The sequence below is a fragment of the Akebia trifoliata genome, chromosome 7, assembly GCF_017979445.1.
Source record: "Akebia trifoliata isolate Shusen 1 chromosome 7, ASM1797944v1, whole genome shotgun sequence".
Lineage (NCBI taxonomy): Eukaryota > Viridiplantae > Streptophyta > Magnoliopsida > Ranunculales > Lardizabalaceae > Akebia > Akebia trifoliata.
This window is the reverse complement of record NC_141381.1, coordinates 4,936,341-5,008,429: the sequence shown is the minus strand read 5'-3', so window position 1 is coordinate 5,008,429 and position 72,089 is coordinate 4,936,341. Positions and strand designations below refer to the sequence as shown.

At 34.5% G+C, this 72,089-nt stretch overlaps 1 protein-coding gene across 3 annotated transcripts; it reads right to left on the bottom strand.

Annotated features, from left to right (window-relative positions):
- Positions 1-32,628: 32,628 nt before the first annotated feature.
- KAN (Homeodomain-like superfamily protein) lies at positions 32,629-46,024 on the bottom strand. Of its 3 annotated transcripts, XR_015179742.1 has the most exons (7): positions 44,711-46,024; positions 44,488-44,564; positions 43,922-43,967; positions 43,405-43,564; positions 35,863-35,928; positions 34,150-34,243; positions 33,230-33,277 (listed from the first exon to the last, which is right to left on the bottom strand). XR_015179742.1 is itself a non-coding variant. In XM_086447228.1 (6 exons), exons 1-6 carry the CDS (start codon positions 45,480-45,482, stop codon positions 33,173-33,175), a joined length of 1,251 nt encoding a protein of 416 aa, XP_086303354.1. In that variant the 5' UTR covers positions 45,483-46,023; the 3' UTR covers positions 32,629-33,172. The 3 variants fall into 3 exon arrangements, 2 of the variants coding, with proteins under 2 accessions (XP_086303354.1, XP_086303353.1); XM_086447228.1 differs by lacking the exon at positions 35,863-35,928 and having other exon boundaries at positions 32,629-33,277; positions 34,150-34,240; positions 44,711-46,023; XM_086447227.1 differs by lacking the exon at positions 35,863-35,928 and having other exon boundaries at positions 32,629-33,277; positions 44,711-46,021.
- Positions 46,025-72,089: the final 26,065 nt, after the last annotated feature.

Below are 72,089 nucleotides of genomic sequence, written 5' to 3'. Positions count from 1 at the left end.
GAAGTCATTTTTAACCCATTCTCATATCATGCATCATAATGTACATTATGCACACACATCACACATGTTTGGCTATGATGAAGAAATGTGTAACTCTTTTGATGTGGTTAAAACACTAAGTTTCTAACTAAGCATGCATGCATTAAGGTTATAGATCTAAGAGAACTCCATTCATGAAACTTATCTGAAATCATAAACCAACATCTCAACTCATGCAAAAGTGTGTTGACTCCAAAGAATATCTTCTCCTATAAGATATTTTTTATGTCAACACCAACATCAAATCCTCTTCTAAAGAGGTACATACACACCATGTGCACCCACCCACTTTATGCATCCCATGCATTTTACTTGTTATGCTAATCTTTTTCAAAAATGGTCAAATTTAAAAGGTAACCATCTTAGGTAGAGAGAATGGGGTGTTTAACACCTTCCCTATTCTCTAATCGAATTTCCTTACCTAGATCTTAGGTAAACCATACATTTTCCATGATTGAGAGTCATTACAATGCCATAGAAAAAAAGATTTTCAAAAGAATCAATTCGGGTGCTTATTCACACCCATTTCTAAAAAAGAATGGTGGCGACTCCAAACCACGTAGCATTGAGGTTCAAGGATGAACATTCTCATGTCTACAACTTGGCGACTCCACTGGGGAGTTTGCGGGTTCAAACCATGACCATTTGGCCATTTTTACAAAAAAGAACAAATTTCGATATGTGTTTACTAACATTGTTGTTGTTTGTGTTGTTTGATATTTTATCTTCTTGTTCCTGGGGAATGGTTGTAATATGTTCTTTAACATTTTATGGGTTGAATGCTTGTAAATGGGGGTTGATACTTATTGTTTTAAAAATGCACTTGTGCACCTACGTTTGTATAGCCCATTACACAAACCTCCTTTACATATAAAAGTTTAAATCCCGGATGCCTAGTAGTTTCACGACTCGAGATCGCTTATTTCGGGTACGGGGACGAACATATCCAACCCAATTACCAACCTAAGATGTGTGTACTTCGGTATGCATCGAGGTTTGAAGAATGGGTAACCGTGAAGCCACCTATAGCCGCATGCATTCAACACGATTAGAGGCTTAGGACACAATTTTGGAAAAATGATTTATCAACCCCCTCATTATTATAATTTTCCCCATCCAAGGAGACAACTTTGTAAATTTCATTTTGAAGCCCATGAAGACAACATTGTATAGAATTTAGGATTTTTTTTTTCTTTTTCTTACTCTCCCCTAGGTAAAAGGGGAGCATTTTCATTTTCAAATTTACTCATCTTGCTTTGCATAAAAAAAAATTCGGCCTAAGAACAAGAACAGTGAACAATGTACTCACAACCAGTAAGCATAGTGTCCATGACATGTTTTGGCCGAAATAAATGTTTCTGGTCCGTTTTTGCGAAACGGATAAGTATAAACTATACTTATCTGTTTTATAAGTAAGGATAGGTATAATTTACACATATCTGTTTTTTAAAAATGGATAGGTATAAATTATACATGTCCGTTTTTGAAAAACGGATTAAAAAAAAAAAAAATTGTTTTTTGCTCATTTCGTCCCTTACATCAGTCCTGACAACTTTTCTCTTGGACTTTATTTTTCTTTTGAGTTTTAAGACTTCAAAATGATTGAATGGATAATTTTTATCGTTAAGCTTAGGGCCCACCCCTCATCACTTGGTGTTTGATCCGAACGGAGTTCACCTACACTCTACCTATCGATATTGATCTCGACCCAACATGGCACATTATCAACCTTACCATCAGCCATCATCAATGATCAATTTAAATCGGGCCCACAACCCGTAATCACTCCGAATCGAGTCCACGACCCGTATCCACACCAAAATGGGTCCACGACCCATACCTACTTCCAACTGGGTCCACGAGCCATATCCATTTCTAAATGGGTTTACGACCCAAAATCTGTTTCAAAATGGATCGTTTACTCACATCCATTTCAAATGGGTCCACAACCCATATCCGCTTCAAGATCCACTTCAATTGGGTCTACGACCCATATCTGATCCAAATGGGTCCACGACCCATATCCCCTTCTGACTGGGTCCACGACCCATATTCGATCCAAATGGGATCCACAACTCATATCCGTTTCGAATGGGTCCACGATCCATATCCAGATTCGAATGGATCCACGACCCATATCATTTTCAAGATCCACTTCAATTGGGTCTATAACCCATATCTAATCCAAACGGGTCTACGACCCATATCCAATCCAAATCGGGTTTGCGACCCGTATCCATTTTGAATTGGGTTTACGACCCATATCCAATCCAAATCTGGTCCATGACCCGCATCCATTTCGAATCGGGTCTATGACCCATATCCAATCCGAACCGGGTCTACGACCCGTATCCAATCTGAATTGGGTTTACGACCTATATCTTTTTTCGAATCGGTCCACGATCCCAATTCAGCCCAAAGTGGGCTCATCCTCCAATTTCAACCCAAATCGTGATTCGTATATGATCCATCTGAATCAACAATCTCTTAATTAATTCAAATAAATCCAATCATTTTCTAACAGATTAGATTTGAAAAAAATAAAAAATTTTAAGCACCAATTACAATTCTTAATCAAAGTCGGTGCCCAAAAACGATCTTACCCTATTGATACGAGGGGGATAGACTACGTCTATTTAAGGAAATAAGGTGATTTAAGAGTGCCATTGTGCGCTACCTTTCCTTGGGGATTTGACTGGCCGATCTTGATTTCAGAGAATTGAATTGGGGGGCTAAGAAAATGATTTTTCCAACTCAATCTTTCAACAGTAATTCGTTTTTACAAAATGTTTTTCTAGCTCCGTGCTGACAAACCTCCAGCTCCGTTCTGATAAACTTCCGGCTCCGTGCTGATGAACCTTTGGCTTCGTACTGATAAACTTCCGGCTCCGTGCTGATGAACCTTCGGCTCCGTGCCAATGAACCTCCGGCTCCGTACCGATGAACCTTCGGCTCCGTGCTGATGAACATTCGGCTCCGTGTCGATAAACCTCCAGCTCCGTGCTGACAAACCTCCAGCTCCGTGCTGATGAACCTTCGGCTTCGCGTCGATCAACCCCCAGTTTCGTGCTGACAAACCTTCAGCTCTGTGCCGACGAATCTTTAACTCCATGTTGACAAACCCTCAGCTCCGTGCCGATAAAACCTCCAGCTCCGTGCTAACAAGTCTTTAGCTCCGTGCTGACAAACCTTCAGCTCCGTGCTGACAAACCCCAGCTCCGTGCTGATCAATATCGGGCTCTTTGCCGACGAACCCCAGCTCCGTGCTGACAAAAAAAAAATCCAACCTCAACCAAATTCAGGACTTTCTTAATGCAACTTTATCAATTAATCTAATCTGACCTAATAAATTATCATGCATCTTCATTGTGTAAATGATATATTAATGCCTAACCTTTTGTCCACAGGTGGCCAAACGACCCAGAAAGAAGTACTTGCAACCTGACAATCCTCCATATTTTCTACGCTAGCAACCAATCATGAGTACTTCAAAACAACCTCAACAATCAGTAATAGAAGTAATAACATATCTCACCTCGAAGCTAGATATAGTGGTGAAGGCATTAGAAAAACACGACAAGATTCTGGATCTATTAATGACAAATCCGAGTATAATTCAGGCTATCCAACATCAAACCTCAGCTCGAATCAGGCTATGCCAGAACAACCCCAACAACAGCCAGTAATGTAGAATGTCCTTCCAACCACAGCTCCGACCAATCAAAGACCACCAATTCACATTCATTGCAACCCACAGCGACAAGATATCGTCCAAGAGGAAGAAGGTGAATTTAGAGCAACCAAGGTAAGAAGCACCACAGATGCTTAACAAACTTGAGGCAGTCGAGGAAGAGATCAGAAGGATGAAGGGAAAGGACTCCGTAAATGGAATGAGGTTCAAAGATCTCTGCCTATACCCGAATGCACCATTACCGCCAAAGTCCAAGTGCCCGGACTTCGAAAAATATAATGGCATTGGATGCCCTCTATCCCACTTGAAACTCTACTGTTGATCTATGTGCCAGTTTGGTGATGATGATAGGCTATTGGTCTAACTCTTCCAAAGAAGTTTAACGGGGGCGACCCTCTCATGGTTCTCTCAATTAGACCACTCTAGAATTAAAAGCTGGCAAGATCTAGCCACAATTTTTTCGGAGGAGTACAAATTCAATATAGACATGGGACTGGACATGAATGATATGGCAAAAATGACCTAAAAACCAAAAGAAAGCATGAAGGAATATGCCCAAAGGTGGCGGGAATCGACCTCCAAGGTGAAGCCACCAATGACTGAACAAGAGATGAACACCATATTCATCTCAACTCTGGGCCATTCATTCTATACGCATCTAGTGGGTCATACAACTGCAAGTTTCTCTTCATTGGTCCAAATGGCAGATCGAGTTGAGGATAGAATTCGGTCAAGCCTGATCTATGACCTGTCCAGTCTAGGGGCACCAACAGGGGGGTCTACTCAACGGAAATCGATAGTCTTGAACAAGAAGAAAGAAGAAACACAAGTTAACAATGTACAACCTGTTCGACCTTTCTTCATTTCAACACCAAACCAGAGGCCGTCGGCACCTCAGGTCCCCTTTAAGGTTAACCAACCCCAAGCTGCACCTATTCCACAAGCATTTCAGTTTGGACAAAATTCAGTGTTTGGTCAAAACCAACAATTTACCCAGAATCATCAAGTCGAGCAACGCAGACCCAACAGGGTCCCTCGAGTCTTTACCCGCTTGCCTATGACTCTGTCAGAACTACTCCCAGCATTACTCAGGAGAGAATATCTCACTAAGAGGCAGTCAAACCTAGAGGCAGTAAAGGGGCCAGGGTATAATCCCAATCAATTCTGTGAGTTTCATATGGGTGCACCGGGGCATGCCACCGACCAATGTTGGCAACTCAAGCACCAAGTTCATAATCTAATCGACAGGAAAACGATCATCTTAGATGGTCCGGCAACCCAAACACCTCAGCAAAATATCAATCAGAACTCGTTACCCAAGCATAATGGGGGAGGCAGTGGGCCGACAGTCAATGCCATAGAGAGGGATGAACCGAGCTTCAACCCTTCAGTTTTGATAGCACCAATTGGCTCCAAGGTTAGAGTCAATCTGAGGAAAGAACCAACATCATCAAGCATCAATGTATTACCACCAGATACAACCAACCAATCATCATCCCAACTTCCAATCAATTTGGCCAATCTCACCATTCACTCCGACTCCCAAACCTCAAATCCTTCACGACCACCTCTCATCATACCTTACGCATTACCAACTTCAAGCTCTTCCTCTTGGCCACCTCTCATTATACCTTGCACCATACCAACTTCAGGCCCTCCTTCCCGACCACCTCTTATCATATCCTGCACTGCACCGACCCCTCAAACTTCAAGCTTCGCCTCCCGACCACCTTTCATCCTATCTTATACCAACCCACAAGCCCCGAACGTCACTACATCAACCGTCAAACCCAATCCACCACCTCTCATCCTCCATCTAAAATCAGACCCATGACCATTATGTCCCCCAAACCATTTTTGTACCGCTCGAATTAAACCCTCTCATGGAGTTATGAGACGATGATTGTGACATCCGTAGGGGCTGAGAAGCCGAAAGAGGCCATGGTAACGGATATTGGTCATATGACCAGATCGAAAAGATGTTATAAAGTGCCAGAAAAAGAACAGAAAAGGCAAACAGACGAAGAAGAAAAAAAGAGAGAAAAGGGAAAATAAAAGCTTGTAGAAGAGGAACAAGTACCACAAAAGGAACCAGAGAAGAAGAAGGGTAGAGTAACTGACAAGGAGACAACTAACCTCCTCAAACTCATTCAAAAGAGTGAGTATAACATAATAGAGCAGTTGAATAGAATGCCAGCTCAAATCAGTATCTTTGACCTGTTATTAAACTCAGAGCATCATTGGGAAGCATTGCTCAAAATCCTTATTAGTGCACATGTACTTGAGACCACCTCGTCAGAAGAGTTGGAAAAGATAGTGGGTCAGATCATGACCTCCAATCCGATCACCTTCACAGAGGATGAATTTATCAGTGGGGGACGTGGACACATTGAGCCATTGCACATTATGGTAATGTGCAAATGTATGATGGTAGCAAGGGTATTGATCGACAACGGTTTGTCTCTTAATGTCTGTCCTCTACAAACTCTACACAAGTTAAACACAGACTTGTCTCACCTTAGGCCCACTAGAAAGATCGTAAGGGCTTTTGACAGTAGAAAAACTGAGTCGCTAGGGGAACTGGATCTTCCTGTCACCATCGGATCATGCACATTCGAAGTGACATTCGAGATCTTGGACATACCCTCGGCATTCAATCTCCTCCTAGGAAGACCTTGGATTCACATCGTTGGAGCAGTTCCTTCTTCCTTACATTAACGGGTCAAATTCATTATGGGACAAAGGGTGATCTCCGTCCTCACCGAAAATCTTATACCCGTCGATCGATCGCCAGATGTACCTTATATAGATGTGGAAATGACTTGGGACAAAGAGGGATATCACGCTTTCCAGTTCACATCTGTCAACCATATCCCAAGGAGAAATGAGAGGACAAAGGCAGAATTATCAAAATCAAATATGATGATCAGTCGAATAATGAAGAAGGCGGGGTATCGTCCGAAACAGGGGCTAGGGCGTAAGGGAAAAGGTAGGGCCACTTTGATCAACACGCAAAAACACACTCCCTAGTTTGGTCTTAGATTTAAGCCTACAAGGAAGGACATCTCTGACATGAATGATAATAAGATGGAGCTTCGACTTGCACGAAGACAGAACCGATAGCCTAATGTATAGAACTTGGGCAAAGTACCACACATCAGCATCAGCTTCCCACAATCCTTGAAGAGGCCAGATGACTTATCAGAACTACCACCGACAAACCACACAGGAGAATCAAGTATTGTAAGTATTGAGCTCGTTCAATTGCAATAAGACCCATTCGTTGAGTCCCCACATTCCTTTACAGATGGCATGGACATCTTGTTTGGAGGGGATTCCGAACGGAGTCAAGATGAAGAAGAAAGAGAGCCGCTAAGGCGGAAGTCGCAATATGCGAAGAAGAAAGATCATTGTTCCCCTTTCAAATCGATTGGGGATCTGTCGTAATTCCACCCACCTTACAAGTACCTGGACTTGACGACAGTCATCCGGAAGTGATGGTCATATTTGAACCATCAAGGGAGCCACTCTCCCGACATATCTACCTTGCAAAAGAAGAGCAAGTCCTCAAAAATTGGGAGGAGTACCCAATAACTTACGAAGCCGCCATGGGGTCCAGAATCCCTACGGCCTAAAAAAATGCCATTATCAAAATCTCATCTGTCAGAGGACCATAATGAGCCCTCATCCTCGGGGTAAGACTGTTTTGGGGGCTCACCTTCGTCGTTAATGAATTTACATGATTTTTCTTCATCTTGTTTTAGGCATACGGATAGTCCGCAAAATCCAAAAAAATTAAAAATCTTTCAAAATTCAAAAAGATAAAAAATCTTTCAAAATTCAAAAAAATCAAAAACTTTGCAAAATTCAAAAAAATCAAATATTTTCAAAAATTCAAAAAAATCAAAAATCTTCAAAATACCAAGGGTTTTCAAAGAATTTCCCCAGTTGAACGAATCTTGTGATAGAACAGAGTATGAAAGAGATGAATACGACTTTGACCTCGAACTCGACTTTGATCTCATGAAGATTGAGGAAGAATCAGAGGAAGAGATTGAATATCCTCCAAAAGATATCAAAGAACTCATGGAACGTCATGAGAAAGGTGTTCAGTCAAATATAAAGGATATAAACTCAGTGACCCTAGGCATCGAAGATGACCCACTGATCGTTAAGATCAGGGCCCTATTGACGATTGAACAGAAAGAAGAAATGACAAGGTTCTTACAACAGTACCAAGATGTCTTGACATGATCCTACCAAGACATGGCCGATTTAGACATAGATCTAGTCGTTCACAAGTTACCTATCCAATCAAGAAGTAAGCCTAAAAGTCATCCTTTGAAATAAAGAGAGGCTATCTTTCTACTACCTGAACAATTATCTACCCTTAGTTAACCCTTTTTGAGCCATCACATTCATTTCTTAACCTAGGACCGGGGCAAGGTTACTGAAAAAAAAATCAATCAAGAGTCGAAACAAAAATACCAAAGTGTACTCCTGGCCCGCATGAGGATAAACGGTGAACGGCTAAAAGTACAAAAAAAATTAAAAAAATCAAAAACCTCGAATGTTTGGTCTCAAGCTCGACCTGAATCTCCTACCTAAACAAGTTCGTGTTTTCAAAACAAAAACAGACAAATCCCGTATCCAATCTACCCCTCAATAAATCCAGACTTAGCCTTCCTTACATGCTTTCACAACCCTAGCCTAAGCCTACGTTTCGTCCTATTTAAAGTCCTCTCAGATCAGGGAATGGTTCAAGGCAACTCAATCACGGTGGAAGCACGTCATGAAAAATATTGTCAGGGTATAGTTGATTTTGCTACTTAATTGGGATTTCAAGCCACCAAAGTTGTTGGAAGACCCGAGAGGAGAGGTCAGGTCAAATATTTGAAAAAAATAGTAACTTGAAGTGTAGAGTCATTGATCTTGAAGCTCAACTTGACTCACCGCACCATGAAAATCGTCGGAGGAACTCAAGAGGGAAGTCCAGATCTGTTACTCAAGAAAGAGCGTCACTAGAAGAGTAGAGTGTTTGATCTCGCAGCTCAACTTCACCAAGTCACGAGGGGCACATAGAAATCAAAGAGGTTTTCAAAGTGAAAATCTATAAAGTAAGCATAGATTGAAAGGGCAAGGTGAAAACCCGCCAGGGCACTGTGAGTAAAAAAATCAGTCGATGGCAAGATCAAAACCATCGGCACGATGAAAACCCAAAAAAGGGCGTCGATGCGCAAAAATGTGGAAATCGGGTCTGGTGAAAATCGTAATTGGCACCAGGAGCAAAAATGAAAAAAAAAAAAAAAAAACAACTCCTGGCCCCCAAGAGTATAAACTGTGAACGGCAAAAATCTCGAAGTCCTCAATGTTCCAACAGATGCAACTAAGATAACTCAGTCAAAATTCTCAGTCTCGGGGATGACTCTAAAGAGGCTAAGGATTAGCTGACACTTGTATCCTCGACATTTGGCAAAGGCACCATGATCGTTAACTTTCAGAGTTTTCAAATATAGTATGTCACAGATTATTCGACAAAGGCAATTTTTTAAAACCTAGGAAAAAAAATGCATCATCAAAATTATTATTTTTGGCCTATGACGAAGAATCTAGGACTTTTCTTAAAATCAAGAGTTTTCGAAAGTAGTAGATATATCTGAGGTCACAACGTAAAAAACCTATTTCATTCATTTCAAATAGTTCTACATCATTCTCATTAAAAGCAGGGTACAAGAAGGAATAACGGGCAAGGAACCATTCATACACTCCCGAAAGACGCATAATAAGCATCAAGTCTATCTTCTAGGGTTTTGATCTGAGCAGCTTGGTCAATGATGATTCTCTCCGCATCCGAGGCATGATGACACACCAAATACTCAAATATCATACCATTATGCAAGTCTCTCTTGAGGACGGTCACGCTACGCTAAGCTCTCTCAAGATGATCCTACAACTTCTATAAAGGATAAACTAAGTTCGAAATTCAAAATCAATGAGGAAAAAGGAAAAAATATCTCAAAATTGCATTGCATAGTTTAAAACATCGATCACTTTCAAAAAACATAAAAAAATCAATCCAAGATTTCAAACGAGCTCCGTGCTGCGAAATTAAGGGTTTCAAAAAGGTTAACCCTATCAGACCCCGTGCTTGGGTAGCCACATTCAAAAAAAAAAAATTTCTTCAATCCATCTGCTATTTTTAATTATCATGCAATAAATTATTTCGGATTCGTACAAATAAAGGGTCTAATTTATATTTTGTAGTTCTTTGCAACCAACTCCTACAAAGAGGAGCAGCTGTAGACACCCTAATTTGCACGAACCCGTTAGGAAAACTCAAATTTTCTCAAATTGATTCCGATTTAGAACTCAAAATTTTCGACGAACCCGTATTGCCACTTGGCATCATTTTCATGCATACATGCATACATACATAATGTCATATAGTTTGCATGCTCAACCTTGTCCCTAACCCGTAACTATTCTCCATTCACCGCTCCATCACCCATACTATAATCAAGGTCCATTTCCTAATCCAACCTAAGCCTAAGACAAAACCTACCTCTAACCCGAATTCAAGTCCATTCTTATAGCCCACTCCTAAAGTCCATAGTCCATAACCCAAGTCCATCACTTAAGCCCAATACCAAGTCCATTTCAAGCCCATTCTCTCACACCCATCCCTAAAAGATGACACATGTTGATCTCTCATAAGCGCTCAATACCCAATGCCTTATCTAATTGGAGAGTCAACCCTTTCTTGTGAAAAATCCTAGAATGTCCTTCCCAAAAAGGTTGTACAAATCAAAAAGGTTCTTGGGTCTTTGGTAATAATCCATAAAGCTGAGAGAACTTCCAATCATACCCTCAAAATGTGAGAATCTTCAAGTACATACATAGAGTTCTCCCATTAGTCCATTTCAAAAATATACTTCCACCCTTGCTTTATGTGTTATTTACAAATGAACCAAGGTTTACTTTTCACCTATCACTTCACCTTTACACATGTCACTCCCCTACTCACCCTCCCAAAAGTACTTTTGTTCTCCCATTGGTCTATTTCAAAATTATACTTTCACCATTGCTTTATGAATTATTTACAAATGAACCAAGGTCTACTTTTCACCTACCACTCCACCTTTACACATGTCATTCTCCTACTCACCCACCCAAAAATACTTTTGTTCTCCCATTGGTCCATTTCAAAAATATACTTTCACCCTTGCTTTATGTGTTATTTACAAATGAACCAAGGTCTACTTTTTACCTACCACTCCACCTTTAAACATGTCACTCCCTTATTCATCCTCCCAAAAGTGTTTTTGTTCTCTCACCTCTATTTATCAAAAAATCAAAGACCAAAGAATGTTTTTAGGGTTTCTTCACAAATGTCATCTTTACCCCCATACAAATGAAAAATCAAAAAAGAAGTAACATAAATCTCATGTCAATTTTCTTTATTTTTAGGATTGGACCACTTTATCCTCAAAAGTTCTCCAAAAACTCTATAAATACCCTTATTTTCTAAGAACAATTCATGCTCTTAAGCCTCCATTTCTCAACCTAAAACTTTATCAAAATCTTTACTCATCTATCATCTCCTAACTTTCAACTCTCTCACCCTTCAACTCTCAAGTTCATCTCTCAAGTTCAAGTTCATTCAAGACTTCCAAAAGGGACAAGGTGGAACAATAGTTATTTATTTATCTTTAGACTTGCATCTTCTTCTTCTATCCCTCTCTTTTTATTTTTAGAAGTCTTTAGAATATAATGGAGAACCCTCCTTCATCCCAAGTAGATTGAACCTCAACCTTGGGCATGGAATACTTGAGGCGATTTGGTTGAAATGATGGAGGTTGAAGCCCTTTTTAACCCATTCTAATATCATGCATCATACTGTACACTATGCACACACATCACACATGTTTGGCTATGATGAAGAAATGTGTAACTCTTTTGATAGGGTTAAAATACTAAGTTTCTAACTAAGCATGCATGCATCAATGTTATAGATCTAAGAGAACTCCATTCATGGAACTTCTCTAAAATCCTAAACTAGCATCTCAACTCATGCAAAAGTGTGTTGACTCCAAAGAATATCTTCTCCCATAAGATATTTTTTATGTCAACACTAACATTAAATCCTCTTCTAAAGAGGTACATACACACCATGTGCACCCACCCACTTCATGCATCCCATGCATTTTACTTGTTATGTTAATCTTTTTCAAGAATGGTCAAATTTAAAAGGTAACCATCTTAGGTGGAGAGAATGAGGTGTTTAACACCTTCCCCATTCTCTAATCGAATCCCCTTACCTAGATCTTAGGTAGACCATACCTTTTCCAAGATTTAGAGTCACTACAATGCCATAAAAAAAAGATTTTCAAAAGAATCGATTCGGGTGCCCATTCACACCCATATTTCCAAAAAAGAATGGTGGCGACTCCAAACCACGTGGCATTTGAGGTTCAAGGATGAACATTCTCATGTCTACACTTTGCTAAAGCATTTATTTTTATTTTTTTTGCCATACCTAACCTTCGATCAGGCAATATTGTAACCTGGAATGGCTTCACCTACGACTAGAGGTGATTTTGGCACTATCCACCCTTACCCCAAGCTAAAACAAGTGTTTGGTTTAATTTGAGCTTCGCTCATGGAATGAAATAGAACATTGACCTTTTTCGAGTTTAAATTCAAATCTAGTGTATTTACACATTTTCACTTAGCAATGAGCAGACTCAATGCCATCACTCATATCACCATAGATTTCCCTATGCATATAAGTGGTCAATTCTTACTTGTGTGAACCCAATTGAATAATTGGAATTTAGAAAATCCTAAAATAAGTTAGAAATCTGTTTCGCATCTCGATCATACCAACGTCTAGGATTTGTAGAGTTCTTTTAAAATTAAACTTAAAGTTCTGTTTCTTTAGACCTAGGTGTATCTATAGGTCTAGAAGTACTCGTCTTTTCAAATTCAATTCAAATCTTGTAAGTTTAAGTTGCACTTAAACCCAAAATGGGCTGAAAAGCTTTTCACCTCCGCCACTCTTTTTTTTTTAGATAATCAAAATTCTTAAGAAACAAAGTGCCATCAATCCTCATCTATTTTAGGTTCGTTAGAACATCTCATGATCAACCCCACTTGTGGGTCACTTTATTATTCCTCATCGACAAGGACCACATAATATTATTCAATCATCACCTGTTATAGGTTTGTTAGAACCTCTCATTATTCCTCGTCGGCAAGGGTAATGCAATGCTATTAATCCTCATCTATTTTAGGTTTGTTAGAACCTCTCATCATTAACCCCACTTGTGGGTCACTTCATCATTTCTCATCGGCAAGGGCCGGGCAATGCGATCAATTCTGATCTATTTTAGGTTTGCTAGAACTTCCCATGATCAACCCCATTTGTGGATCACTCTAATCATCCTTCGCTGACAAGGGTTGTGCACAAAATCAATTCTTATATGTTGCAAGTTTGTTAGAACCTCAAGGCTTAACCCCACTCACGGGTAACCACGATATTCGTCGACAAGGGCCGTGCAATCTATCAAAATTTCATGGGTTCAAATATCCTACAGTTGAAATACCCATTTCCAACATTCAAGGGTAAAGCGACTCTATACAATGAACCTATTTCAAAACCTTTCGGGTTCAAATCTCAAATAGCCGAGATACCCACTTCCAAAGTTCTAGGGCAAGGTGACCCTATACAACAAATCTTCTTTAAGGTCTTCTGGGTATTACCTCATACACTCGAAGCACCCAACTCAAAGGTCTGGGCATAGCACCCATACAAAGGACCTTTTCCTTTGTGTCTTCTATATTCAAGATATTTTCATAGATTGGGTCTCTTAAAGACCTTTTGACCGCTTAAAGGTCAATTTAGTATGATTTTCTTTCATAGTTGGAGTCTCTCAAAGACCTTTGGACTTCTTAAAGGTCACCTTAGATCGTACATCAGATCTTTTAAAGATCTTTGGACATCTTAAAGGTCACCTTAGATCACTTTAATGTTAGAAGGTCTAGGTAGAGACTTGTCTTCATTTCTATAGCTCAAATTTACAATCTCGCATTTTCTTTTGTAGTTTGAGTCTCTCAAAGACATTTGGACATTTTAAAGGTTAAATTTTTCCTTTTCGTAGTTTGGATCTTTCAAAGACTTTAGGACCTCTTAAAGGTTAAATTAACTGGCATTTCCTTTCGTAATTCAGTTTCTCAAAGACCTTTGGACCTTTTAAAGGTCAAATTTGTCACATTTCATTTGTAGTTCGGGTCTCTAAAAAACCTTTGGACTTCTTAAAGGTCAAATTAGTCTCATTTCCTTTCGTAATTATGATTTCTCAAAGACCTTTGGACCTCTTATAGGTTAAATTAGTCGCACTTCCTTTACTAGTTCAAGTCTCTTAAGGACCTTTGGACCACTTAAAGGTCACCTTAGCATTCATTCCCTTTTTTTTCGCTTATTTTATCGCTTAAGGGCCCTTAGAAAAACGTTTTAGATTCGTTTAGGATAATTCTTCTACATTCCTTTAGGTGTCAAAAAAGAAAAAGAAAAACAATAAAGGGTTACAACTAGCATCATCCTTTCTCTTAAAGTTTTTTAGAGTTTCTTATAATCACACCATGAGAGGGGCTTATTATTGACTCAAAACCAAAAGCAAATAAAATATCAACAAAGTCATCATTTTCCTAGAACTAAAATTAGATCTTTTGTATTTTTTTTATCCAAGGTACATACGTTTCAAAGCAATCTTCTGTAATAAGGGTACAAACATTAGGCGTCTAAAGAACAGATGATTGAAAAGAGAGGCTACAACACAAATTCGGTATCATCTCAAGTCCAAGATTGATATCATGGAGACAACAGATAAAACTAAGCCTCTAGATATAGGCAATCTGAGTGGAAATCGTTCGGTTAGTGAGGAAGCATTTAAGAAATTGAATGATCAAGTGGCATCAATTGAGAACATGCTATCAGTATTGATTCGGATTTCGGGGGTTACTTAAACTATTCAGAATCATGCAAACAATTCAAGAAAGTCTAATCAGTAAACACCCATAACAGTCAATCCAAAAATGGTACCTCTTCCAATATAACCAACTCTTGATCCTACGTTGACACAAGCTTAAAACAATATGCCAACACCAATGCTGGCACTAGTTCAAATCATGAACATCCTTCCCCTCATCTTTACTTTTTTTTTAATATCCATCTCCGCAACATGTTGAGATAACACAGGAGGGAGAGTCAAACTAGGTTAGAATGCCCAAGAAGAACTATGCTGAGGACAAGTGTAGACACCCCATTTTTTCATCTACCTAATTCGATAATTCGTCACTCGGTTGTCGTGAATTCCTAATGATGAGCGAAAAGAACTCGAAGGCTTATAAGTAGGGGTGCACATTGGATTGGGTAAATCCGAGAACCGAACCAATCCGAAGCCTTTTGGATTGGATTGGTTCAAATTGAGCATGGTTTTGTTTGGGTACGGATTGTATATTAAAAAATCTGATTGATTTGGTTCGGTTCCGGATTAGAGGTATAATAGAACCGAACCAATCCGAGAACCGAACTAATCTGAAATATATATATATACATGTTATGTAGAGGTAACTCATCAAAGTCTTCAACTTTATCTCCTCTATTTTTTTTCTAATAAAAACTCATAAAAAATGTACACAAATCTCTCTCAACTCTCAAATGAATCAACTCATTTATGAAAATTTTTTTTTTCAAAGAGTTTGATTCTAATAAAAACTCATAAAAAATGTACACAAATCTCTCTCTCAACTCTCAAATGAATCAACCCATTTATGGAAATTTTTTTTCAAAGAGTTTGATTCCTTATTTTTTTACGAGAATCTTTATGCCGTATTTGTTAGATGAAATATACTATACGAACCTAGGTTTGGATACGTTAATCTACCATTTATGGATTAGTTTCCTCACTAATCCATTCAAAATACCAATTTTAAAATTGTAATTTTTTTTAGTCTCATTGAGCTTCCTCTAATTTTCAATTTTTACTGATTTCAGTCAGAATTTAATCATAAAATCATTTTCATTTTAAAAATAGGCATTATTTATGATCTGATCCAAAGGGTTCCTCTTTTGATAGAAAAATACTAATTTTTCTATTTTGAAAGTATGAGAACCGAGAACCGATCCGAACCAATCCGAACCAAGGTTGGTTTGGATTGGTTCGGTTTTATAGGGTAATTGGATTGGTTCGGTTCCAAATTTGTAGAACCGATCATGTTTGGTTCGGTTCCAATTTTGCCAAAATCCGAACCAATCCCAACCATGTGCACCCCTACTTATAAGTACTGTCCCTGATTCCTTCCGTTTCTAGTCCTTTTATCCCCCTACTCGCTATGACTTGACATAGAAATTTATGCACGCTTAGGATCGTTGTACCTTACATCCGATTTAGCAAGTACGTATTCGCAAAAATCTATAAAAATCATGAAAATGATAAAAATCCCCCTCATAAATTTTGGACCTTCGAAAAATCTCGAAAATACCTCTATTGCACTCAGAATATGATTTTGAATCTAATGGGACCCAAATCGACGAAAATAGAGAAATTTAAGAAAAATCATAAAAATGATCGAAGTGCCCTTCAACATCCAAATTCGACTTAGAGATCTTGATCCTTAAGAAAACATGATAAAAAAATTAAAATCAAATTAAAAATCAAACCTAATGAAATCAAATCCAAATTAAAAATCAAACTCAGGTTAAAAATCAAAATCCAATTAAAGTTCAAAATTAAAAATGAATCGACCGATAAAAATTTCATCAAAATTAAAATTAAAATTTAAAATTAATTGATCAATTAAAATCAAAGTGAAATTCAAAATCAAATTAAATTTTCAAATCAAAATTTATCAACCAATAAAATAAAAATTAAAAATGCAATCGACTAATCAAGTAAAAAAACAAATCAACCAATCAAAGATAAAATTAAAATCCAATCAACCGATCTATTCAAATTCGAAGTAAAATACGAACGATCAAAATTGAAACTAAAATTTAGTCGACCAACAAAATTTTCAAATAAAAAATCAACGCACAAAATTCAAAATTAAAATTGAAGCGATCATTTAAAGGGGAATATAAAAATCTACCAATTGATGAAAGAGCGTTAAGATGTGGGTAGCGTGGGATCCCCACTCCCCATTCTCCCAAAAAGAAGAAAGAGAGAAAACTTTAAAAAGAAAGAGAGGAAAATTAGAAAGTCTTGGTATATAAAAATAAAGAACAACTGTCTCAAAGGCTCTCCAACGAAAATTCATCACCTTTCTCTTCAACCTTCCTCTCTCTCTGTTATTATTCTCTTGGGAAAACAACACTTACTGCATGTTTTTACAGAAGGTTGTCTTCTCCAACGAATTTGGACTCAATCTTGCTGCACTTCATCCCTTCATAAACCCCTTCTTCTTCTCTATTAAACCTACAATGCCCCCTTCTTCTGCCCAGCCACCCCCTTGTTGCCCCCTTCTTCTTTTCCATTGAACCTGCAACACAACCCCTATTGTACTCATCTATCTGTCCAACCAACTCCTTCAACGCCCTTCCCTCTTCTTCACGTTTTACAGTAATTCAATAGCCCTCTACTCTCTCTCACGTCCCTACAATAGCCCACATCCCTCTAATGTCCCTACAACATCCCTACAACAACCTTCTTCTTAGATCTCCTCTCATTCTCTATTGCTGTCCCATTTGCCTTTCTCAATCTCAACAACATTGCAAATCTCTTACTGCATTTCAGTCTCCTCATTACTAACGCCCCAGCAACCTTCCTCTCTCCTTGTTATACCATTAGAACACCTTCCCAACATCCTTGTTGCACCTTGCTACCCAGTCCCTTCACGTCATTGCAACACAGCTCCTTGTTGTCCAGCTACTTCGACTTGTTATTATAGCACTTATAAGAAAGCCTCTCCTTTTGCCCTCATCTCTCGCATCTCCACAACAGCAGTTACTCACAAGCCTTTAGGTCATACCTGAAGAAATCAACTTTTGCCATCTCTCTCTATAGGTAAGTTTATTTTTTGTTTATCTTCTATTTTTGTTCTCGTTTTCTCCTCGTTCTCCACGACACACTTTTTTGTGTATTGATAGGATTAGGAAAATATTGTTTATGTAATTTTTATTTTATTTATTTATTTTTGTATATCGATAGGATTAGAGAAATTTATTTTTGTATGTTTTTATATCAATAGGATTAGGAGAATATTTTTTTTATGTATGTTTTCTATTTTTTATTTATGTTTTTGCATATTGATAGGATTAAGATGATATTTCTTATTTTATGTAGTTTTTTCTATGTTTTTATATCGATAGGATTAGGAGAATATTTGTTTTATGTGTGTTTAAAGTTTTTTTATTTATTCTTTTTGCATATTGATAGGATTAGGAAAGTATTTTTTACACCTCTATTTTCTTTCTTTATTTTTATTTTTGCATTTTAATAGTATTATGAGATTTTTTTATATTATTAAAATGTTATGATCATTGTGCTCGAATTAGATTTATATGACTCATGATAATATTCGAGCTCCGTGCAATATCTTAGGATTGGAAAATATATTTTTATGATGAGTTGAAAATTGTTCCATGTGATTAGTGCACTTTCAGACTTGACAAATATGGATGTCATTGAATGATAATTATTTTGAAAAAATAAAAAATTATGTATGCATGCTCGTTTGGTTAATTTAAAGATTGGATGAATGTATATTTTTTCTTCAAATTTGGAAATTTTGTATGCATTGGTGTTTGTCGATCTCCAATTTGGTAAGCATGATAATATGAAAATTTTCTTTGTTATTTTATTAATTTTCAATTTGGTGATTCATCATAAATTCATAATTTTCTAATTCGGAAACTCCTATTCATAATTTTATTTTGGAAAATCGATATTTGAAGCTTTCTAATATGGAAATTACATGATTTTCTATTTTGAAAAAACATATATTCATAAATTTATAATTTAGAAATTTCATATTTTAGTAATTTCCTAATTTATAAGATTTTACATTTTCCTATTTAAAAATTTCATATTCCTGAAAATTCAAGATTTTCTAACTTGAAAATTTGATATATTTTTAAAAACTTTCTATTTTAGAGAATTCATTTTTATGAACTTCTAATTTGAGAACTCATCATATATTCTTCAAATTCTAATTTAAGAAACTTCGAATTCCTAATTTAGAAACTTCATAAGTTCTAATTTAGCAGTTTTATATTTATAATTTTTTTATCTGGAGGATTTTTCATGAGTTTCTATTTTGGATGATTTGAAAATATTGCCATGTGAATTATAAAATATGGGATGAGATTCAGGGCTTTTTTAAAGTTTCCTTTACTTGGTGCAAAATTTAAGAAATAATTATGTAATAATTGGGATATTTTAGTCGTAAGATTCGTTTAGAACATCCGATATAAATTGATGATGATGATTGGACCATAGCCTTGACAACAGTCTTCCTTGTTTGACCTTAGGATTTTTCTTGGATCGTAGTAGAGATCGATAATCTTGATCGAACGGATTTGATGCCTAACACCTTCTAATACCTGTAATTTGACCCCTTACTCATTTCTCTTATCCATAGACCGATCCAGATCCATTTGGAGTTATTTGTAGTTTCTAGACCTAAACTAGGTGGTGACTCCCATTTTTCAAAAAATCCCAATTCACCAATTGGACTCCTCTTCACTATTTAGTGAAAAAGAATCAAGGCGATTTCAACAAGTTGTCAAGCCGCATGGATGCGATTATGGAAGAGTTGAATTGATTGAAAGGGGGAGATTCCCAAGATAGTTTCGGGTTTGATGAATTATACTTCTATCTGGACTTTGTACCACCAACAGACTTCAAGTGTCGAGAGTTTAAGAAATATAATGGCATTGGATGCCTTTTCACCTATCTAAAATGTTACTGTGGCGCTATGTGCTAATTTGGAAGAAATGACAAACTCCTACTACAAATGTTCCAGGAGAACTTAACTGGGGTAGCACTAAGATGATTCATTGAGTTGAACCACAACAAAATTTGATGTTGGAGAGACTTAACCATCGCCTGCATGGGGAACTATAAATTTAATATAAATGTGGTGTTAGACAGACAAAGTGTAGCTAAGATGGTGAGGAAGCCTAAAGAGACCATCCGATAATGTCCTCAGCAATGGAGGGAGGCCGCTTTGTAGGCGAAGCTTCCCATTATAGAAATCGAGATAAATACAACATTTATCTCAATACTAGGGTATCACTACTACACTTATCTCACAAGGCACACCACATCTAGTTTTTCCTCATTAGTTCAAATTGCTGATAAGATAAAGGATGATTTGAAGTCGGGGATGATTATAGATTGGATAGCTTCATAGCAAGGTGCTTAGTCTAGTAACACAATACAATAGAAACAGGTAGCTACGATAAAAAAGGATGAAAGACTGGTTAATTATGTGCAGCCAGCTTAAGTACCAGCTCATTTCCCAACTATAGCACCTAAAGCACCCATGACTTTTCAAGCACCACCGAATTATTCGTATCAAGTACAACAACCCCAAACAAGGCCATACAATAATTAGCAACAATTTTAATTTCAAGCATAATCGCAATAGTAATATCGTTAACCCTACAACAACAATCAACAATAGAAAAGAAGAGAGTTTTTTCGATTGTCAATGAAATTATCAGAGTTTTTGCTTACCCTCGTCAAGGAAGGTTTTGTTAACTAAATGAATCTAGAACCTTGAAACGAAAATTTATGGGGTATGTGGTCTAACAACGAAAGGTCAAAGTGCCACATGGTATCGTTTATTTATTTTCGAGGAATTGGACTAAAAATCCAAACCCTCGAGAAGGGGTATTGTAGATGATATTTTTTGTTGGATACCAAGGGGTGATACATGTTACCTAGGGATTCAAGTTAGGTATAGAGATTCGAGGGTAAGTTTAGTGGCTCGATTGCAAACCAACCATGGTTAGTCGGGAGAATATTAGGTTGTGGTTGGTCAGAGGAATATTAGGTCAAAGACACGTGGTAGAGCCGATCAATCAGTCCAAATCCCTAAAAAATCGAGGATTAAGTTAAAAGTGATTAGAATCTTGGTGAAAGAAAGTCCTAAAAAAGAAGAAATATATGAAGATGGGATATTGATTAGATACATTCCCAAATCACTAATTAAGATCTATCTTTTAAATCAGATAACGGTAAAATCAGTAATAAAATTTAAATAGATCATAGGATTTAATCCTTATAAATATATGGACAAAGGTACTAAAATATATGGGATTATTTCCTTTTAAAATCTACACTATTTTTTAGACTAAGGTTCTAACTTGAGCGTCAGAGGGGTTGTTTTACAAGCACACCTAGGAGCACAAAGAGTTGTAGATCTAAAGTGAAAGTTGAAGATCTTAGGGTAATGTAAGAAATCACATCTACAGTAACTATAAAAATGGATTAAAAAATATGTATGATTTTAGTAAAAAGGGATTTCACAGTTAATACTTAAAAACTTTTTAACATTGTGAATTTTTTAGTAAAAATATTTTATAATTAAGAGTTAAAAAAACTTTCTATAATAGTCAATACTAGTAGTAAATATCGACAATCTAAATTGTATGGTTTTATTCAACTACTGAGACACCTTAAAATGATTCATTATCTAAACTAATATATTTTCAACTCAATATATTTTTCATAAAAAAATATAATAGTTGTATGTAACAGTTGAAAATATAAGAGAAAAAATTAGAAAAATTAGCAAATGTGTGATGTTGCATTGTGGGCAAAATAGACCCATTTTAAAGAAATGACCATTACGGATTACATGCACAATATTTTCACGAACGGTTGGTGGGATTGGAAAGCTAACACATGTACCTAAAAGTTTCATGTTTTGACGATTTCCAGAAAATGAATATTTCTGAGAGAAAAATGAGTTAAAACATAATCCATTTGCAAAGACAATAGAAATCCAGATTTGCATATCTTATTTAAAAAAAATATTAATCTTAAATACTCATTCGATTTCGATGATTTTTCCCATTTTAGAGATATATTTTCGACCTCTATCTCAAATTTATGGTAGAATATTCTAAAATAATAATTTATTAGATAAAATATAAATAAGATCTGATCTACTCAATGTTCGAAACAAAAGAATAATCAATCTTTACTTTAATTCATTATTCATAGAATTTAATAAAATAACCCAAACATTATTTTGGGAATCATCTATTGCATAAGATTCAGAAAATAAAACAAAATAAAAAAAGATATATCCTCACAAGATTTATTATTTCATTTAATTTATTTAAAGATAAATAAATACTAAAATAAGATAAATATAAAAATAATTTTTTTATATAATCCAACTAAGGTACCTCTTTGAGATGAGTATATGAAAATTTTGAATAAACAACGTTAGAAAAATCTCCATAGGTACTACTACCCATGATTTAATCGAGATAATAATCATTTCGAGTAAATGGATAATATTGTAAATCTTTTATTATGTAACTGATATAAAAATTAATTAAATAAATAAATATGTCATGCAATGATAATTCATGCGAAGGTTTCTTCCACAAAAAAAAGAGAGCATAGATGCACTAAGTCATACACCCACATAACACAAGGCCTTCTACGGGATGTTTTAGGCTTTTCAGCCTAGGACACTCTAGCTCTTTCTTACTCAATCAAGATTTTTATGAATCCGTTATGCAAAATGAAAAAACATCAATTTTCAAACCTCATTATTATCATGATGCATTCATCATTAACTAATTCTTCTCCCATAAATGTTATAAAAAAAAACACACAATTTTTTTTTTTTTACATTGAGAAAAGATGCACAAGAAACTTAAAAAAAAAAAAAAGATAACACTATTATAACGAAAATATCAAGAAAAAGTATATGTGTGCACCTACCAAATATTATGATTCGAAATGAAGTATTTTTTATACTTTGATTAGATGAAAAACTTTTATGTTTCGTCCGAAAACAAATGACTTTAGTAAAAAGAAGTTCTAGGGCTTCTCTGATAATGTTTTTTTTTTTTTTTAAAAATAATAGTGTTTCTCTAAGTACTATAGAGTGGGGTGAGGTGAGCATGAATTTGAGGAGACCTCTAGGGTTTTTAAAAGTTTAAAAGTTTGTTTTTCTCATCCCCCAATTGTAGCACAGGGGTTTGCAACAAATTGGTATAGCTTTCATCTTATGGTTTGTACCCATTTAGACTAAAATACTCCCTACCTCATCATAGCCATTGATTATTGATTTTTGAATCACATAAATCAAACAATAATATTAAAACATGTGTCACATTTTAGATCAAAATAAATAAGGTTACGTGCAATAAGAAAGTAACATGTGACATTAAAAAGTTTTACAAAATTCAAAATAGAATATTTTGAGGAATCTTTTGACTTGAAAATTCAGAAAAATCCCCTCTCGTTGGACCTTGCGTAAAAAAGACCAAAATAACATTTTTTTTTAAATTTCTCAACTTTTAATCGATAAGGCTATTAATATCATCATATTATTTCTAAGACTTTATTATATAATATATCATTATAAAATATAAGATTATCACTAAGTAAATCGCATATAAAACAAGTAAGACATAAAAATATGTGAAGGGTAAAATAATCCAAATATTTTCTGTCTCCTAAAATTTAGAAAATTTGATATGTTTGTAAAATTATATTCTAAGAATCTTTTATAGTTTAGTCGATGTGAAAGTTTGACATTTGAATGTCCAAAAATATAAATTACTCAAATAATAATGACGATTACATCCCTAATATAAAGATATTCTTATTTTTCAATTAAATTATAATTTTTTTGGATTCAAGGATTTATCAAAATCATGTAAAAGGATCAATATTTTTATGATAATAATATTTTCAAGTAACTAATCTACTATGAGGTGAAATTACCTTTTTACCCCTAAAGAGAAAAAATATATTATAAGTGCACAAAATAATAGAAATAAAGTTTATATCTATATGTTATAAACTATATTTAAGCAAACACACGTATATGCATATGCTATTATATTTATACATTTAATTATTTTTCAGGATATTACATTGAAAATCACGTAGCTATAAAGGATTTCCATGTGAGTAACTTCATTTTTGTAGGAGTTTTTCGAATCCTATATTGTTTTTCACTTTTTATGGGAAGAACCCTCAAATCTTAAAGAATTCTAGGCAACTTTTGGAGAAAACGAACCTTATTTGGATGCCTTCCAAACAATTTTATCAGTGACTTGCCTCAAGTTAGTCCCTACAACAAAATTTATTATATTATTGTCGAGTTTATTTCTTACCTTGCTCTCATCCTAGATACCATCCTTCCAAGAAATAATTTTTTTGCAATCCACTAAAGTGTTAAGAAATTGAATCAACAATAGACCGTTACTCTCCCAAATATCCTTCAACTACTAGCTATGATTTATTTTGTAAAAAGACATGTTTGGTTTGACTCAATGCATGAGGCAACAATTTTCTACCATTCTCCAAATTTTGGAGAAGCCTTACTTTACGTATACGAAGTGAAAACTGAAAAATTTGATAGAAAAAATTGACGGGCCAAGGCCCACGAATTTTAGAAACTGAATTTTGACAGTCTAGGTGAGTCAAAATTCTCGATGTTCCCAGATTTGATGGCATAGAGCTGTCAAATTTCTCCCATCCTTCATTAATTTGATAGTTTTGACCGTCAAAAAAAAAAAAATTTGACAATGAAAAATTCGACGCCAGTTTGACCCTTTGGTCCATCAAATTTTATGAAATTTGACAGCCCAGGGCCATCAAATTGGGCTTTTTTCACATTGTGGTAGGCATTCCACATGTCATTGTTTTTTTTTTTGTTTTTTTTGTTTTTTTCTTCAAATAATTTTCCTATTAGCTCGCCTCTTTCAACATTATCCTACATATCTTGATCACACTCATCTTCTAAACATCAACTTATTTTTCGAATCTCCAAACTTCCCTCTTTAAGAGGATTCAATATCTTATTTCAATTAATAAAGTGCGATTTTCTTCCAAATTCACCATCTTGCAAAAAAGAATCAACAAACTTCCTTTCAATAGTTGTACTCATGACTTTTGGGATAGATAAGATCAAAATAATGTCAATTGGGACTGAGCCTAAAAGTTCTTGAATCTAAATAGTCTTTCACCCTTCGATCAAATTTCAATAAATAGTCTGATTTCCATCCTTGTAGTTTCCTTAGAATTTTCATGATCAACTCTCCACAAACATCACAAGATAGATGGCTAGAAAATAGAGCACTATGTGAAAGAATGGTAAATTTGGTCCATCAAATTTTCTTGGATTTAACAAAATTCGATGGATCTTGGCATCAAATTTACCCTTTTTTGCACGTAGTGTAGGCACCCCATGGTAGCTAGAAGACAGTCTACATTCTTTAACACCCTCCCTCAAATCAGGTCGCTTGAAGATCGACACAAGTTTGATAAAATTTGAACTTTTGAAACTACTTCCTTCATCTTTTAAGATCAAAATCACCTTTGTGAAATACGTGTTGCTAATGAAAAACCGTCGTTTATTGTCAAATGTATGTTGTTGAAGAAATTATGCTATTGAAATCCTTTTGCCAAATACGTAGTACCTCTACATAAGAATGATATCCAATATGTAGTAAAGAATGAGAAGCAAATAGCTCAACTCACATGGGTCTTGATTATCGAATTTAATTTGAAAATGTAGCCTTTAATGGATTATAAAACTTAGGTCAATGTAAGTTCTGTGGGCTGAATCATTGAAAGTGACCTCTATCAGGCCTTAAAATTGAAAATGGGGTCTCCATATGGACCATGATGAACTAAGCTAATTAGGCTTGAATTATGTTTTCTTTTTCGTGTTTTTTACTCAAAGTAGGATTGAACTGGATATTGGGCTCAATAGAAATGGGCTAATGAGCTGAACTTTGGACTTCATTTTGATGGGAGGGTGGTTTAGATCCACTCCAAAAAGCTATTCCTCTACTTTTCCAAAAGAAAAAAAAAGGGTTTTCAAAGGGTGTGAATAATGATCACGTATGGCTAATGGCTTAATGGATGTGCTTGTGTATTGGGGTTTTGGATAAGGAAAATCAAAGTTTTTAGGCTATAACTTAGAGATTTTGGCATTAAGATCATTTTCTTCAACTTCAAGAGTACTTGGTCGAACTTGATATAGCTTTGTTCCTATTTTTTTAATTTTTTTTTTTTCCATAAATTTTGGGAGATGGGTTTATTGCATGATGAAGCAAATGGTTGGTTAATTGATTGTTGCATACTGACTGTTTGATAAAACCCCCATGAAAAAATATGTGCAATTTCATAAACATGGTCTACCATTGATGGTGAATATGACCAATGATGGTGTAGTGACATCACCAGCCACCAAAGTAGATTGACCAAGATTTAGAGCTTGATCAAAAGATCCTATGACACTAATACCATAAAGAGGAAAGCTATTCAAGTGATTTCCTTGAATGTGATTATAGGACACTAATAGGGTTTATAAAGAAATAACAAAAAATCTTAAATTTAATAAGGACAATGACCGCAAAGACTTATCTTTGGAAATATGTATCAAAAAGTCCGTTCTAAAAAAATATGGATTCATTACTACTCTTTTATTTTTATTTTTATTATTATCAAATATTAGTCTATAAAGATTTTTTAAAGCAAAAATACCACAATTACCCTTTTAACAATTTTTGAGATTTAAAGAAATTTATTTATTTGAGAATATTTTAAGTACTCCTATGTTTTTAAATTAATGACAAACCCCTTGATTATGGTCATCTCTTACAAAATAATAAAATAAGGATATAAATGCAAAAAAAAAAAAAAAAAAAAATCATTATTTTCTCTTCTCAAAACTAGTAATCTTTAACTCACATAAATAATGATGATCACTACAAAAAAGATAATGATGGAGATGAATACGATCATCATCATCATAAAATTAATTTGGTCTATTTAAGTTAGATTTATTAAAATATATAAATAATTTTTAATAACTAAAATATAATTTTAAAACTTGACTTGAATATTCATCGATTTGATTCAACTCACAACTAGCATGTCGACTTAAATGAGTCAAATAAAATGATATTGAATTTATAAATAACTTTTGATAAATAAAAATATTTATTTTTTATTTTTCACAGAAACATTGATAACCAAATAAATTGGTCAAGTTTTTATTTGACTTGGTATATTTTTAAATCAAAGCACTTTGTAAAATTGTTAAAATGTATTTTTCTTAAAAGAATCTCTAAAAGATCCTTAAAAAGTTAATATTTTATTAAGTGGGATTTAAATGGTCCGTATTATCTATTAGGGGATTATTTGGTACATATTCTCAATAAAGAGTCTTTATTAGTCATTGTCCCAATTTAATATATACCTACAAGAATTGAGATTTATAGGGAGAAAATCCAGGGAGAAAATCTTGGAGTAGTTTAAATGCTTTATTTTTAGAGTTGTAATAATATGACGCCCTCATCACAAAATCGTAGATCATTTGCCTTGGATTATGCAGAACCATAAATAATTTTCTTGTGTATCCCAAGGGATTTGATCTATGATTTTGTGATGGGGGTGTTTGAAAGCAGGGGGCGTCATATTATCACGATTCTTATCTTTATTAAGTTTTCAGTACACGTGGCTTCGTGCTATTGGTTCATCAACTTAGTATATAACTTTCAAAACAACAAATCTCCGTTTCAGGTAAACAAATCTTATCACATCTTAATCATAATCTTCACGAGATGATATGGTGTATCAAAATAGACCTAATTACAATGCATCATCCCTCTCTCTAACTCATGGACATTGAAGATTGAAGAGTATGTTTCATCTTGTATGGTAAAAACCACCTTTGCCAAAACTGCGCCATCAATAAAGCTTCATTGATTGCCAAATGTTTGTTGTTGAAAACAATATATGCTATTGAAATCCATTTGGCCAAAATCTTAGTACCTGCCCATAAAAATGATATTCAATAGGAAGTAAATGAATTAGCAGGCAACTTAATTTAAATGGACCTTGATTGGGCCATGATTGATTTAAGCTAGCTAGATTGAAATGTATCGAATTTAATTTGAGAATGTGGCTTTTAATAGACCAGAAAAGTTAACTCAATCTCATCTCCGTGGGCTCGACCATTGGTAATCACCTCTATTTGGCCTTAAAATTGAAAATGTCATGATGACCTTGATCATAAAAGATCTTGAGGCTCTTTATCAAGATATGATTGTTCTAAAGCTAATTAGGCTTGAATGATTGTTTTCATTTTCATTTTTTCTCTTTAATCAAAGTGGGATTGAACTGGATTTTGGGTTCAATAGAAAAAAGCTATGATCCTGACTTTGGACTTATGTAAAATGGGTTGGGCTATGGGTTGGACTTTGTTTTGAGAGGTGGGTGGTTTAGATCCATTCAAAAAGGTTACACTTGAACTTTTCCACAACAAAAATAGGCGTTTTCTAAGGCCATGAATGAGGACCACGGGATCCTACTTCTTGTGAAGGCTAATAGGATGTGGCTATGTGTTGGGCTTGGTACCACCCTAGATTGTAACCTAAAGATCAAATCATAATAAAGAATAGAAAGATGAAAAATATGAGAGATTGATCTGATTAGAGGCAGATCAGACATCGACCGATTTGACATGGTCAATCTCTTAAATAAAAAAGAGATTGATTAATTTTCTCGTTCATCTAAAAATCAGAATATAAGGGATATTTATAATTTAAAAAAAAATAGATTTAACTAATTTTGATTTTATTCTAAGTTCTTCTAGATCAAAATCTAATAAAATCCCTAATCCTAACTAATTTGCTACCGTGGAACATGACTCATTATATTATTATACTCCCAATTAGTAGTATCTAGGTACGTAACGACCTTGTCGCACCCTCTTGGATCCCAAATCACGCATAGGAAGCAATTACATCTATCTTAACATTTTTCTTAAAGTTGATGATGTCCTCACAAGCAATATCTTGGATCTTCACATCTTGATATTTCTTCAAAGTAGTTAACTTGGTCATATACACTTCAAATATTGTCGAAAACACAAAATCGATTGTTTCATGTTCTTAAAAAATATCAATTGCATCAATAGTGTCTTTGTTCATATCCGATTCATTTTCTCTTTTGAATTCAATATATTTGGTGATGTTGGGATGTAATTTCTACTCATGGGACAATTATTGTAAGGAATGATCCGAGACCAATTTCTTCTACGATTCAGATCTCTCCATAACATGGTCATCTTCAATTACATTTGAATCTACATCTATAAGGGGATCTATCATAAGAAACTTAGCTTGATTTGTTTAGAGCACTTATTTGATTAACTCCAATATTTCAGTGCACGTTACATTTGACTCCATGATCTTCATCAAAATGTGGTTTCTCTCCAAAGATGAAGGTTGGTGAATTCAAAGGCCAATTGATTCTTGAATCGGAATAAATAGGTGGACTGGTTTTAAGTAGTTGTTAATGGATCAAATAGGTTGCGACTATTTGTAGGTTGGTTCAAGGGTTATTTGGGCGAAGGCTCAAGTAAAAAATTCTTTGGTTTTGATGGGCTTATGGTTGTCTATGGATGGGTCTAAAAGATTTAAAAGCGCAGTAAGTGTTGGACTAAGGCTATGTGTGGGGTTTTACATTTTTTCTTTTCTTTTTTGTGAGTTAGATGTTAGGATGTGCTGGACTTGGGTAAATGCTGATGGGTTCGGGAGAAGTGATTCCCAAGATATATGGACTAAGGGTATGAGGATGATGTACAATAGGTGGAGTGGTTTTGTACATTAATGTGGTGGTGTGGGCTAGTCGGTGGGGTTAAGGGTCGGATTTCATATGGATGTGGATGTAATGGTGTTGGGTGTAAGTTTAAAAGACAGGTTGGCCTTGGCTAAGTTGGGGGAAACACAAATAAATGAATGAGTGGGGCCCAATAAATAACCTCTCAACTGAACTAGATGTTTAAAACCCTAATATCAACCAAACTTGATGATCAGCATAGCTAGCAACCATGGATAAAATTCTTACCGGTTAAAAAAACAATAACAACTACTACACTGATGATGAACAAATGGGGAACAAGCTTGAAACGACTGGATTCATGTGGATCTTTGTGATCTTGAGGAGTAAATTTCTTCCTCCTTAAACTTCAATCTCTAAATGGTTTCTAAAATCTGCAAGGGCTTCGAGTTATGTATTGTAGATTGGACGTTGTGACTACAATGGTAGTAGCATCATGAAGGGTTCATGGTGTCGTCTTTTGGCTAGTTGATGGAGTCAATTAAATCCACAAATTTGTTGATAAGGTTCGATCAAATCAGATTTGATTTTTTGTTTCAATTGTTGTTGATGAGGATGGAGTTAATGACGGTGAACGATGTGATTTATATAGAAGGACGATATGGATCTAAATTTTTGTCTCCTCTAGTTTCAAGGTGTGTAGTTATTGTAGAATACCAATTGGTACGACCCAAAATCATAACGTGGACATCAAATCACAAAAAAGAACAAAAGATGGAAAATATGAGAGATTGATTTGATTAGTGGTAGATTGGACCTCAACCCATTCGATATGGTCAATCTCTTAATTAAACCCAAAAGAATTTTGATTAATTTTATCCTTCATCTAAAATAAAAGAGGGTATTTATAATAAAAAGATAAAACCCCTAGTTCTAACCAACTTGATTTTATTATAAATTCACTCGATTCAAATCTAATAAAATCTCTAATCTAAGTCCTAATCCTAACTCATTTTCTACCATGTAGCATGATTAGTTATATTATTATACTAACAATTTGTTATAGAGTAATGCTGGGGTGACATTGGGATTTACTGTGATTCTCAAATTTCTAACGTGGAGGTGCGGACATAACGGTAGATGCTTTTTACTTGTATTCCGAGGACACACATCTATGGCTATCACGTCAATGCAGTGCAAAACAAAGTCCCCCCCAGGATTTTCCTTTGCAATATCTAGGTATGTGATAGGCACAGTTTCAAAACTCATCCGAGACATATCGCCTGTGTCGTCTCGGTATAGCCCAGCCACTATGTGAAAACTGAAAATTTTGACAAGAGAATTTGATGGGCCAAAGCCCACAAATTTTAGAAATCAAATTTTGACGGCCCATGACTGTTGAAAATTTTGATATTCCCCAATTTGACGGCTTAGAGCCATCAAATTTCTGTCATCCTCCATTAATTTGATGGTTTTGGTCTGTCGAAAAAAAAATTTGACAATGAAAAAATTGACACCTTGGTTCATCAAATTTTATGAAATTTGACGGCTTTGGGCTGTCAAATATAGGTTTTTTTTTTTTCACATTGTGAGCATTGAGATGGACGAACAAGTCAACAAATCCACAAATTTGTTGGTAAGATTTAATCAAATCACTCCTTTTTTCAAATTTTTTCTTCTTCTAATTGTTCCTCAACCTTGCCCCATAGTTATTGTTTGTTCAATAGCTTTTTGTGTTGTATAGTCTGTGTATATGTATCACTAATCCTTGAAATCACCATGTATATCCAGATTGATAACCTAAGGAAGGACTGTTGTTGATGATTTTAAAGAGAGGCTTAAGAAATTCATTGGAATTCCAAGGCTTAAGGGACTGTAGTATAGTCCACACTTCAGACTGATCAAAGATCATGGAATTCCAAGTGATAGTCTCCAAGCACATACTTTATCAATTTCTAAACAAAATCTAAATAAAGATTGAAAAACCAGTACCTTTGATTGGCGTGAAAGAAAACACAAATAAAATCAATCCCCAAAAAATAATGCATTAACAAAGAAGAAGCCAGTGGAAGATGAATAAATCCCAAACCGTATGGTTACTTTAATGAAGTGCAATTAGTATTTTTGTAGTCAAGTTTATTTTAAAAAAAAAATCATTTTTTAAGGTTGGGGTGCAACCAACAACTATAGGTGGGCAACTAATGGGTCCCTAAAAGAAATGATAATTGACTGATTTTTTTTAGTGTGATTACAAGACCCTAATAGGGTTTACAGAGAATCTTAAATCTAATCCATATCTACATAAATCTTGTCACTTCCTAATTCTAATTTTCATGAGGTGATATAGTGTGTCAAAATACACCTTATTAGAATGCATCATATGGTAATATTCTAACGAAGAGGGCATTCATGAAGGATTAGATGGATTCACCTATTGTTGAGCTTGAAAAGTAAGAGATGTTCCATATGTAAACTTTATTCTTTTACAACAAAATTTTCTTCATGTGCATATGAATTCTAAAAAGGGAGATATATGAATTGATTTGAAGATTTTCTTCATGTGCATATGAATTCTAAAAAGAGTGAACAAACGGGGATGCTGAATTCTCGACTCGATTGGGATCAAATGCTAAGAGTTTATATTTCATTCTTGACGAGAATTTTATTCCGCAAGAGCGTGCAAGAATTCTTGTGGATGATGCAATATGTAACTGCACTTGTATCAGTTTGATGAATTTATTTATTATTATTATTTTTTTGGGGTGGAAGTGACCGAGAAAAAGAAAGAAATATAAAAAAATAATGATGAGAATCAAATGCCTTTAGCATAGGCCAGTTCATGATGTTCCATCAATAGATTTTAACAGGTTAAGAACAAAACTTTCCTTAAAAAAAAATTGGTAATGGAAAATGTTGCTCCCCACAATCACAACAATATCAGATTTGGGTTTTGAATGGTGTGAATTGCATGCAAAAGTACAAGTTATTATTCACCTCTTTAAAAGCATTTTTATGGAGGCACGTCAATGTTCAATCAAAGAAGAAAATTTGACACAAAGATACCTCAAAGTCAAGATTTCACACTATATAAAGCAAATGTCCCTACAAAAAGATGTAAAAAAAAGAGAAAGAGGATATAATGGAGATAGCGTGATTCCTTTCCTTTCTACTTTCTCTACTTGCATGCAAGTATGGCCCAAACAAGACTGCAGCTTTAGCCACTAGAAGACCTAGAAAAAAGAGATGAAAATATGTGTCCCATCTTCATCTTCATGAACTACTAACATCTTCATCTTCTCTTTATCTCAAAGATGCAACATATTAAGGTGAATGAGATACATCTTTCATTATTATTATATCTCTTCACAAACAAAGGTTGTGGTATGAGACACATAATCATAAATGTATCTTTTGTATTGATTTTGAGTGACAATTCCAGAATTGGGTTTCCCCCTTTTTTAGTTCACCTTAATACATTGCATCTCTATATTCTAACATTTCGAGATTGAAGATACATTTTTCATCACTATCAACTATGTGCCAATATATATCAACCAATGCCAACTTAAGATCATGAGTACTATACTCCAGTGAATGAGTCATCCTATTTTCCATGCCAGTCCGGTCTTCCTAAGGTAAATTCCAGGCTTGGATTCGTGTTGTCTGCTTGAGGCCGTAGAAATAATTTGGATCGAGTGAAATCACTTTCCTGCAATGATTTGAATGACTTGTTAGCCCAGGTCAAATTCAATTTAAAATACAAGATTTATGTGGTTCAGGCATATGTTCACTGATGTGAGATGAGAGAATTTCCTCCCTTTAAGATGATTTCAACACCCCAATCCGAAACCCACTCCCCTGAAACCCAAATTAATGCCACATTTCCCCTTGCTATCCCTATTAGAGTTTCGTTGGGTTGGGGGCGTAGTACCCAAACCCCTGGGCAAGGTATTTGACGTACATTACATAGGGACATCCTTAATGTTTTTTTTTTTGATAAGCAAGTGAGAAATCTATTAAAAGGAGAAAGGGAGAAAGGGAAAAAAGGCCATTACAGAATCCTAATACAAGGGAGCTCCATTAGGTCTCCCAAGTAAGAAGATTTTGCTAATAATGGAAAACTATGAAAAGATAAAACAAAGCTGAATTAGCCGTTCGGGAAGCAAAATTAGCCAAGCCATCAGCCACTGAATTTCCTCGCGAAAGATGTGATTAATCTCCCAATGCACATCTTTCGAGAGAAAAAACTTCGAAGAGGATCAGATCCATTTCCCAAGGGGCGGCACCGCATTTTACAGCTTCAACCACGAGTTTAGAATCAGACTCATTTTAAGGGATACTCCTTGAAGAGGAATAAGTTTGAGGCCCTCAAAAAGACCTAGGAACTCAGTCTTATTGTTTGTCAAAACCCTAACTCTACATAATTTGGTGGATCATTGTACATCTTATCGAAGTGCATTATATTCTAATATTCTAGCACATATGTACATTTATATATATATATATACATACATGCATTTATAGGACTTGCTTGAATGTATATTAAAACGTGGAAATGAAACTTTGAGTGCAAGTCAGTACCTCAAGTTGGTGTCCACATGATTGTTGAGATGAGAAGATTGCCTGTCTAAGGCTGTCCATGTCGTCAGAGTTAGTTTGTAGGGAAGCCCCTCTACTGAAAGGTTCAACAAATCATCGAGTAAAACATACATTTTATCAATTATTTTGGCTGAAAAATGATTTTCTATTTAGCATGAAAGAAGAAAAAAATGTGGAACATGTCACATTTTAATCTGGTAGCACCTTCAAGAAGTTAAATGGGTTCCTATAGGTATAGTAAAGAACAATTACGTTCATTTGTTATAACTCTAGATTTCTTTCATGGTCCTTCACTGTTTTCTTGATCGATAGGCTGGGGTTTTACGGGACTCAGCTCCACCCTTAATTGAAAACCAAAATCACAAGGAGAAACATACGAATGCAGTTACGAGAAAGATTGTCACTAAAAATATCAACTACCTCACTTGGAATAGAATCACAGTCCACCAAAACAAGGAAAATATGACCATGGGAAATAATATTGAAGAAAGGCAGAGAGAACAACAAAGAGATAACCAATTTAAACGACTAATTTCGATATTTTAAGCAACCCTTTTGTTTTAAATGAAGATCTGTTATTCTATTTATGACTCTCCTCTACATGAAAATCAACTCAGATGGGCCTAAGATAAAATGGAACATATTTATCTTTTGTTATGTTTCGTAAATTTTGAACCAAACTACATGGCTTTCATCTTTAGAGATTAGAGAATGGATTAAATTAGATATGTTGCAGCTTAGAAGCTGAAGAGCTGGTGTGAAAACTTAAAAAATAAAGGAAAAAAGCTGTACTAAAGAATGAAATGAGAGATCTTGATCATAACAAACCGGATTCAAATGGAGGTGCATGGTCTCAAATTGCATTACCAAATACCAATATCATATCCTTGGGGGAATTTTACAAGTAGTTGTTAAATTTCATGAAATTTATGAAATAAACAGCATTTTCTGAATAGTTAACTATACAATAATTTATTCTTGAATTTTATGAAAAAAAAAAAAAAAACGGAAATGTTTTTCCATGGAGGGAACAAGGGCTTTTGTCAAAGGCAGGAGAATGAGCAGATCTGAAATAAAAGATCTAGAACTTGATCTTAAATTGTGATTGGTTCTGTTACCATGCAAAGATGATCTGGTGTATAAGCTACATATATTATCATAGTGCATTATATTTAATACTCAAATGGAAACAATCCACCAGAGTTGAATCATCATCAAGTAATAATTAAAGAATTAAGCGTAGGGCGGTTCAATGGTCTATTCAACACATGTTCAGGGAGGGCAACTATGTGGTTGACACGTCAGCAAACCATAGCTTCTATATTTAAGGTGCCTCTTTGATTAAATCAGAGTTAGATGAGTTAGTGCACCGTGATTCTATATCTACAGTGTACTCGATGAGTTAACTCTTTACAATGAATATTGAAATAAAATATTTTCTTATAATTGACTCTATAGAGATAAATCATAATCAAACTAACTACTAATCTTAATCTCATCAGAGCACAATATCACAATAAAACCTATGCAAACAATGCTCCACAAAGAAGGTTTCCTGAAATTAAAAGCTCAAGATTTAAATATGTAAAAGAGGAGATCACATGTTCCAGGATAAAATTTTTAATTTTTGCAAATTAAGCAAGGATTGTGTAATTAATAAGAAACAAAATTACTAAAAGGAGGAAGTGAGCTCACAGGGCAAAGTAAGATCATTTTCCTTTTCAGCTCATTCATTATATGCTTGGCTATGAGGTATTTTTGCTATTCCATCACATAGAAAAGGCATAACTTTAATTAGTGTTGAAGTGAGTTTCTTTTAAATTCTGAAAATGCTAAGAGATGGACTAAAGTTCAGACTTTAGACTATGCATGGTACACCTAGGTTTATACTATAATCATCCATGAGAATAATGTAATTCTAAAAGCTAATTACAAAAGTGACAGAAGATAGACCTCAAAAGTAGACATGCATTATCGAAAACAATTCAGTATATTGACTCTCATTAAGAGAAGGGTAATCTATGGATCTTACTCATTTGATAGCTGACACAAAAGGAACACCTAGTGGGAGGTGCCTTTATCAAATTGATTTCTTTCTTATTCTAATATTCAACCATATGGAATGATGCATAATCCAAATATTACACCCCTTTTCACTTTGTATCGTAGTTTCATCTAATACATCATTCCTTAATTAGTTATAAAATAAGTACAATAACTAGTATATGAGATACATGCATCATTGCTCAGGTAAGTAGTTTCGGATACCATTTAACATCGTTGAGGTAAAAGCTTGAGGTAGTTGTTCAACTTGGCATGCATTATTGAGGCAATGCTGACACTCTATTAATGCAGTGTGTCCATGAATGATATCAGATCTGACAAACTTTCATGCTAGTAAATTGATCTGAGTTAGATTGTGAAGGAAAGCTAAATGATTGGTGAGGATTTAGGCCTTCACCTCTATTTGGAGTGCAAGATTAAATATCCACCAATGAAACTGTTTTTGTGACCAATACTAAATATATACTTGGCTCCCAAATAACGCAAGAGACCTATCTTGATAGGTACAAAATTAAAAGATAAGGATTGAAGATTTCTTCCAAGTTGATCATCTATGCATGCATGACATTCTTAGATAGTGAAACATATATACATCATGCTAGCGCTAAATTGATCCATCGACTAGAGAGTAGTAGTTGATGGGAAGAGTGAAGAATATCAATGATGCCAATAAGTATTTGGCTCTTAAGAAGGATTAGAAAAACGAGTCTTCCATAATAGTTAGTTTGAACGGTTTAGTTTTTATTGAAACTGTAAAAACTAATTAATGTTTCTTGCAATTTGGGATGTGAGTACATTAGCCTTACAAATTTTATATAGACTGAGAAGAATCCAATATTAAAAGACAATCATTCTAATATAATAGATCTATCAAATTGATCTTAACTGATGCTAATCTAAATTTTTGAGAAATGTGGTAAGATTCACTGAAGCAATTACGGCAATTACGTAGTGCATCTCATGAACATTATTATAATGGACCTAACTAATCTCTATCAGCCTCCCGCAATCCCATTGTACTTCGAAGAAGGAACTTGCAATCGGTTACATAGAACAACAATACTTGATCTTAGGAAGTGATGTTTATGGATGGTTGTGAACACAATCATGGTTGCATCCTACTCATTTTGAGTTTTTCATCAGAGCCAATGACTCAGTAAATCTATCTGTGATGATTTCTCTCAAGAGCATACACATTAAGATCATGTGGCTTTGGCAAAAAACTCTCCTTGGAGAGGTTTCACAATAAATCTAATTTATGTCTATCTCCCCTAACTTATCTTTATCAGAAGCAATGCTGGCAATAGAAAGAAAGGATAATGAAGGATTCTGAATGTAGGAGTTAGGCATGATTTGGTTTGCCCTGGAGGATGGTTCAGTGGTAATCGTGGAGTATAATCGAATCCAAAAGCTTTAACAACTCAACTTATAATCCTGGGTCAAATAATCAATTGATCAATTTGATACCTGAACAAAGGTTTTAGAATTAAATGATATGCTAGGAATGTTGGAGATAGATAGAGAACAGAAATAAGGAGAGGACTGGGAAGTTCAAAAGCTTAGGGAGAATCATTGAAGGTCAAAGATAGTCCCTATGGGAGACCTCTTGTCTTATATAACGACTATATAGTAAAAGAGGAAAGATAGTAAATTTTTTTTGATGGGTAAGTTGGATTTGAACCCACTACCTCAAAGTTGTTTTGCAATGTGTCAAACCAACCAAGCTGTAGGTCTAAGCCTGGAAAGATAATGAAGTAGAAGGGTATTTAAAAAAAAAGGGGCACAAGAGAAAAGATAGTAAAATTAGAGGGATATCATTGAAAAAAGGGAGAAAGGAGAGGAAAGACTCTAAAGTTGAAGGGGTGAAGAGGAAAGACAGTAAAATGAAATAGTGTGAACCCCACTCCACTATATCTAACTGAGACATTTATACCACATTACTGTAACTGGAGTAGAGTTCACCATTGTGTTTTACTATATAGATTCTAATTTACAAATCTATTTTTTTAAGAAAATAATGTATTTTAACTTCATAGTATCTAGAGGCATGAGTTGCCAAAACATCTGCAGCTCTCCTTCCGTCTTTGAAAACATAAGAAATCACCTAGCTGAGGTTTTGAAGTTTGTTAAAAGCTACTTTCAACAAGTGCTTATGGTCCATGAAATCCACTCCCTTTCAATGGTCTGACTAGTAACATAGAGTTTACTTCCACTATGATATTATTCCAATCATTTGGAGTAGGATTCAGCTTCAAGGTTTTGAACTCTACAGCATTATTTGACAATGTTCCAGATGCCTTGCTGAATTCACCTATCAAGTTGGCATTAGAATTCTTGATAATGTCACTAATGCAGGTAGAATTCAGATCAAAGCCAATGGATCCTTGACTAGCACTACAAAGAAAACTAAAAATAATAATAAATCTACACCTGATACAACTCAAGAATTGTGGGATCAAGTTCTCATATTTTCCCAAACTCCAAGGTAACATTTCTAGAGTGAGAACCAACCCCAAGGTGTGTGGTAAGTCCTCACATTTATTAGTTGTTTGTTGTAGGTTCAATGAACCTTGAATTTTCATCCAGCTGAAGTAACCTCCCACTCTTCGATAAGAATTCTAAGGCCAAGCTTCAAATCCTCAATTCCCTCAACAATACTCCAGATGTAAAACGCCCTTTCCACATGGTGTGGGACTTCTTCACCCTACCTGCGAGCTCACTTATTCATACTCATTGGTTGGACTAAAATGAGGCTGAGGCGGAACTTCTGATTGTAATATTCCCTCTCCCGCACTCGCAAGCTACTTGGACCAGGATTTCCCAAACTTGAGCCATCAATATTGATTTTCAACCAGCCATCAAATAGTCTATATCAACAAATAGTTCTCATCTAGATATTATATTATTTGAGTATCCATTAAAAGAACAAAAATCCTCTTACCAATAGACTTGTTGTTGCAGTCCATAAAATACCTCCTCTACTCCTTACACCATGGGTTTGCTAAGCACAATCCATCTATATTCAATTTAAACCATCAACCACTAAACCAACTTAACAGTTACGATTTTAGGGAACTTCGCTTTATCAATCAGATTTTGTACATATTAAGCCCTCTATCTTGCTTCATAAGCTGAAAATGATCAACCAACTTCTTTACAAAGTATACGAGCTTTACAATTTTACCTTGTTAATTATCTTCTGGTGATAAGTGTTGATCATAGGATTTTCCTTCGAAAATTACTCTATTGGAGAATATTTCCTCTTGAATCTCTCAAGACAATATCAGAAAATGCTAGGTACATGGCAAATATTGGTGATTAAGAGGATTTTAAATTGCATACATTTGGGATTTATATGTGGCACACTCCTCTATTATCTTATTTTATTCTTAAACACGAAAGAAAATTTTACCCTGGGTTCTAATAATCATCAGATATCGTACTTAATCAGCTCCACTTTCTAATTCACTAAACATATATCGTAGGATTACCATATCCAAAACTCCTCAACAAAGTATTTCTTTTGTAAAGTTTAGTCACGCTCAACGTCTTGCATGCTTTTTTATCTTTAATAATATTAATAATATCTAACTCTAGATGAAATTTCTACATTTCAATTAACTAAACATGTCAAATATTTTCCATGGGGAGCTTGTAATCATGGAGAAATCAATAGTAGGTGTGGGTTCCACTCATCGTCCTCAACAAACGAATGACGGTAGGCTGATTAGAAAAATTTCCAACTGTTTTGGGAACCAGAAATCTTCCTTCAAGAAGAGAATATTGTTGTGGAGAAAAAACAATAAGACATAAGAAGCACACAATGCAAAATAAATCACAAAACACATGCATAGAGATTTACGAGATTAAACCTTTATGAGCTATGTCCTTGAAGCGATCGATGGTCTTTACTATCTCAAGAAAATGGTGGAAACCAATCAACTATGGGCATAATTAAGGTGGAGGCTTGCTACTTCAAATATGGGGCTAAATGGCAAAGAAGTTGATGTGGCACTTATTATGTGGAGGTGCACACATAGCCATAGATGCTTTTCACTCCTATCCCGATGAAAATTATCTATGGTTCGGTATAGACATCCACGTCAGCAATGTGAGAATCGATGTCAATTTTAGTGTTATTAAAGCATTTTCCAATTAAAAAAAGGAGTGACATGGAAATTTGTGAAGTTGAGGTGGAAGGGGAGATCTTAGAAGATCATGCATTCAGATTGAAGGAGATTTCAAGCAAAGATTTAGGAACACGGGAATCTTTTAATCATTTTGATTTGAATGGAAATCCTATTTTGGATATTTGAAAACTGCCCAAGTAGAGGGAAACTTACTTAAGTTTTCCAAGAAACTCAGCCCATTAAGGAAGATCATCTCAACCCTTATTGAGGCCACGTGTCCATGAAAGAGGCGATTAAGGGAAAAAAATCAAGAAATATCACGGATTCCTCGATTTAGGGAGAAAGTTTCTTCGATCAAGGAAGAAATAGTAGAAAAAGGAAACAAAGAAAGAAGAAATCTTGATTGCATTTTAGGATCCTCGACATGTAAGAGGTCTAGAAGTTTCAAGAGTGATGAGGAACCCCACGGTTCATCATGAATTCAGCTATATATTGTGGAATGTGAAGAGGCATTCTCAATGTTCCAACTGAAAGAAGATTAAGAAAAGGTTAGTAATCAAAATAAACAACTTTTTATTTCGTTTACTAGAACCAATGGTCATAATCCATTGTGTTTCTTTAGTACGAATTGTGGAAATAATTGGGGTTCAATTTGTTTCTTTTGATGATTTGTATTTTATTTTATATAGGACTTTTAAAGATTCCAACTCTAATTTATTTTAAGATAAGAAATGTTAATGTTAATATTGGTATGATCCAAGGTGTATGCACGATCACTAATAGAAGAAGTTTGTATGGAAAATTTTAATGTTATTTTCTATGGAAGCCAGTTCATTTGGTGTAACAACCAACATGGAGAGGCTAGAATCCTAGGTTATATTGAACCTTTCAAAAAAAAGAAAAAAAATAAAAATCCTAGGTTAGATTGAGGCCTATTCTCATAAGAGTGGGGACCATAATACATAAAGTTTTCCATGTTGCGGGGGTTGACTAGGCTATAAGCTCTATTAGAGGAATCTGTGACTCAGATTAGTACTTGGTTAGGAGATAATGGTGAAATGGGTGACTATGCAGTTAGGGAGTTCAAATAACCTGAGTGTTATTCGATTTAGGGTTTCTAGCTAAGAGGGATTTTTCAAGTTTGTTTTTTCGAAGATATAAGATGGAAAGATTGTAACCTTGGTTTTCACAGAAATTGTAGAAGCAACACATCTTTCATGGATGTAGGCAATCTTAGCCAATTACATAAATTCTATATCTTATTCTCTCTCCTTTTAATTTGCATTATTAATTTTTTATTTTTGATTGTTATGGTCGTATCTCACAAGTATTTTTCTACAATAAAATGTATTGGAGGGTGAAGTTGACAGAAAATTATGGATCGAATTCCTTTGGAATAAGTATATAAAACAAGACATGTCTGGTGTGCGACCTCTAAACCAAGTACTTAAAAAATGTGGAAGAATACGATGAAACTGATGCAACCTACAATCTGAGCTACTAGAATCATTTATGGGCATGGGAGCATCACATACTTTATCACAACTAGATTGGATTGGGGCCATTGCCAGAACGATACCTAGACATCCTAGGAAACATGATTATCTCAGTAGCACTAGAATGCTACTAGAAAATGGACGATGGAATATGTTATGTTTATTATGCCTTGTATTGTAATGGCAGAAAGGAACAAGTTTTTTGGTAACTTTTTTACTCAATTATTAATTATCTACCCCAAAAAACATAATATAGTCATTGGGAAGGAAAAAGTGTTGTTTACTTTTATGTTTATACCTCAGATTGAGAAATCTACTACTTTATAAGAGCTGTAATCACTCTCCAATGTATGTAAAAAAATTCAAATCTTGTGTTCTTGGTTTATTTTCATTAGAGTAATGCTGAAGTAACCTCAAGATTGTACCTCATATCGCACATTTCATCGAGATATGAGTAAAACACATCTATGGTTTCTACACACTTCTACATCAGGAATGTGTGATATGAGGTACAATCTTTAGGTCACTCCTTTCACTATGTACATTGTACCTAGAGGATTTAATCCATGGAGTATTAGAAACCTATATGGAAGATGTGTTTACAAGAAAATTCGAAGTGTTCTGAATACCGTCCAAGCCTAAATGGTAGAATGCTTTGGGGTCCCCCTAATGGAAAATTCAGCTGTGGTAGTTTCCCCTAAAATGAGACAAAATAAAATAAAAATAAAGGGAAAAAACAAAGAAAGAAAAGAAGATAAAAACATTAAAACTATTAATCCTTCTTAGAGAAACAAAAATTTCTTAAGGCATCTATTGAACTACAAGTAAACATATTTCCAAAGTTACTAAGGACTCAGAATATTAATATTGTACTCTCTCGTTTGTCTTACATGAAAATATTACAGTAGATATATGTGTAGGGGAAAGATTTCTTGATCAATCTAGAAACTATTTACGGTTGAAAATTAACCACTCCTATGTTAGTATGGTGCTCCAAACTGCACCAGATTATTGCTCTTGGTATAGACAACCGTACGTGATAGAAGTAGAACACGACAATGAATAATACATAGACAATGAAATATATAAATAAAATATTAGACGGAATAGAGTAGAGTGCCCAAAGTCAAGGATGGCCTTTTTGGTCATATGTGCAAATGAAGCAATATAAAATAGTTAATAATAATTTTTAAAGAAGAAAAACTAAAGAACAGTGGTTGCTTTATCTTTCCATGTATGCTTGATGCTTTTAAAACCAAAGAAGCTAAATATCGCATCTCCAAAGAAAATCTGAAGAAAGAGAAAGTAAGCAAAGGCTGTCACAAGAACCCTTTTATTCTTAAAAAAGAACAATGGAGGACGTGGGTTTGCATTTTCAAAGCTAAGTTTCTCATCCATGCAAAAGTAAAAAAAAAAAAAATAAATAAATAAAAGAAAAGAAAAGCAAGCATTTATACAATCAAATCAACGTATCTCTATGTTGAAAATAGATGGTAGATGATGAAGAACAGAGATAAAGAGAAAGAGAGAAACAGATGTTATTGTACCTAGAGGATTTACTCCATGGAGTATTAGAAATGTAATCCATCTCTTGTTGCAAATACCCATCTGATGATGATCCTCTTCGATCGATAAATGGCCCTAAATTTAGATCGTTGGCCACAGTAGTAGCCGAGAATTCTTCTTCTCCCGATCCATCAGATTGGCCTTCAAAGGGAAAATAGAAATCAATCTAGAAGTTTTGTTTTTTTGATGAATGGGTTTGTGAGAGATGAAGGTTCAAAAAGAAAATAGAAATCAATCTTGAAGTTTTTTTTTTTTTTTGTGATGAATGGGTATGTGAGAGATGAAGGTAATAGAGTTATTAGATTTGGTGCAACGTAATAAGGTGTAATAAGCTTAATCTTCTCTGAAGATGATCTGGTGTAACAATGTGCACCTTATTAAATTACATCATATATATCTAATGATTTAATAGAAGTGAAAGAGAGGGATTTCAAGATGATTAAAGGAAAGATAAGGTATGGCTGATAAAAAGGCTGAAGGCTAAGCAATACGAATTACCTGATGAAGCTGCAGGTTTGTCAGTGGTCTTAACAGTTCTATACATCTGCAAAGGCAAAGGAAGCAAAGACAATTAAAGAAAAAAAACAAAGCAAAAAAACAAGGAAAATTCATCTCATTGCAGGTGTAAGGGCTAGCTTTAAACCGTTGGATGGTTATTGAGATTCACACCACAAGAATGGGAGGGATCAAAGAATGGTAGTGATTCTAGGGAAGACTACTCTTCAGGATGATATTATTAGTTTCCAAATCTAATCAGATGGTTTTTCTCTTTTTATGTCTAATAAAATCTTTATTTTTTGGGTTCTCTTGGTTTCTTCATTAATCACGAGGTTGATGTTTGGTAAGGTCAGTATTATTGAGAAATGATGACAACTTTTTCTCTCATCATTCCTATTCAAACTCTCTCTCCACTTTCTCTCTCTAGGAAAAGAAGACGCCTAGTTTCAGAAGAACAGACTTATCACCATTCCTTCATTCATTCATTTACTACTCCATCGGCTACTGTGCCAGAGGGATTGATGAAATTCTTACCAGGAGAGAGAGAGAGAGAGGAAAATCAATACCTGTAAATGGCTCTTAACATGAGCTAATGTGAGATCTTTTACATCCATAAGCTCAAGAACTGATTTTGGAGTAGCCCCTGAAACAATACCCCATTCAAATATGTAAAATTAGAAAGAAAATTAACAATCCCAGGACTCAAAATATTATACATAGATCACAATCTAAAGAAATTAAACTCACAAAAAAAAAAAAGAGGAAAAAATGTGAGAGAAGTTGTTTTACTTTCATGGCCACCAAGGAGATCAACGGCGTGGACGAAGCGAGCGTGGAGAGTACTTGTCCAACGCATTCGTGGCGCTCGCATACTCCTTTTTGTCGGATACCTTGATGAAATTCTGGATCTTATCATTCCATGAGAAGCTTCTGATGTACCCATTCCAAACTGATGGTGGTGATGATGAAGTTGTTGTGATTTGAGTGATTCCGGTGAAAACCCATTAAAACCATTCATCCTATAAATTGGTGAAGATGAGTGCAAAATCGATGTGGGGTCTAAGTTTCCACCCATTAAAGGAGAAAAAGAACAAGAAGAAGATGGTTGATAAACCATATCTCTTGAATGTTCTAAAGGCAAGAAAGGGAAAGAACGGTGTTGATAGATTGGAATCCCTTTAATCGGTGCAAGCCCATCGGATACATCAAGTAGTGAAACCCCATGATTTAACTGATTTAATCGATTGTTGTTAGGATGATGGAGTCGATGAAGTTGATGAAACCCATCATGTGGTTTTTCTTGAAGAACTTCATCTTCTACTTCACCTCTCCTCATGAAATTTCGCCTCCATCGATTCTCAACTTCCGAACCATTCGTCGGACTTGCTAGTGATAGATCGGTGTAAGCTTGAATTCTCACAGAGTTATCGTTATTGCACTTGAAACCTTCACTGTTATTATTGCAAATCGAAGAAGGACCACTGTTAGGAGGGCTAATGTGCAAGGAAAGGTCGGGCGTTGGCCTTGGAGAAGAATCGAAGAAAATCCCTTCAAGGGGCATTTTCTTTTCACTCGATTATGATTGAAACCTCGGTGTTTCTTCGTACTAAATTGATTAGTAAAAGAAGGAAGAAATTTAAAATTTTCAAGTTGGGTTTTCTTCCTTGTACTCTCCGTGGAGTATTATGAAGAGGTTTGAGGAGATAACACCTGGGTTTGCTCAAATGATTGAAAGGTGAGCCTAAAGAGGATTTAAGGAAAGACTCTTCTCCTCAGCAGCAAACAAGCTCAAGAGTCAAGGAAAGAGAGAGAGAGAGAGAAAAAAAAAATATAAAATGTGAAGAACTTGGAAAGGAGGAAGATTTGGGTCTGTATTCCTCGAGAGTATATCTCGGAAAATGACACTCAAACAAGATGAGAGAGAAGAGTGAGGATGGAAGCTCTCTCTCTATCTCCACCCTTTTGTCTACAATAGTCAAACTACTGAAAAGCAGCAAATATTGGCACTTCAGATTTCCTTCCCGGAGACGACGGGTTAAAATATAAGAGAGAGAGAGAGAGAGAGAGTGAGAGAGAGATGGGTAGCGAAGAGGGTGGGGGAAAAGGAATCACGAGTTTTTCTATCTCTACCAATGTTTTGACTCCACTCCGATTTTCATTTATTCGAGTAAACTCGTTGACTCGGACATGTCAATAAAGTATCTAGAAGTATTAATTTAAGAGTATTTTTAAAATTAAAACTATTTATTTATTTTTAATACTATTACTTCTAAAAACAATATAATTGACTTAATTTATTTATCTTGAAATATTTTTCTAATTGCAATTAAATAATGAAATTCATTTATCCATATTACTCGTTTTCCATTGAATTTTGAATATATATATTTTTTTTTGAGAGATGAAATTTCAATTACTCAAACAGGTCCTAGACTCAAATGATGTCCCTCTAAAATGGAAAGAAAAAAAGAATAATGATAAATGCACGTAATTTTGATACACGGTTAGGTATGTGGCCGACATGGCAAAGGCATAAAATCGTACATCTTTTTCCTGTGTATCCCGATGAAAAAAATCTATAGTTCTATGCCTTTGTCACATCAACCATATACCTAACTGAGTATCAAAACCGCGTGCATTTATCATGATTCAAAGGAAAAAAAACACATTTTTCCTAAGATTAGTGCGGATTTCATGTGTTCATTTCATTGAAAATCCCTAGAAATATCTTCCTATTTGAGCTGTAAATTTGATGTGATTTTGACTGAGTAAATAAATACTTTTCGAGTGCGTAAATTGAGTCACCTCACAATTTTGAGGCTCAGTCCGGTTTTATAAGATGTTGTAAGTAGTTGTACTAACAAAATGTGTGGATTCAATTAAATATAAAATATCACGAGTTGATTCAACATCTCACGAGATAAAGAGCTATATTATAGACCCTTTGACCTGTAGACCTCCCTGCAAGAAGGGTCGGTTGTGTGTGTTTGCTTTCCAATTGTTATCATCCTAAACCCTAATTCTACAGACCTTCTAATTCCCTTTCATACTCCCAAATATTCTCTTGTAACATTTCAACAACCTTGTCTAGCATCAAGGGTTTATTATGTCATCTCCACATGACCTTCCACCCCCCCTCCCCATTGACTACAACTTGAATAAATTTTATAACCCTAGGTCGAATCAAGATAAAATAACTTGGATCTCTCTCTCTCTCTCTCTCTCTCTTATTGGAAGTACCATCCTTTCCTTTAATGCCTTCACTATAATTAATAAACATGGCCTACTTTGCACCCACACATGGTTATGGTACATGGTGTAATTACCTCCCTACTCATCTCTAAACCCTAGGGTTTCTAATCAACAAATACAAAAACCTGGTAACCTTAATTGATATAGATATTTCAATAGATCTATGATTCCACTATGATAGTGATTTGGTGTATGTCATGTACCTTTACATATACAACGCATTTCAACTGCAATTATTATGATAGAAAACCTACCATGTGTTAATCAAAGTTATCCGAATGATTGATGCCTAATTTCAGAATTCAAATCATATAGGACACAAGTGATAAATATTGTATGTGGACCTTATCCCTCCAGTGCCATACAAAGCACTCTTAGCAAATTTTAGCAAGTTATATTCAAATGGTAATTCTGGTCTCTACTAAGTTGTTAATAAAAGAGAGTTACAAATATTTCACAAAGTAATGATCTCACAAGGAATCCAACATACTAAGGAATTTCTATTAAAGAGATGAAAAGTAGTTCCCAAAAGTTCCATTCGTATTGCAATCCTTCTAAAGAAAACTCATTTTTTGTAAGCTTCTTGGCAGGTGCCTTGGAATCTTCTTTGGTGTTTATTTATTTTTTCAGATAGACAAAATATGATAAGGAACTATTGTAAATTGATCTCCACTCCATCAGTTTGTGAACTTGTCTCAATTACTTATATCAACTCATAGTCCTCATATGTTTATATGGTTTTTTTTTTAAAAATCTCTTTTCTCCTTTTATAAAATTTAATTGCGTGCTTAGCAAAAAAAATGTTTATATGGTTTTCGAGATACTATTGTTTTAAATTGGAGTGCAGAAGTTCACATTAATTTTCAATTATACTAAATAGCCTCAATAAATACACAATAACAGTAATAAACAGCGTCCATTTTTCCACAAACTCGTAGCAATTTGTTGGTAAAAACTTTTTCCCAATTCAAAAAATTTATAAAGCAGTGAAATCCAACACTAGTAGACTAGTATATAGTTTTCTTGGATGATCTCTTTTGGATATGGGGGTGGGTCCTTCTACCCCAGCTTACCAATCATTTTTTTTTTAGAAAAAAAAACAAGAACAAAAAAAAAAATAACAGAAAAGAATGGTACTCGACTAGTAGTTCGATCGGCCAAAAATCTTAAACAATTTTATTTCATTTTTGATATTATCGAAACGCTAGGCATTTTTAATAGGTATATCAGTTGGTTGTTTGGAAAGCAAATAGTCCAACTAAAATAAAAAATTTGGATGGTAGATTTCCACCACTTGTGCCCAGTTCATTATGGTTGGTTGTACTGGTCAGGGCCTCTCTTTAAAAGGAGAGGTCTTGAGTTCAATTCACCCTTTGGCCACACTTTAAATTACTTAGGGAAAGCTTTTAAGGGCAAGCTGCAACTTCTTTGGAATATCTTTAAACAATGAAGCTGAGCATAGAGCTCTAGAGAAAGGTCTTAATTTAACATTATTTAACGAGGAGAATAATTTGATCAGAGTCCGACTCCCTACTGTTAATTAAAGAACCAAAGAATGCTATGTATTATCAAATGGTGTAAATCAAATGTTGGTTAATGGAAATTAAATGTGTCGATGGCTCAAGTTTCTGAAATCCAGACTTAGAGAGAGGAATTAGTTATTAGATCAAATGATATGGGGAGTTGATTATTGGCTTTTTAAAAATTTTTGTCCCTCCACAAAAATGAAGAAGTTTGGGCTCTTTTTGAAGGTAGTGAACTCATTCCACGATTCCTCCCTATTATCTAAAGACATTGAAAGGGGCTAGCTTCTCGTGGGCTGTTGACCATTGGATGGGAAGTATTCTAGAGATGCTGAAGAAGTTTAAATGGCAGACACGTCTGTCTGTTGAGAACCAAATCAATTGGCTTACAAACTTTTTCTTTATCAGGAAAGCAAGGGGTTACTGGCTAGTGTCTTAGTGGAGGTGGTGGGTTCAATGGGTTTTGAACCCAGGTCGTGGTCTCTACATTCCACAAGCCTTACTAGAGAAATCGTTCCAAGAGAAATGTTAAGGAAATAAATAGAGACGCAATCACACACAGAAAACACAAGAGATTTACTTGTTTCCCCCAAGACCACCTCATTTATTTAATGTTATAGGAATACTGTAGCACCCCTAGCCGACACATGTAAGATATTGTATGCTTTGGATTCTATCCCGCATGACTTTAAACTCTAGACGTCTACCCAGCCGATGTGGAACTAAACTCACAACTCCCCATGTCATTCAATCCAGTGCAAAGAACGACTCCACTTCGGCTCCTCGGTCTCAACAGTCCTTTCCTTGTCTAGGTAGGCACACCTGCGAGATCATGACATTCTTCCCAACCAACATGATGAGCCATCCTTGGCTCTGATACCAGTTGTAGTGTCCTTGACTCACAAATGTAAGATATTGTCCACTTTGGATTTTATCCCGCACGGCTCTGTGTCTTACATAATAGAGTCAAGCTTGCTCTAATAGCCTAGGTTCTGGATGTTTACCGAGTCAATGTGGGACTAATTCAACTACCAACGGCCCATTCCATTCCATCCATCACACAGGACGGCTCCATTTTCACTCCTTGGTCTCAATAGCCTTTTCTCTATCCTAGGTAGGCACACCGATGGGATCGTGAAAAATATGGCAAAACTAGTAACGTTTTGGGAATTATTGAAAAGCTTAGTACTTATTGGGAAATTTACCAATTTTTTTTTAAAGGGAGATTAAAACTAGGAAAATAATGTTTGAGACTTTCCATCAAACAAACACATTTAATGGAAGGATATATTAATTGAGATTCCCAATAAATATGGATCCCTGGGAAATTTGTATTAATCCCTAGACTATAAGAAATTTTGTGTTTTTCCTCCCATCTCAGTCTTACGTTGGATGGTGGGCCTCACACCAAAAATCCATTTGATGCACATCATCAAACATAAAGATAAAATGGGATGAGGAAATACTAAGGCTTCTTAAGGATCAGTACAAATTTCTTTGAGATCAATTTCATTAGGAATCCCTAGGAAATATTCTCCTAATTTTTGGCTTATTGTATTTTTTCTATAAATCCACTAAAGGTTTATTTAGTTGCAATAAATTATAAATAAAGTTATTTTGTCTATGAAAATAGATGAATTAAACATTCTTTTAAGACCCATACTAGCCATGGATCCGTTGAAGGAGTTGAATAATCGATTCCTAAAATTCTAAAAGAAGTTAAAATTTTCTTTTAGATTCAAGGAGGTTTTGTATCTTAATTTCACTTGAGTTTTAATTTAATTTTAGTTAAAGGCTATTCTAAAGTTTAAATTTTAAACATAAACTATACTTATATTTTAAAAAAATAAATATATTTAATAGTTTGCTTAATTATTTAATAATAAAAAAGTGATTTCACGTGACCCCAAGTAGTTCAACTTCAACCTAGAAAGGAGTCAGTAGTGTGAACGCATTGTAGAAAATAAGGCGAATTTTTCAAAAGGAGAGATTATATTGCCAAACAAACTTTTTTATAAAACACCTAACAATGAAATATAATATGGTGTATGAGATGTATTAAACATCCTATATTTTTTTTTTATCACCATACCACTTTCCATTTCTTCTTTTCTGAAGGACTTTGACATGGGTTTCTACATAGCTAAGAAAACTTCTTCAAATTCCAAAGGAATTTATTATGATAATAAGAGAGTGATTGAATTGAGGGAGCTCCAAGGGGTCATACTCTCGAGATTGATATTAGTCATCCTGTTATTTGGGCCGACTCCAAGTGCATGATTTAACAAGGAGATTAAGCGTGCATAGCAATGGCTTTCCAAATTTGGCAGATTCAAGAGCTTGAAAGGTCCCTCAGCTTATGTTTTGTTGAGTTTTATTAGAGGGAGACTTTCCTTGTTGTGGATTTGACCATGTGAAAACTGGAAAATTGGACAGGTCAAGGTCTAAGAATTTTAGAAACCAAACCGAAATTTGAAGGCTCTAAATTTGATGGGTTAGAGCTGTCAAATTTCTTTGATCCTACATTAATTTGATGGGTTAGAGCCATCAAATTTCTTTGATCCTACATTAATTTGATGCTTTTGGCCCATCGGAAAAAAAAAAAAATTGACGGAAAAAAAGCTTTGGCCTTTTGAATTTTATGAAATTCAACAGCCCAAGGCTGTCAAATATAAGCTTTCCACCTTGTGTTTGTGGTGTTCTCTTATTATTCGTCCTGATTTATCAAAGATTCTAGTTGAGAATCTTACTTGTAAATATGCTTTTTTTTATTCTATCTAAAATAGGAAAAGTAAAAAAAAAAGAAAGAGGAGAGTGATTGAGGTAAGAAATTAGAAGCCCCTTTTTTGTGTGTGTCAACATCCTTATTTTGTATGTTATTAGAAAAGCGTTGTTGTTAAAGTAAGTAGTCTCTTCAAGTATATATATCTAACTCAGAAAGAGAAAGGAGGTAGCAAGGAGAAATAAAGAGTTCATCCTTTATATTCTATGTCATGCTGTCACGTGTAATGGTGGAGCAGAGATTGATTGAATTTCCCAAAGTAAGTGAGAAACAAAAGCAAAAGCTTTAAAAAGAAAAGAAATTAATGTAAAGCAGTCATATTGGAAATAAAAGGCAAGTGGAAGCGTACGGTACATGTGTCCAGACAGCCACGAGCATCCATGTGTCACCTCACGTATGTGTTTTCCAATAATTGAAGCAACGATGGTGTTACTAGTCAAAGAATGTTGAGAGAGAGAAAGAGAGAGAGAGAGAGACTTGGTGATGCATGGTAGGGTGATCTTGAAGGAAGGAATGTAAATTTGAAGGAATGTGAGGGAATGTGACGGTGGGGTGATCTTGAAGGAAGGAATGTGAGGGAAGATGATTCGGGGAAGATATGTGACGCAAAGATGCTGTCACATTACATATTTCTCTAATTTGTAAATTCTTGATTTGTTTGTTGCAAGTTGATCCTCAAAGAACTCCAAATTTTCTTACATTTTCAACTGTATTTGTTTTGCAATAGTGTCTGGGACTTGGTGGGTCCTCTTTCGACTGGGTTTTAGGTCCTAGTGGTTCTAATTCAATGAGATTGAGAATCAAAGCCCAATATACGAAGTGGGACAATGAGATCTAAATCATTAATTCATCAATAATCCCTTGGGAGATTGAGAATCAAAGCCCAATTTTGTAGCTTCGTTGCATTATTTGTATCATTCTCTTTTGTTTAAGATTTTAATTTCACATCGACCAAATAAAGAATGATCTTGGATGTTATAAATATTATTTGTCCTAGAACCTATTCAAGGTCCTCTCGGCTACTGTCAGCTGCTGGTGAAGTTCTTCATCCTCTCTCCTGATTGATTGGATCTCATTTGCTTGCCTCTCTAGCACTTTTTTTTTTTTGGATTGGTAATCAGAGGCTATGAACGGCCCCACCCTTTTCATTAAAATAAAATTAGGAGGATACAACCGAAGGAATGAGCAGGTTAAGTCCTCTAACAAAATATGCTTGAGGGCATGAGGAACATTTACATGTTCATCAAGAAAACCAAAAGCCTGTGAAACTCCTTTTTTAGCCAGACAATTTGCTGCATTATTAACTTCTCTCCAAACATGCTCAAAAGAGATGTGAGAGAACTTTGGAATCAACTCGTTGATGGCAACGAATGAGGAAAATATGATTCCAAGATGGGTTAATTTGCTTATTTATGCAATTAATTGCATATAACGAATTAGAATTGACAACTACTCTCATCCAATCTCTCTGTAGCGTTGATTTCAAGCCCTCTAGGCTGGCATGGAGCTTGAGAGGGAACATCATGAAGATGAGATTTTCCCGAACCATGAAAAATAAATCTGCCCATGTGATCTCTTCCCACGAAACCAAAGCCATCACCAGCACCAGAGATAGAACCATCTGTATTTAGCTTCAGAAAACCTTCATCAGGAGCCAGCCATTTTATAGAAAATTGGTGACTAATGTTATTCTTGAAATTATTACAGCCCCATCGCCACAAGACTTCCTCTTCTGCAGAATGAGTAATTTCCCTTCCTTCAAACATTGTTTGCATAACACGATGAATCAGATGGAAGAATTGCTTTGAGCTCATAACTTTGTCATCAAACATCCTGCGGTTCCTTTCTCTCCAAAGGAAATAAATGGTTAAGCAGAATGTCGTATTGCCAATTCTTTCACACCTTTGGGGGTAGGAAAATCGCTGATGAACTTAGCTTCATCACTAGCAGAGCCAACTTCAGATTCTTGATCAATCCCACAACGTTTCAAAACTTCAATCCAAATACTTTTGCTATAAACATATTTAAAATGAATATGACCACTGTCTTCGCAATTGCAACGGCAAAGTGAACATCTCGAAATCAAGAAGATTCCATGCTTCCTAAGATTTTCCACCGTAAAAAGTCTCTCTTACTCACATCCATGCTATAAAGGAGTGTCTATGAGCCACATAGTTATTCCAAACCACTTTAGACCAAGGCAAGATCAGATTTTTTTCACTAATGATCTCCCAAGCAGCTTTGTAAGTGAAGGCACCCGAGGATGTTCCTATCCAAACAATGGAATCCTCTTCATTCGGCCAAGGAGGACTGTGCTTTATAACCTTGTTACATATAGTATCAAGGCGCATATCATCATTCAATAAATTTTTCCACCCATTAAGATCAGAAAAATCACTAACCAAATCATTAGAGTGACTGTTCATTTGGAAAATCGGTCTTCGCCCAAACTGGTGAATCAAGGATCCTCCATCCAACCACGGGTCTTTCTAGAAAAAGGTAGAATGATCCCAATAATGTATCTGATATTTTTAACAGTAATATCTCTCATTTTCATAATGCCTCTCCAAGCCCAAGAAGATTCATTTGGGGGAGTACATCGTCAAATATCACCATTTCGAACATACCTAGCTCAAGTCCATTTACTCCAAAGAGATTCGTCCTTCACTACCTTCCAAAAAAGTTTCAGAAGCCCTATGGAATTCCAATCCCAGATTCTCCTTATCCCAAGACCCTCTTCTATTTTAGGCCGACAAGCCATGTTCCATTTGAACAGAAGAAAGGACTGATTAAGGGGTGGACCACTCTAAAGGAACCGATTAAGAATAGACTCGATTTTATTAATCACTCCCTTAGGAATTGCAAAACAAGAAGACCAATAAATTTGAAAAGAATATAAAACCGACTTGATAAATTCTAATCTCCCTGCAAAGGAAAGAAATTGTGATTTCCAACCCTCCACTCTATTAAGGATTTTCTCAATGAGAGGGTTATACAAAGAAGCCTTGAGTCTAGAAGAGAAAAAAGGGAAGACCAAGGTAGTGAGTTGGAACGGATCCTTCTTGGAACAAAAGGGTATTAATGATTAGGAGTTTATTAGTACATGAAGCACTAAAATAAATGTTGCTCTTGTCATTATTAGCTTGAAGACCCGAGATTCGGAAAAAAAAAATAATCTAGAAGATCCCTAATATTAGGAGCCGATGAAATCAAGGAGTTTGAAAAGAGAAGGACATCATCAGCAAAGACGAGATGGGATACAAAGGGGAGACGTAAGCCATGAGGAACTGAAATGAGATTTTCATTGACTCTGTTTTCAAGAAGACAAGAAAAAGCCTCCATCGCTATCATGAATAAAAAGGGAGATAAGGGGTCACCTTGGCGAAGACCTCAAGTAATAGTAAACTAACCATGGGTAGAGCCATTAATGAAGATTGAAAATTGAGGAGTGGAAATACATTCTTTTACCCAATTTAACCAAATCTCATCGCAACCCAATTGACTCAAGATATTCAATAAGAAATCGCATCTAACTTTGTCGTAAGCTTTTCTAAGATCAACTTTGATAGGAAAGAAAGGATGACTCTTGGGAAGGTGACAATTTTTAACCAACTCATGGGCCAAGAAAATATTATTTGAAATATTACGACCTTTAAGGAAAACGGATTGATTAAGACTAACAATGGAGGGAAGACAAATAGATAGATGATTCGATAAGATTTTTACTATAATTTTGTATAAAAATTTTAGAGATCCTATTTTTTTCCTAGACTAAGTCCAAGAGCACTAAAAACCTTCCGAGAAAGGATTTGACTCAAGTTGACTTTCAAATGGTCTCAAAGGCCTTATTCATAGAGTCAATAGACAATTGCATGTATTTTAAGTCTGGTATGAAAGTAACCAATGGCCAGGCTTAATTTTTAGCCTGACCATAGCTTACGAATGGTCAAAATCGATTGATGATCAAGATTGGTGAGACCCAACTAGAGGATAAAGACCATCAAGGCTAATGTTAGAAGGTGGAAATGACATTTTTCATAAAGATTTTGTTAAGAATATTAGGAATCCTATGATTTAGGATAAATTTATCTCTAAGGATCTCTCAAAATTCAATAAATAGGACATCCAAGGCAAAAGAGAGGAGCTCAAGAAACTAAAATTATTTCCAAGTCTTTCCTCAAAGCTTTCTAACCTACCAAAATTCTATAAAAATCCATTCCCAAACCTCCAAGAATCTCTAACTAAGAAAAAAAAAAAAAAAACAAATGCGGGGTTGAACCTTCCATTCTCCCTTTCTAAACAAATGGTGGGGACTCCAAAAAATGTAGCATTGAGGTTTCATGATAAACATCTTATGTCTACAATGATTATGTGAATTGATGACTAGTTTTGTGTCTAAAACAATAAAGTCAACCGAGAAATAGAAATCTTTGACTTATACTATCACATCCTTAATTATAACCTTGAGATCTTTAATAGACGTATTGGTTAAACTCAACGTGATATTGATGAGTTTCAAAATCTCAAACCTAGTTGTTTATAAACTGAGTAAGGTAAAAGATTCGCACTTGATCCTAAGTCTAAGAAATATTTTTCAACTACTTAATCTTCAATATGAATGAAAATTGTCGGACATCCAGAATCTTTAAATTTTAGTGCAACCATTTGTTAGATGGTTGACGAAGCTTGGGCTGTCATGATGGCTTCCTAAGGAAATTGTGTTTTTTTCTTAGTTGTGATTAAATCTTTAAGGAATTTGGCATAAAAAGGTATTTGCTTAATGACATCTAAGAATGGGATATTAATATGCATATTTTAGAAGACTTTGAGGATATTCTTGAATTCCTTACTCTTTTTATTATCTCTAAAGCGATGGAGAAATTGAACTTTTGGAATTAGTGGAACAACGAGATAATTTTTCCAAATCTTTCTTTTTTTTAGGAGATTTTACGAATTCTTTTATTTGAACTTTGTCATTTTTTGGGATATTATATTTCTCATCAATAGGTTGGACCTTGTTCATCTTCTTTCCTAACCTCAAGGTGTGGATACTTTGGACGGAGTTTTGTTGATCTCCAGAATGGCTTCCTATCTCGTATTAACCATTCGGTCCAATGAGAACTATAAGTTGACCTCTAGGATTAGGAATAGTTTGACTGAGAAATTGACCTTTCTCTCTTCTTTCAAGGGAAAAATTAACTGACTAAATTGAACTTCCATTTTAGCTATAAACTAAGCAGTGACTTGACTAATTTAGATTTGATTTTGATTGATCTGTTGTTGAGTTTGGATGAACTACTATTGTTGTTTCATCAATTTTGTCATTATAGATGCTAAAGATGATTGTTGTTGACTAGGCGGATTATAATTAGTCATGAAATCTAGAATTATTGTTATATATTCAGTAGATTGTCGAGATTGATACATTATATGTGGAACAATGACTTTGTTCATGGAAGAGCCGGTTTGTTTAGGATAACTTCTATTGTAACATGGCGGACCACTAAACTAAATAGGTTTGTTTTGTTCGCACAAAAAATTCGGGTGGAACCTATTAATTGGATGATACGTTTGGCTATAAGAATTCTGAGTTAGCTTCGTAAAAGCATTGTAACATTGACAACATTGGCCTATTTAACTTTAATGTATAGCAAGTTAGGATAGCATTCAAATAAATTGTTATTGTCATCGCAGAAGACACACAAAGAAATTGGCTCAACTAACATTTGTGAAACTGAGCGAGAATCATAGTAAGGGTTGGATACTGAGATGGTAAAAACATCTACCTTCTTTGTAAGACTATGTATACTACTTACTAGATTGGACACAATATTCTTGAGATCAAGGTTTACCTTCATACCATACATTCCTGACTTCTTAATAGGATCGTCTATTTCAAACTCTCAATTATTAATGCTCTAATTTTGAGCACTCTCAGCAAACTCAATTAAAAAATTGTACGTTTGGTTGGGAATCCAGTTCATGAATTAACCCTTATGCATAGGCTCAACTAAGATACGTTGATTCATGGTTAATCATCGATAGAAGTATTGCACCAATTGTGCTTTGTCAATGCCATGGTGTGGGCATTTGACTAACAAATCATTGAATCTTTCCCAAGTTTAAGAGAATTCTTCATCCGGATATCCTCTAAAATTCTTAATTGCATCATTCATTATTTCAGTTTTGATTACGAGATAAAATTTGGTCATAAATTTCTTAGATAGAACATCCCATAAAGTTATGGAATTGGGAGTTAAGGAGTTCAAGTAAGCAACCACGTGATCCTTCAAAGATAACAAAAAAAAATGAGCTCGACATTCTCCTCATCTAGATTTTGATTTTTAAAGAGTTGACATGTGGTCAATAATCGATTATGGTGGGTATAAGGTTGTTCATGATCTAAATTGTAAAATTTAAGGAGCATGGTTATGGTGCCTGCCCTAATTTCAAACTAAAGGGCATTGTTTAATGGTAACACAATGCACGTATGAGGTTGCAAAAGCGAAAGTGAAGAGCTTATTGAGAATTCGTTCTCGATTATCCATCATATTCAATGAGGGTTTCTTATGAATTCTATTGATGGTACGCTCGATCTCAAGATCCAATGGTTCTAATGCGTTACTCCTAGATTGTCTACCAAGCATGCGAATCATAGAATCTATCAAATAATCACACAAAAAAATAGTCAACCTAGATAGGTTGCCTAACTCTAGATAGCTCCTAATTGGGTGGAAATTATGCAACTAGCCTTCCGACTTAGTTTTATAAAATCAAGTTTGGATCATTCAGATCTTTAGATCGGAGGTGGCACATATTACATAAGCAAGCGTACTCTTAAATCACATTCCTTTCTTGAATAAACTTAGTCTCCCCTCAAAGAGTAAGATCTTACTAGAAATCAAAGATGATCAATAAGAACAATTGACACAACTTAAAGTAGATTTTTTCTATTGAGTTCGTAAACCCTACAGTCAAGTCTAATTGATTTTAATTAGTTTGATTGGATAACTAGTGAATTGACTATCTTAATTAGAATAAGAAATTGGTAATGACCTCCAATCCTTATCTTATGGTGCCATCCTTAAGAGAGGGATGCTCGTTACTAACTTAATTAACTAATTCAAATATGTGCAAAATGGAAATTAACAAACAAAGGCAAAGAGTAACCTAATAGCAATGAGGCATGGGTGAATCGAAATTACTTCCCATGCAAGACAGGGTCAAAATGAGTTGAGTTGACTTAGGCCACAAACTCCGATTTTGGTATACTAACCTAAGGAACCGTGACGATATCGTCCAACCATCGTCATTCCCTAGTCTATTACAATCAAAACCTTCTTAAATAATTAATTAATGAAATTTTTATAAAGTTCCTAATACAAATGAATCTAAAATAGAAAAATAAACCTAACTAAAAATGTAGAAAAAAATTAGCAAGATGGAACGAATCTTGGATCTAATGGATTAAACTTGAAATTTTTTTTGTCCAAAAAATTTCTTCCACTAACAACAAAAAATAGTGTTAGAAACTAAACAAAATATAAAGTAAACCTATTATTATAATCTAGAAGCACAACTAAGAAGTATGTTAAAAGCAGAAAACTCAGGTCTCTAGACTCAATGTGGCACAATGAATATTGACTATGTCACATTGAAATCTCAAGATCTATGTCTGAAATTTTTTCACAGATCTTAAATAATCTTACAGGTTGTAATGAAAACAAAAAAAATTTGATTTTCTAAAAATAATTTTTTTAAAGAAAATATAAACAGAAAAGATGAAGAAAAATAACAAAAATAATTTCAAACAAATTTGGAACAACTACACCTATCCCCGATAACGACACCAAAAATCTGATGTTATCATCATTTTATAAAAAAATAATATGTGTATACTCTCCTTAAATCTTGGGGCAAGTAAGATATCGAACCTAAGAGAATGGGTGGTTGTTACCAAGCTAAGCAAAATGAGGTAAATTTTATTTACAATTTTAAAATCTATTTTTGTATTTTATAAAACAAAAGGGAAAGTAAATGTTACTGGAAAATAAAGCAATGGAACTGGAGATTATATTAAAAAATAAGAGAAGAAAGTCATTAGCAATTAGAGTAACCTAGGATTAGCAAATAGAATTATATCTAAGTCTATCCTTCTTTTCACTCAATTCCAAGGACTTGGTGTGACCTCCTTGGGTTGGAAGATATAACATGAAGCTTGAATAAGACAATAATTAGGACTCATTCACTCACTAATGTGTGAAGTCCCTACTACTACTTATCTAGATTAAACATGTTTTATCTTGATCTTATCTAAGCATAAAATATCTAAGTTAAGCACAAGAGGTATAGAGATTCATCTAAAGCTTTGATCCATTCGAGTTGGATAAAACCTTGAAGAGAATCCAATAATCATAAAGAACATAAACATAGAATTAAAAGCTTGCTCCTAGGCTTCTTCCTTTCATTAGTGAGGAGAGTCTAGCCTATGATCATTGCAAAGATACAAGGAGAAGTCATGAAACCAACACTAGTATTCATATGGTAACTAATGTGCACTATCTTCTTCTTTAAGAAATTACAAGAAATGATAGAAATGAAATCTATTTAAAAATGGAATATTACAGAGAAAATGTCTGCAAAACCCCTAATTTCGATTCGTATCACGAAGAAAAATAAATAATTAAATATTGAGAAAATCTTGAAAGTGGGACTTAGGGGTAAAACTTTAGGATGTTTCTGATCATTTTTTATGAAATTTGACTTCACCATTAGATTTAAAATGATCAAAAAATATACTTTAGCATATAAGCACGTTCAAATGCGAGTCCAAACGGAAAAGTTACAAAGTCCTCGATTACCGAGTTAGACCATGCTAAAATAATAATTTTTTGCTAGAGAAAGAATTTTTTAAATTAATCAAACCAGTAGATTTGTAATGAAAAATTATAAAATATGAACTACTTATTTGTCATTTTTGGAGATCAAAAAGTCGAATTATCATTAAAAATGAAAACGATGTCAATTTTAAGGTCACATCGGGCCAGAATGTAAATTTTTGTTAGCGATAGAATTTATAGAAATTAACCACACCATTAGACCTAAAATGAAAAATTAGACGAAATAGAGTATTCATTTGTTACTTTTGAAGTCCAAACGGTCAAGTTATTGTCGATAGAAACAATAGGCAAAATATAGATTTTATCCCAAAAATTTATATAAATAAATTTTAATTTTTTTTTCACTATTCATCTTCCAAAGTCGTCCAAAAAAATCAGCCAACGAATTTTTTTTAAAAAAAATTGGTTTTCTTCCCAATTTTCAAACTCCGATTCATCGAGAACGGTTCGTTTTAGACCATCGACACAGAAGGGAGAAACGTCCGCAGCCTCGTTCTCTACAAAACCTACCAAAATTTTTCCATTTTCTCATCTTTTTCATTGCGTATGGTAAAAAATCAGTCATATATATATACAAAAATTTCATAACTTCAACTTCAAATTTCATCTATTTCGGGATCAAACCATCATCCGTCGTAGAAGGGAGAAAGGACGACGGCATCGAAATCTTTGAAATCACTAGTCAAATTCAAAAATCAACCACTTCTAAGTTTGATCTATCTCGATTTTCATGCCATTCGTCTCGATTTTCACATATGCAATTCAATCCTTCCGCAAATAGATAGTAAGGAACTCTCAATTTCTGTTAGTAATTATAGATTGCGAAAATTGCATCTAGGATTTTATTAAAAATTTGTGATATGTTTTCAAAAATATAGAATTCAATTGATTATTTCAAATTCACGTTAGAACTTTTATATTTAATATATTTAATTATATTTTATAACAAATTATACGTGGGTAGGATATTTTATCGGGTTATTTTCGCTAGTTGGGTACTATGCACCGTTCGGACCCTATTTTGATATAAGTTTTGTAAATTTTCAATTAAAATGATAAAAATGAATTTCATAGTTTAAAAAAAATGATTTAATATTCAATTAACTCATATTGAGTTGATGAATATCAAAAAGTAAATATTTTATTTTCGAAAGATTGAGAACTACGAAAATTGAAAAAAATGGAAAAATGGGATGAAATGGTAAAATGTCAGAATCACTCTCGAGGAGTAATGTTTACATTTTATATCTGAAAAGATGGGATGTCACACCCTGTGCATGTGTTAAACTAGGCCCGTGATCAGTTGGGATAACGGTGTGGTAGTAGTGCTACACATGGTAGGCTCCATTAGTTGACAAGTGACTGCGGGTAAGAAATACGGTCAAGGAGTAATATCTGCATTTTAAATTATAATGTTGTATTGTAGGTTGGTAAAGGGATATCCAGGGATAATGGCTAGTTGCATGTTTATTTACTTTCTGTTAGCGCGAGGCGCTGTTTACGTTTTCGTTCCGTTATTTATTTTAGGCCGTGGCCACAGTTGCATGGTAGGAAACTGGATATCTATTCTCAACCTTGTATTGTTAATTTTTCTTTTCTTTTCAAATAAAAATATGATATATATATATATATAGTTATTTTGTGAGTTGCTAAAGAGTTTGTGAATGCCTGAAAGGATAATGTGTCATATCATCCGGAGTGGTGTACTATCTTGGGATGTACGGTAGGGACCACCAAGCTCCTACGTGGTATGAGATGCGTATGAGAGTGGATTCATAATTAGAATCCGAATTTATTCTTCTTTATCTTTACTAGTGAACTGATCGTATGCGAATGGTTTGTATATTTGGGAATCACATGCACGCCTGATAGGCATAGACGAAGATGATTAATCAGTGATCACTAACATTCTATAGTAGTCAAATGTTTTGATACATCGAAAAGAGACCCATTGCTTACGGTCACGTCAAACGGATAGTCTAAGCCGGACAAATAGTTCAACAAGTGGTAAATAGCAACCAACCACAAAATCAGGAATTAATACTTTATTATGAAACATCATGTCCTGACTGGGAGTGATCCAGTTATGAATCCCAACTCTCTAATTCCACTACTCTACCATTGTGTATTATATATCTGTTACCTTATTTTGATATATAAAATGAAATGCATGTTTAATGTTTCCATTCGATCAATTAGATTTGTATAAAAAGATAATTTTATAATGAGTACTGCTGATCGATTTAATGTGAGTTTTAAAATATTTAGTTGCTCATCCTTGATTATATGTACCATTTAATCGTAGGTTCTTCTGTAAAATTTTGCATATTTTAAAATGATTTAGTATGTTTATTCATTCATGTTAGGAGAGGTTATTAGTAGAAATTGTTGGTTTCCCTACTGAGTAATCATTGTTACTCACCCTTTCCTTCTCCATTTTTTTAGTTTCAGATCCGAAACTTGGTGAGGCAGGTGTAGAATACTAGTGAGGATTATCTAGTAGGTCAGATAGATGATCAGAATCCATTACTTGGTGAGTATTGGGGCTATACTCCCTTAGAGGTGTCGATTTGTCCAAGAATATCATAGTTTTTGTACTGAGCGTTAAGACTTTTGTTAGAGTGAGAAATGTTTATATAATTCTGTATTTTGTTTATCCTTCCATATTCAGATCTATCGTATGTTATTAGATGTATATAGGCTTCCGTTATTGTTATATTTTGTATGTATTTATGCAGGATATTGTATGTCATTTATCAGGTGCAGGTTGAACGCCTTGGAATGCTAACATAAACAGAGGAGACCATGTCAAAATTTTGAGGCACTACCTTATGCCTCGAGATTTGACATGGAGCTATGTGTTAGCATTTGGCTACAATGTCAAAGGCATTAGGGGAGAAAAAGAATGGACCAAACGCTAAAGACTTTTTCTTAATTGAGAAAATGATCTATTTATATACATTAGGTACTCTAAAAGGTCCCAAAAATAGTTGTCATCACTCTTGCGTATAATATCACGTGCGGAGCACACTGGAAAATTTTTTGGGTACTCCATTCCATATTTATTACACCACATTGATCTAAAGACATCTGTATGTCTAGTTTTACATAGTTGCTTGATTGGTCCTCTAGATCATAATGCACAGTTGGTTGATTGATTTGGTGGTCCATTTTGACGATTTGATATTTAACCTATACGATGAACACACGTAATCAGTCTTTCGATAAATGCATTAATTTTGTGTAATTAAGCATAATTAGTATGGTAGAACATGTAATGTGATAAATTAAGGTTTAACACAATTATTTATCTAATCTAATGAAATAAGGATAGAAATAGAGATAAATATATGGCAAAATTCGAAAAAATCAGTGTTTTGAGACACTAATCAACATTCGAACTTTGTACGAACCCAAATTTTCAAAAGTTTTAAAATTTAATTTCTAAATCAAAATCCAAAGGCTTTTATTAGGCCTATGGGATACAAATAATCAACATTTATTAATTTTCTATTGTTTGCATGCATCATCTTTACATTTTTTATAAATACTATTCTACCTCCCTAACCTAGGCATGTTCAATCCAAGACTTAACCAAAAGCTCATTCCTGAACCTACTAGCCAAACCCAAACCCACTTCTAAAACTAAGTCCATGACCTTAGCCCATTGAAATAAATTAAGTCCAAACCCTATGCGATTCCACTATCATAACCTAAGTACAACTTTTAGCCCTTAACCAAGGCCAAAGCCCAAGGTCCACGATTAAGCTCAAAAGCTCAAAAATGTCATTCAAAGAGGAAAAATAATAATTTTCTTTCTCAAAAAGTGGAGTAAACTCAATTGACCTTGACTTGCTTGTGAATGCTTTAAATACCCAAGGCTTTGGCCATCATATCCTCAAAAGATATATAAAAAAAAAGTTGAGTGCGTGAGATTGCCACATGTCATCATCTTATGGACTCACTTCAAACATCATCCAATCTAGCCATATGTTACCACCTCCATCACTTTCCCAAAACCTAACCTACCAAATGTCATCATTTCCATCAAAAAACCATTTTCCAAAGCCATCATCATCCTTTTTCCACATAAGCCTTCCCCACAACCTATGTGGCTTGATTTACACTTAAACTCATGAGAGTTGGCAACCCTACATGGGTTTCACCAAAAGATATGGGTCGAAACTCTCATACCTCCCTTTCCCAGTTTTGCCTTTCACAAACCTGAAATTTCTCTCAAATTGCATGTCTTATTTTTTCACCTATTTTGACCAAACCTTTTCCATAAATGAGAATCATTATAATAGATAAAAATTGGATTTTACAAAAAACTAATTTGATTACCCATTCACACCCATTTTTAAAATGAATGGCGGCAATGCCAATCCAAGTAGAAGTAAGATTTTATCAACAAAAATCATATTGCTACAATGGTCTTACTCTATAAATAAGGAGATATATCCAACTCAAATCCCAAGGCATAAGCTGTTATATTATCTATTGAATTTTGTTAGGAAAAAGATTTGAACTCAAGACCTTATTTTCTCTTGAGTGTGGTTGGTATATTGTTTTTTCATTTTTGATAAAACCTTAGTTCATAGAACATTTTCCTTATTTGTGAATGTTGAAAAGTTAAAGATTTTTTCTTTTTCTTTTTCTTAAGAGTTGTAAAGATAACTCTATAAATATTTATTCCCATATCGGGTAAATATATGACTTATGCTCAACTTATAAATGTTCCCACTTTCTTACTTACTTGAGTATGAGAGAGAAAGAGACTGGACCTTGCGTACACATGGGGGCTGAAAGCACCATAGGACTGTAGCTCATTCTATTTGAGGCCAACCCATCGAAAGCCCTTAATGCGCATGTGTGCATATGATGCATGCGCAAGGGGGTGAAAATCTCCAATTTACGCCTCATGTCAGTAAGCGAGAAATGGTCCACTTTTGCTCAAATTCATTAGAATTAATCTCTATGACTATTTGGATTCCCCCAACATTTAAAAACGAGCCAATAAAGGCCCAAATGTCTTTCTCTTTAATTCATTGGACTATTGGACTTATTTAGATCGTTTGGGTTTTAATTATTATAAAAGAGGAGTGTGCCCTAAAGTTTTGTATACAAAAATACAAGCTGCAAACATAAATTTCTAATCTCCCTCTCTTTTGTTCTTCTAATTCTCACTGCTCGTACACCAATCAATTTGATCAAGTTTGTAGAAGGTCTGTTATTTTTGAGTATGTGGTTAACAGGTTTGTGACTATTGAATCTTGAAAACTGATCACCTAAGACCAACTGCATTGTGGATATCATCCTAAGAGGGATGAAATTGGTTTTAAGGACATCGACTTCTCCGTGCCTCAGTCACTCAATCCAATAAGTTCATCCCAACTATTCTTATTATTTGATTTATATAATCTTTTTATGATTCAGATTTATACCATAGGTTCAACAATCATAAAACCAATTTTTTCATTATGTACTATTTAAATCTTGAATCATGGACTTCAAACCCAAACATGTTAGACCACACATGCTAAAATCAGAATCTTCCAATAGAAATTTTATCGTAGGTGGAGCCAAAAAATGTTGTATTTGTACTTAAGGTGGAAAAACATGCAGAGGCCAACCCTAATAGGAAAAACCGAAACATAACAGATGAGATCTTCAAAAATTATATTATGTCTTGTCTTGTGAATACACTTTATGATATCTATTATGTTTATGAGTTTGCTAAAGAAATATGGGATGCTTTAGAAAAGAAGTATGTTACTGAAAATGTCGAGGTTATAAAATATGTTATCAAGAATTTTTTAGAGTTTACCATTGTAGATGGAAATCCGGTCATGAACCAAATGAACGAGTTTCAGAACATCATTCATAAATTGACTTATGAAGGTATTAAATTACCTAAACAGTTTGTTGTTGGGTCTCTAATTGAAAAATTACCCCTGAGTTTGAATAATGAGTACAAAATAAACTTAAGGCAGAAAAAAAAGAGACAAAACCCTTGAAGATGTTATTGTTCACATCAATATAGAAGAAACCAATATGCAAAGAGAAAACAATGGAAAATTGAAGGAACATGTTACAAAAGCTAACCTTATCGAAGGGGATTCTTAGTTCACCAAATTCAAGTCAAAGAAGACATTCAAGAAGGATATAACTAAGGTAAAGAACGTTTGTGGATTTGAGAAACCTAAAGGAAATTGCTATATCTATGGAAAGCTTGGACACTTCGCTGCAGAGTGTAGGTTCAAGAAGAGCAAAGAAAGACAAAAGTAAAATGTAATGAACCTGACGAAGATGGATAGAGACACTATAGTGGTAGTTATTTCAGAAGTCAATCTTGTGAAAAACACAAGGGAGTGAGTTGTTGACACTGGTACTACAAAGCACGCTTGTGGAAGCATGGAAATGTTTACCTCCTACAGTCTAGTAGGATACTATAGGACATCTCAAGTTGCTATAAAAGGCAAAGTACTGATCAAACTAACTTCTAGAAAGACATTGGTGCTTACTAATGTTATTTCACATCCCTATAATTATAAGAAACTTAGTTTCTGATTCTTTTTTGAACAAAATAGGAGTGAAACTTGTTTTTGAATCTGTTAAAATTGTATTGACTAAAAATGGGGTATTTGTAGGAAAGGGATATTGTTATCAGGGACTTTTTGTATTGAATGTTATGAATGAAAGTACTTCTCTTCATGTTGAGTCTACTTCTCTTTGGCATACTAGACTAGGTTACACTAGTATAGAAAAATTAAAGAAACTAAAATATTTAGGGATTCTACCAAATCTAGAAATTAAGAATTAGAAAAATATGAAGTTTGTGTAGAATCAAAGTTTACTCACAAATCACATCTTAGTGTATTTAGAACCCCATTAGAACTTCTTAGTCTTATACACAGTGATCTAGGAAACTTTAAGAACCTTGAGTCTAGGGGAGGTAAAAGGTATTATTGCCTTTATATATGGTTGTTCTAGATATACGAGAGTTTATCTTTTAAGAAATAAAAATGAAGAAGAAGATATGTTTTAACGTATAAAAATAAGGTAGAAAATCAATTTGATAGGAAAATAAAAAAATTGATATCAAATAGAGTAGAAGAATATGAGTCAAATATTTTAAGTCAATTTTCTGAATAAAATGGAATTATCCATTTAGTAACTCATTTATATTTTCTCGAGTCAAATGGTATAACAGAAAAAAAAGAAAAAGAAATAGGCAACTTAAAAAGATGTTGAATGCTTAACTTATAAACTCGGGAATGCCCTTTAACATGTAGGGAGAAGCTATTTTAATTTCTTTTCACATTACTAATAGGATTCCTCATAGGAAATTAGGAAAAACTTTTTATGAGTTATGGAAGGATTATGCATTTTACCTAGGTTATCTCAAAGTGTAGGGGTGTTTGTGTAAGGTAGAACTCCCAAAAACCAAAAAGAGAAAGATAGGTTCTAAGACCATTGACTGTGCATTCTTAGGATATATAAAAAATAGTTGTTTATATATATATTTTTAACTTTGAGGTCAAATGGAAATGATTATGAAGATAATGTTATAATGTAAGTTAGGAATGCAAAACTTTTTGAAAATATTTTTACAATGGAGAATAAAACATCCTTGGATGCTAGAGGGAAAAATATCCCTGTTGAGAACTTTAGTGAAAGAAATAGAACCAAGAAGAAGTAAGAGAGATAGAAAAGAAACTAACTTAGGAGATGAGTTTTATACTTACTTAGTGGATGACGATCTTGAGACTTACCAAGAGGCTGCGACTTCTCTTGATGTAGTCTTTTGGAAAGAAACTATCAATAGTGAACTAGAGTCAATTACGTTGAATAATACTTGGGGGTTTGTTAATTTACCTAAAGGCACCAAACCTATTAGTTCCATATAGATTTTTAGAAAGAAATTAAAAGTAGATAAGTCTATAGACAAATTTAAAGCAAGGTTAGTAGATAAAGGCTTTAAACAAAAAGAATAGTAGATTTCTTTGATACTTATTCTCTAGTCTCTAGAATTACTACAGTTAGAGTCTTTATTGCCCTAACCTCTATAAATAAGCTAGTTATTCACCAAATAGATGTGAAAATAGCATTCTTAAATGGTGATTTAGAAGAAGATATCTATATGGACGGTACATAATCAGAAAAATAAAATTTGTAGACTTATAAAGTCCTTATATAGACTAAAACAAACACCTAAGCAATGACATCATAAATTTGATTACGTGCTTAAGGATATGTCTTTAATGATTGTGATAAATAAATTTATAGCAAATTTAGAGGCAAGACTAATGTGATCATTTGTTTGTATGTAGATGATATGTTGATCATGAGAACTAGTCTTAAAATAGTTGAAGATACCATATATTTTTTAAAGTCTAAGTTTGATATGAAAGACTTAGGAGAAGTTGATGTCATGCTAAGAATTAAAATCACAAGAAAAGATGAATGGTATGTCCTATCTCAAAGTCATTATGTAGAAAGAGTACTTAAGAAGTTTGGACATTTTGATAGTGTACCCGTTTTTATTCCTTTTGATCCTAACATGAAATTTAAAAAAAAAAATACAGGCGGTAGTGTGTCACAAAGGAAGTATGGAAGGATCATAGAACGTTTATTGTATCTGATGAATTGTACTTACCCAGATATAACTTTGTTGTGGGGGTGTTAAGTAGATACACCAATAATCCTAGTAAAGATCATTGGACAACTTCAGTGAGGGTTCTTAGAGTTTTGAGGGTAACCATGGATTTGGGCTTATATTTTAATAGAAGTCCAAATGAACTAGAAGGGTACAGTGATGCTAATTGGATATCAGAATCTGATGAAATTAAGTTAACTAGTAGTTATGTCTTTATACTAGGTGGAGGAGTTGTTTCTTGGAAATCTTTCAAAAAGACATGTATAGCTAAATCAACAATGGAATTAGAGTTCATTGCTTTGGAATTGGTAGGAACTGAAGTAGAATGATTGAGAAATATTTTATTAGATATTCTTTTATGGGAAAACCAATGCCTTTAGTATCCATTGATTGTGATAACTAGGAAACTATAGCCATGGCTAAAAACTATATATATAATGGTAAGAATAAACACATTCTTCTAAGACACAATATATTAAGACAACTAATGACGAATGGTATGATCATTGTTGACTTTGTGAGGTCAAAAAGTAGCTTAGCAGATTCGTTAATACAACCACTAACGAGAGAGTAGTAAGTAATACATTGAGGAAAATAAGACTTAAGCCTAATTAGTCTGTGATGGAAACCCAATCTATTTAAATAGAGATCCCAAGAAGTAGACTTAATTGGTAATAACAAGTTAGTGAACTAATGGATAAGTACTAGAAAAAAAAAGTTTTAACTTTACGACCCTTTCCTATGCTTGGTCTTTTTCGAATTTTTCTATTTTTTATTTATATACTTTTTTTCACACATCACAATTTTTTAGTCTTCTTTTTCAAGGTACACAGTCTAATTTTATGATTGTTATCCAAGTCATACTAACTCCAATTTTGTGGCGCCCAACCAAACGCTAACACAATGCCCTATGTCAAATTTCGAAGCACAAGGTGGCGACTCGAAATTTCGGCATTGTGGCGCCCCGCCGAACACTAACACAAATCCCCATGTCAGATTTCAAGGTACGAGGTGGCACCTCGAAATTTCGGCATGGTCTCCTCTGTTTATGTTAGCATTCCAAGGCGATTCAACTTGCACCTGATAAACGACATACAATCCTGCATATAACAAACAAAATATAATACTAGCGGAAGCCTATATACGTCTAATAATGTCCGATAGATCAGAGTGCGGAAGAAGAAAAATTATATACAGGATTATACAAAATTCCTCACTCTAACATAATTTCTAACACTCAAGAAAGAATCCATAAGACTACCTGGAGAAACTGACACCACTAGGGGGTATAGCCCTAATACTTACCAGGTGACGGACTCTGGTTGTTTATCTGACCAACCAGATGATCCTCGCTCTTGTTCTACACTTGTTTCGCCAAGCTTCAGATCTGAAACTAAAAAAAATGGAGAAGGAAAGGGTGAGTAACAATGGTTACCCAGTAAGGAAGCAACAATTTCTGCCAATAACCTCTCCTAACATGAACGAATAAACATACTGAATCATTTTAAAATAAACAAAGTTTTACAGAAGAAACCTACGATTAACTGGTATATATAGCCAGGGATGAGCAACTAAACATTTTAAAACTCACATTACATCGATCAGCAGTACTCACTATAACATTCTCTTTTTATACAAATCTAATTGATCAAATGGAAATAATAAACATGCATTTCATTTTATATATCAAAATAAGCAACAGATACATAATACACAATGGTGGAGTATTGGAATTAGAGAGTTGGGATTCACGACTGGATCGCTCCCAGTCGGGACATGATGTTACAATTCCTTTCTGGATTTTAGTTCCTGATTTTGTGGCTGGTCGCTATTTACCACGCTTGGTTGACCATTTATCCAGCTCAGGCTGGCCGTTTGACGTGACCGTAAGCAATGGGTCTCTTTTCGATGTGTCAGAACGTTCGACTACTATAGATTGTTAGTGATCACTGACCAATCATCTTCGTCTATGCCTATCAGGCGTACATGTGATTCCCAAATATACAAACCATTCGTATACGACCACCTTTACATTACAAGTTCACTAGTAAAGATAGAGAGGAATAAACCCGGATTCCAGTTGTGACTCCACTCTCATACGCGTCCCATACCACGTATGAGCTTGGTGGTCCCTACCGTACATCCCAGGATAGTACACCACTCCGGATGATATGACGCACTATCCCTTCAGGCATTCACAAACTCTTTAACAGCTCACAAAATAGCTACATATGTATATTATTTTCATTTGAAAATAAAAAATAAATTAACAATACAAGGTTGAGAATAGATATCCAGTTTCCTACCATGCAAGTGTGGCCACCTGGCCTAAAATAAATAACATAACAGAGCGCCTCGCGCTAACAGAAAGTAAATAAACATGCAACCAGTAACATTATCCTTGGATATCCGTTCACCAACCTGCATACAACACAACAACGTAAAATGCAAACATCACCCCTCGGGTGTGACTCTGACATTTTACCGTTTCATACCCTTTTTCCTTTTTTTCGACTTTTACAGTTTTCAATCTCTTCATAAAATATCCATTTTCTGATATTCATCAACTCAATATGAGTTCATTGAATATTAAATCACATTTTTCAACTATAGAATTTATTTCTATCAATAATATTGAAAAAAAAATACAAATTTCATATCAAAACGGGGTCCGAGCAGTGCACAAGACCCAATTTATGGCAATAACCCGTTAAAATACTCTACCCACGTATAATTTGTTAAAAATACAATTAAACATATCAAACATGCAATTTCTGGCGTGAATTTTGAAATAAACAGAGAATTCTATATTTCGGAAATACATCCAAATTTTTCTAATAAAATCCTAAATGAAATTTTCACAATCTATGATTACTAATAGAAATTGAGAGTTCCTTACAATCTCTAGGCGAAATGATCAAAGCACGTGCACGGAAATCGAGGCGATCAACACGGAAATCGAGGCGATCGGCATGGAAATCGAGACAGACCGAACTTCGAAGCGGCTGATTTTCGAAACCAACCCGATGGTTTCGAAGATCTCGATGTGCTC

Excerpts from the sequence above, each read along its gene's own strand:
- KAN (XM_086447227.1), bottom strand. The coding sequence starts at position 45,482 with ATGCCCCTTGAAGGGATTTTCTTCGATTCTTCTCCAAGGCCAACGCCC. Across the intron at positions 44,565-44,710 it reads TCTCCTTGGTGGCCATGAAA|GGGCTACTCCAAAATCAGTT; the intron begins GTAAAACAACTT and ends GTATTGTTTCAG. Across the intron at positions 43,565-43,921 it reads CAAACCTGCAGCTTCATCAG|GCCAATCTGATGGATCGGGA; the intron begins GTAATTCGTATT and ends TTCCCTTTGAAG.